This window comes from Clytia hemisphaerica, unplaced genomic scaffold (genome assembly GCF_902728285.1).
Source record: "Clytia hemisphaerica strain Z4C2 unplaced genomic scaffold, Clytia hemisphaerica genome assembly, whole genome shotgun sequence".
Lineage (NCBI taxonomy): Eukaryota > Metazoa > Cnidaria > Hydrozoa > Leptothecata > Clytiidae > Clytia > Clytia hemisphaerica.
Window position 1 is genome coordinate 325,057 of NW_027104573.1, and position 72,089 is coordinate 397,145.

At 34.6% G+C, this 72,089-nt stretch overlaps 4 protein-coding genes and 3 long non-coding RNA genes across 7 annotated transcripts in view; 5 read left to right on the top strand and 2 right to left on the bottom strand.

The window, feature by feature from the left end:
- Window positions 1-4,296: 4,296 nt before the first annotated feature.
- LOC136823479 (uncharacterized) lies at window positions 4,297-6,553 on the bottom strand. Its single transcript, XR_010849038.1, has 3 exons — window positions 6,307-6,553; window positions 5,318-5,450; window positions 4,297-4,510 (listed from the first exon to the last, which is right to left on the bottom strand). It is a non-coding gene; the product is annotated as an uncharacterized lncRNA (long non-coding RNA).
- A 1,306-nt stretch (window positions 6,554-7,859) lies between these two features.
- Window positions 7,860-10,848, top strand: LOC136823484 (uncharacterized). The gene is made up of 4 exons (XR_010849041.1): window positions 7,860-8,074; window positions 8,319-8,544; window positions 10,123-10,255; window positions 10,502-10,848. It is a non-coding gene; the product is annotated as an uncharacterized lncRNA (long non-coding RNA).
- Window positions 10,849-28,575: 17,727 nt separating this feature from the next.
- On the top strand, window positions 28,576-31,809 carry LOC136823505 (uncharacterized). Its single transcript, XM_067079693.1, has 6 exons — window positions 28,576-28,676; window positions 28,982-29,106; window positions 29,249-29,335; window positions 29,581-29,678; window positions 31,239-31,397; window positions 31,619-31,809. Exons 1-6 carry the CDS (start codon window positions 28,576-28,578, stop codon window positions 31,703-31,705), a joined length of 657 nt encoding a protein of 218 aa, XP_066935794.1. The 3' UTR covers window positions 31,706-31,809.
- On the top strand, window positions 30,167-30,918 carry LOC136823485 (uncharacterized). Its single transcript, XR_010849042.1, has 3 exons — window positions 30,167-30,231; window positions 30,379-30,453; window positions 30,734-30,918. It is a non-coding gene; the product is annotated as an uncharacterized lncRNA (long non-coding RNA).
- A 3,215-nt stretch (window positions 31,810-35,024) lies between the features above and the next one.
- On the bottom strand, window positions 35,025-36,564 carry LOC136823506 (CHRNA7-FAM7A fusion protein-like). Its single transcript, XM_067079694.1, has 2 exons — window positions 36,396-36,564; window positions 35,025-35,251 (listed from the first exon to the last, which is right to left on the bottom strand). The coding sequence occupies exons 1-2, from the start codon at window positions 36,562-36,564 to the stop codon at window positions 35,025-35,027; spliced, it is 396 nt and encodes a 131-aa protein (XP_066935795.1).
- Window positions 36,565-46,083: 9,519 nt separating this feature from the next.
- On the top strand, window positions 46,084-53,266 carry LOC136823507 (uncharacterized). Its single transcript, XM_067079695.1, has 4 exons — window positions 46,084-47,026; window positions 49,327-50,539; window positions 51,262-52,217; window positions 52,567-53,266. Exons 1-4 carry the CDS (start codon window positions 47,003-47,005, stop codon window positions 53,002-53,004), a joined length of 2,631 nt encoding a protein of 876 aa, XP_066935796.1. The 5' UTR covers window positions 46,084-47,002; the 3' UTR covers window positions 53,005-53,266.
- Window positions 53,267-67,634: 14,368 nt separating this feature from the next.
- Window positions 67,635-72,089, top strand: part of LOC136823508 (potassium voltage-gated channel subfamily KQT member 1-like) — a 12,590-nt gene continuing 8,135 nt past the window's right edge. The window contains exons 1-5 of the mRNA XM_067079698.1: window positions 67,635-68,112; window positions 69,553-69,646; window positions 70,043-70,169; window positions 70,508-70,580; window positions 71,447-71,543. Coding sequence (XP_066935799.1) covers window positions 67,835-68,112; window positions 69,553-69,646; window positions 70,043-70,169; window positions 70,508-70,580; window positions 71,447-71,543 — 669 coding nt within the window. The 5' untranslated portion in view covers window positions 67,635-67,834. The remainder of the gene's footprint in view (window positions 68,113-69,552; window positions 69,647-70,042; window positions 70,170-70,507; window positions 70,581-71,446; window positions 71,544-72,089) is intronic.

The following is a 72,089-nucleotide window of genomic DNA, read 5'->3' on the forward strand; positions in this document are numbered from 1 at the left end:
GCTTATAATAAAAATAAATATGATCCTTTTTTTCGCCATACTTTGTTTACTTTCTATTAACTAACTACCGAAAGATATATTGCCTTCAATCAAGAGTTATTGATTTGATTCTTATAAAGTAGATGCTTATAAGAAAAATAAATATGATCCTCTTTTTCGCCATCCTTTGTTTACTTTGTAAGAACTAATTATTGAAAGGCATATAGCCTTCAATCAAGAGTTATTGATTTGATTCTTATAAAGTAGATGCTTATAAGAAAAATAAATATGATCCTTTTTTTCGCCATACTTTGTTTACTTTCTATTAACTAACTACCGAAAGATATGTTGCCTTCAATCAAGAGTTATTGATTTGATTCTGATAAAGTAGATGCTTATAGTAAAAATAAATATGCTCATCTTTTTCGCCATCCTTTGTTTACTTTCTAATAACTAATTACCGAAAGGCATATTGCCTTCAATCAAGAGATATTGATTTGATTCTTATAAAGTAGATGCTTATAATAAAAATAAATATGCTCATATTTTTTGCCATCCTTTTTTTACTTTGTAAGAACTAATTACCGAAAGGCATATTACCTTCAATCAAGAGATATTGATTTGATTCTTATAAAGTACCAAGTAGCAACACAAGAGATATAATATTAGGTGCGCGCGAACATTTTTTAACCGCGGCGGCCCGCTCAGAATCGGAAGAAACTTATCTGATATTCCGATGGCGTATTGGCGGCCGCCCACGCTAAAGCTCTAAAGGAGCGGACCAATATACCATCGGAGAGATTTAGTAGTGGCCCTTTGATGTGCCGACAACAGTCGGGTTCAATGGCTTAATCTTCCCTTGGTCAAGAATATTGTTCGTCCCGACTGCAATAGCATGAAAATGTCTGCTGCGCCGAGCTTCAAAAACTAATTTTATTTATATAGTTTTGGCGCTTCAATGACAAAGCAAATTTCGGATTCAAGAAGGGCAAGTACAGTGAAGAACTTTTGTTGGATTTTGGTTGTTTTTTGGTTTGTTTTGGTGGACTTTTTTACATTATAAATGTCTTTATGCTTTCTTAGTATTACTTTTAGTATTCAGTGTAATTTCTGTAAATGCACCAACCTTTTAAAGATGTTTTTTTACACACAAATGTTGATTATTTTTTGTTTTTTTTGGTGGACTGATTTTTACTGATTTTTCTCAAATCCAAACTCAAAGATCATAAAGAAACAGTAACAGGTATGTTCCTTAATGCTTTTTCAGTAAGTTTCATGTTGGTATAATCTTGTGCGGTCCTATCAAAACGACTGTTGACCGCCAGACAACTGAACACAACCGACTGACAGTCAAAGTCAGTCAAAGTCTCTAGCAGCAGTACAAATATGTGTACAAAACAGATAATTTTGTCTTCAGAAAGATCTACAGACTTCTGTATAGGTAGTTTGTATCTTACTAATGATAAACCTCACTTTTTGTGTACCAACAGAACAGCCCAATTTTGTAATTTTACAGAGCACATTGAAAATTCACTTTTGAGGTCCTGTTGCCCTGAAAACTATGAAGGTTAGTGTAATATTTATCGAGTATGTCTAGGTAAGTAGGAAAAAGCAATAAATTCATGTTTTAAGTTGTATTTTCATGTAAATGAAGCTAAATTAGGGATTTATGTTTGTTTACTAGTACATGAATATGATTCCGAACCATTTTGAATATGGTGCTAGTCTAGAAAATATAACAAATCTGATGCGAATCCGATGTGTTATATTTTCTGACTAGCACCCGCATCCGATTTGGAATTAGATGCTGACTTGCTGTTGATCGTTTCCAAGCTCCTCACAAAGTGTTTAAACGCGGTCAAGTCAAATCCCGTAATGCAAAACTTCCAGATGTTAAAATATGCCCGACCTTCAGAGCAAAGCGTGTCGTAGCATATTTCCACATCTGGTACCAGATAAGGAAGAAACATGAATCTGAATTCTGAACATGAATATTTTTCTGGCGAGCAAGTCCGCTGCTACGTGAAGCAACAAAAGCCCCTGCGGGGCAATAAAATGTTAATTTTTTGTTATAAACTATTAACTCAAGGTAATAGGAATAGAATTCCAAGATTTTTTGCTTTTTCTCATATATTTAGAATTTTCGGTTTAGTCAATGCTGATTCTAGGGCTCCAAAATACTGGTTGACCTTCAAGATGCTATATCTTTTACCCAGCCTCTAAAGTCACAGATGTATTTGCATTTTCTGGACGGCATTAGGTGTAGAAAGTTTCCTATACCCCGTTTTCATAACTTATTTTCAATATCCAAGGAGCTAGAGTGAGTTATATGCAATTTTTATCTAATTTTGGTGTTAAAATATTTCTTTTAGACGCAAATATGTTATTTTGAATCCGTCTCAAACTAGCAAAAACATGCTCATTTTTAAGTATAACCATCATTCTTTCAAAATAAACAAAAATCGTTTAATTCTGATAAGTCTACAAGTCAGAATCTTCATTTTAATGAAAACCTCCGTTTTTGGGGCCGTCTCCGTTTTGGGGGCCATATACTTTATCGTTCATACTTTTCCTATCACATTGTTTGTTTAAAAAATCATTTTCCACCTGCTTCCAATCTTTTTCCCTTGTTTTATCAATTACGAAACAAATTCTACCCAAAAGATGATTCGTTTACAGTCTTGTTGTAATTGGAAATAATAAATTGGGCTAAGCGAAAAGAACACAACAAATAAAAATTATTTTCTTTACGTCTTTATAATCGTGTACCACTTTTAAATTTTATTAAAAGGAGCTACAATCGCAAGTGCTATCAGAATCATGAAGGTGAGCTAAGAGACTTGGTTCGAGTTTGTCCTCTTCGTTAAGTGTACGTTTCTCTTGAAAAGGATTGTAAAAGCTATCGAAGAATAACAACCCTAACTTCTTCAACATCATGGATCCAGCACAATTTCCATCAGAAGGATACCAAGGAGGAGGTGGTTTCGGTGTTGAAGAACCAACAATCGTGGGTGACAATTTCACTTCGATGAGTAGTGGGGAAAATGAAAACTTTATAGAAGATCCAGTATTGTTAACAACAAAATTACTGGATTTCATTTTCTATCATGTTTACAGTACAATAGAGCCAGCTCTCCTTGGTATCGGAGCGTTCGGAAATCTTTTTATAATCTTTTATTTTGTATCATTTAAAAACCGCAAAAAAATGAGCTCCTATCATTTTCTTATCGTTAATTTAGCGATCGCTGATTTGTTGACGTGTATATTTGCGCCAATTATCCTTTCGCATATTTTGAGACCAAACTGGGAACTCGGTCTCTTTGGATGTAAGTACCTGTACAGTTTTGCGCTGTATGTTTGTCCCATGTCATCGTGTTGGCACTTGGTGTTATTATCTTACACAAGATACAGAAGTATCGTTCAACCTTTAAAGCCAAGAATAAGTAAAAGGAAATATACATTCGCTTGTCTTTGTGTTTGGTTATTTTCTTTCTTGATTGTCACATACACTTTTCTGAACAACAAATATGTGGTCAAAAGTGGAGAGACGAAGACTGTATCTACATATTGTGTTACTTTTGATACAGACATCGATAATACAGCAATCTATGTTTTTCAAATTTCGCAATTCGTTATGGATTCAATATTACCGGTGATTTTAATGATGAGCTTTTATCTCAGGATTCGAAAACGTTTATCACATGATGAGACATCAACCATTGCTAATCCTCAAAGTAATCGCCGAAATCGGACCGCGTTACAGACAATCAGAAACTTGATTATGATCTATACAGTTTGCGTTTACCCAGCTCGTCTTTTTGCTATTGTGAGAAACATTACAGGGCCCTTCAAAGAAGCACCCTTCAATTCTCCTTTAAGCTTGTTTAAGTCACTCTTAAGAGTTGCTAGTGCTATCTTTAACTGTTTTTGGTTTTCAAATAACGTTTTAAACGTGTTGGTTTATGCTAAAATGATTACAGGTTTTCGAAAGTTTTTGTTGAGCATGTTGACTCTTGGTTTGGTAAGACGTAGAAAACAAAGAACTTCTGCTTCTTCATCATCGAAAAAGACTGAAGTGAATTGAAATTTTTTTTGGAGAAGTATTTATTTAAGTGAGATTTGCGCTAAAATTGCATATAATTATCTCATCATTCAAAAATATTACATTTTTTCTCTATTCTATTTACATTGGTTCTGTCAACGGGGAGGAGGTTTATTCGTCACCCAACAATTTTTCTTTCGGCTCTCTCGCTTCAAAGCTTTCCCTGGGGTTAATGATTTACCAAAACATTTATTTAATTCTTATCAAGTCTGTAATATAGGATAACGAAATATTTCAATGTAATTAATTCCAAATGATCGATGGTTATGATAACAGTTGTACATTCTTCTCCAAATTGAAATTTCATCGTGGTAATAGGTTTTTGTTTGGATCTTCTGTTACACAGTACCATAGAACTCGGCAACATTGACAACACAAAACGAAGACAGATGTTATAAAGAAAAAATTCGAGAGATCCTGACAAGCAGCCTGAAAAAGAAGAAGAATATAATGATTAGAATACTTTATCAGCGGACACTAATTTCCTCAGGCGAAAATATTCGTTGGTAAAAATCTCGTCACGAAGCTACTTCTTCGTAACCTTTGTCTGACGATTTTCTACCAATAATGAATGGCTAAGCAGCGCATATATCTTCGAAAAAGTTTGTGTTTCAAAGAATATGAATCGACCTCACATTTAGGCTACAGCTTTGCCATCGATCAAAACTATTCAGAGAAATTCTAGCGGTCTAAGAGATCCCCTTTTCAAAAAACAGAGGAACTAGTTATTTGTAATTGTGATTGAAAAAGTAAAGAGATATTTCGTGTTTAGTGCTAGCAATTACTAACAGCCAAACCAAATGCTACGCCGACCCAACTGGCCACTGCTTATAATTTCGAGGTAACGCAAATCAGGTACCGTAAATTTCACAGGGTGTGAATATTACAAGAGATTATTGCAATAATAAATTCATAATGTTTTGAATTTTATTAAAGAGTCCTGGGGTTACTGGGGTTGGCATATGAGGCGTATGTGCGAACTAGACCTCCAAAAGCCGACCCTTAGGGACACCGAAATTTTTGCTTTTTTGAAAAGTTTTCTTCGAATTTTGAAAAATGTCTTATCCTATGAGAGATTCGAAATCAATAAAATTGCTTGAAAATCGGGATTTTCCAATCTTTAGTGACTTTGGAAGCTGTAAAAAAACGACCCTTTTGGTCTGCACATACCCAGCGCCCATTTTTGCTTAAGTACACACCTGCCCCTAGTTAAAAGTCTAATAAAAGAAAAATTACCTTTTCACGTCCTTTGCAAATCGACTCTTCACCAAAGATAAACAGTGGAAGAAAGAATTCCAGGGAGTTTATTGCTAACAATGATATTGCAATTTGAAGCCTGCTCATATCAAGATTCTTGTTGTCGAACTCGCTGGTAAAGAAAAGGCAAATAAAAATTTTCAGTAGAGGGTATATATCTTTCTTTGGTCTCGGCACCGAAAAACTGCATCCAGAGCATACTTTAAGGGCAGAAAATTTCGCAAGCAGAAAGTTTCGCGAAGTCAAAAAGTCGCAAAATTTAGCGAATCTATATTTCACGAATTATGGTTTTAGCCGAAATTTAGCAGATAGAACTTTTGCGAATTCATATAAAGTTAACCTTTTTTGGTAACAAAAAACTCATGAACCGAAGGGCTAGATATCGTGCTATGGCTGAAAAGTGTGCCAAGGTTAGGTAGAAAATCCTACCTACGTCATGTGACATTACAATAGAATTTCAGCGCTTGACCAATAAGAAGCTTCTCAATTTTTTGAAAACAATAGCAGCAATATTTTTTGCGGCATTAACTTTTCTTTGCTTGGAAGAGCTTAATTGGGATTTACAGAAATCTGAGTTCCTTTTCTGTACTATAGAGTGTATCTCAAGTTTATCGTTTTGTAGAACACTCTGTCCCCTTTGTCTGTTTGATAACGATACAAGAAAATTCCCGTACGGAAACCTCTGCTCTGCGGTGAAGTATGATTTATAAATAGCAACACGTCTCTCCCCTCTCTCACCAACACTCCATCGATTTGAAAAATCTCAGAATTCATCGTTCCCATTGATGTCGTTCCCTAAAACTCAAAATTCTGCTTGCTCACGTGCTCTTATTTGGAGTTCTGATCGAATGATTTACTTTTTATTATCTTGAAGTCAATCCTAAAATTTTAAAAGTTTCCAGGTTTCTTTATAAAAAAAGGTTTCGGGAGACAACCGTTTGACAAAATTGACTGTTTTATCATCTTACCATGTGAACGACCATAAAATCGCATACAGAACAAACAATAACTTGAACCCTGCTTTCATTTTTCCACCACTATCAAACAAAAACACAATCTCCAATCCTTCAATAAGATTTATAATGAAGAAAAATCTGTTCCAATTTGTTGGCTTCATGATTTTAAAAGATTCGCCTTCAATTAAACGATAAGATATTATTTAACACTGTCTTCAATGCAACCTTTCACATATCATTTGATACTAAACAGCTAGAAATAAAACGATAAAATAACTCTGTCTCTCTTTTTCTCTCTACTTACATCTTTCGAAATTCATATCAAGTATTAGCAGCACACAGGGTAAATTCTCAGAAATAACCTACCATGTTTATTCAAATGTTTGGATATCGAATATCAAGTATATGAATGAATGATGACAAACTAGAATTCCCTTGCTAAGTTGTACTTTCCCTATTTGACACGAGGAGATTCTTAATTGCACCACCATGAATAAATAAATTGTCAATACGATAGCTCAATGCCAATAAATTTTCTATGCCCACAGTTTGATAAGAATTTCCGGTAACAAATCTTTCTCTATTCCATGTGATGATGTAATATTATACATGTTTTTTATAAGAACAAACCACCAAAAGAGCATTAGGCTAAAAATGGCCAAAATATTAAGAGCAAGTTACGAACATTTTAAGGCTTTATTCTTTTCAAAACGTAATGGATCTTCTTCTCGTTACATTCTTTGTCTTAAGAGTTACCCCAACCTACCTCTTGTAACAATGGCAAAAACGAGAGGAAGATCGTAAGTTTATAAAAGAATTCGTAAGAGTGATTTTGAGCTTTTGTTTCGTTTATGTTCTGAATTGTTATCGACAAAGGGAGTGTTAATCGATTCTCCCCTTCAGATGTAAACCCAACCGTATGCTCTAGACTCCCAGTTTTTGTCAGTAGTACAATTTTTCTCTAGCTTAGATTTCTTAAATTTGTCACTACTGGCTAAAACATACGAAAGGCCACCACACGTTTTTTTTTATAAGAACGTCAAAAATTTTCGAAGCCTTCGAATGTTCTTAGTTTTTTGGATTTGAAGCCTAAAAATGTTCTTAAAATGTTCTTATTTGCAGCATTTTTTGAGCATTTTGATGTAATTTCTTAAGAAAATGCATGTTCTTTAAGTCTCCAAAGCCTTAGAATGTTCTTAGAATGTTCTTAAATTTTTGGGCCTCGAAGCCTTATGTTCTTATATAGTTTGTTCTTATAAAAAAAACGTGCAGCGGTCCGCACCTCACACGTCATAATTATTTCAACTAGAAATTTGTTCGAGTTCCAATCCCACAATTCAGTTAATTTCAAAATGATTGGAAAACAGTGAAAGTTAGTACCTAATTCTGTATGTGACAAGTTGACTTTTGACCCATAGGAAAATTTAATTCATAGCTACAGTACTGCTACGTTTTAAATGGATAAATTTTTTTTAAACAAAAATGAAAAATGGGAATTTTCAATTCGACAAGAAAAAGGGGTAAAAAGCTCATTTTTACCGGTGCCAGTAGGGAATATTGAAATCATTGAAATGCACTGTAGAAATATACAATAATAAAGAGAAATCGCTTTATTCGACGATTATACGTTTCCATGAATATCACACAGCGAGGTGTCAATTAATCTTTTATTCGTGGATAAACAGGATTGGCAAGCGAGTCTTTCAAAAAAAAATGCTGGAGAAACATATAAAAAACTGTAAAGTCTGAAAAAGATTTATTGAAGAGATCAACTTACAGGGTAAGAAAAGTTCAATGTTTAACGTAGACGATGCTATCGTCCGTATAATATGTTATTAACGTCGTCTTATATATATACCAGCCGGCACACAACGTTGATTTAACGCTCATCTAACGTTCTATGGACGTTGTGAACATTAGGTAAACGTTGAAACAACGTTGTGTGTCAGCTTATATTATACAGTATCAGTGCTTAAAATAAAGGACTATAATATATCAAAAGTTAAAACTTAATTTCATTTTAGAGTGCGTATTGAAGATATTGAAGATCGATTTGAGGGAGAATTTGAAGATGAGAAAAAAGACTGGCAAACCATCCTCAGTAGGGAATGAATATAAATCATTCTTTTTCATTGCCACGAGTGCCATCGAAGTGATCGACTTGTTCATGGTGCTGAAAGAAAATAATAAAGATCACGTGATTGGCTGGTTCATGTTTTTCTTCATCTTCATGACCATCGATGTGTTAATGTAGGTTTACATTCTATCGAACGTTTAACTTAACTGAACACGTGACTTCTAAGGTTACTGGTGATAAATTTACTAAATTCACTTCATTAAGAATGTTAAGGAAACAACTTGAGACATTTTGACGTCATTCCTTCCTTGTAAGCTCAAACCCAGTCGATTCTTACGTTTTAAAGGTTGATGGATGTATCATTATAATGCTTTTGTCTGTAAGCAGACCCCATATCTACGAAAATTTATTGCCGTTAGAGTACTATGCTAAGTTGTACGTGAGATACTCTCTTGTACAGAGTAATACAATAGTGCTCAGAGACTACTTAAGTAAAAAGTTGATAGGAATATATTTTTATCTTTGATAACAAAGAAACACTGACCCGCAGAAGTCCATTTCACATTCGAAAGGAATTATGATGGGTACCACCGCACTCTGATCACGACTTTCTTTTGGTCTAAATTTTTGTTTGTTTTTGCGTCTAACCAATAGGAAGCTGCAATGCTGGACAAAAGGTTTGTAGACTTCTGCAATATTTGCAAAATACTTCAATATCGACCAAAAACAAGTTCCCAAGAGGCTCTGGGTGCTTTCCAAACCCATTCAAAGTCTTTGAAAGTCACCCACTGCAGTCAAACCGCAAGGGCAAACCACAAGGGCTTGATTAACTGGCTTACACCAGTATCAAAACGCTGATTTTTTGCTTGTGGTTCCCTCAAAAGCAATTCAAAAGCAATGCAACGACTTCAAAAGTGTTTTTCTTAACTTCCATCCCCTTTCAGACACATTGAAGAGTCATTTTGCTCTATTTCTCATCATTTTTCACTGAAATTTCATTTGTCTACAACCTTTTGTCCGGCATTGTCTGAATTTTTAAGAAAAAATTGAACAGGGGTCTTCTCTGAAGTGGCAATTTTCCATCAAAGTATCTCAAATCGAACAACCAGAAGAAATTTCTAATTATTTCCACCATCACAGCAGGAATTATACCAAAAAAATCAAAAAAATCAGCCATTTTCAGAAGTATTGACACCCCCCCCCAAATAGACTCAAATGTGGAGCAATAGAAAATGCTGAATCAGCAAAAATAAATTTTGAGACTCAGGAATGATCCTCAACTACAATAGAGACAATTTCAATCTGAAACTGCCATTGATATTCCCAAAAATTTGAGCTGGAAAATACACTGAGTCTCAGAATTCTCAGACAATGCTGGACAAAAGGTTTGTAGACTTCTGCAATATTTGCAAAATACTTCAATATCGACCAAAAACAAGTTCCCAAGAGGCTCTGGGTGCTTTCCAAACCCATTCAAAGTCTTTGAAAGTCACCCACTGCAGTCAAACCGCAAGGGCAAACCACAAGGGCTTGATTAACTGGCTTACACCAGTATCTTCACTGAAATTTCATTTGTCTACAACCTTTTGTCCGGCATTGTGTTATGGGAGCGCAATCAGTCCTGGTTACCCATGATTCATTTCGACTGTGAAATGGTCTATTTGAAACACTTTCAGGCTCTCCAATAACATAATCCCAGTTATGGTGCCTAACACGACATGTATCTTTCATTTCATTTTCTTTTCTTTTAGTGAATTAAAAGTTCCACATCCTTTGTGGAGATCTTGCTTTGAATTTTTTTCAAATCTTATCTGTGGAGTTCTATCATTGTTAATCATTGGATTATCGAAGGTCGAATCTTGCTGGGCTGATGATTCAACTGAGGTAAAAAACATAGCCTTTTGAAAACTTTCGTACACGGAAATCTTTTCCCCTAAACACGATGTTAAAGACTGCAGTTATCATTAAATTACAAAAGATGATTCTATCAGGTGCACTTTTGTTTCATGATTCAATGACCAAATCATAAAGTCTTAAGAATCTGAAAAGCAGACTTAGAACAGTAACACACTTCCTTTTTTCGTCTGAGTAAGAAAAAGTAGAAAATATTTTCCATCTTGATTATTGTAGGAATGTAGTGATATGCACAAAGTATCACTGGTGCTTCCGGTTGCCATGGTAGTAATCCATTTCCTGCGATTTCTATGGAACATTCAGCAATTTTACATCTCAAAACATCGTGAAAACCAGAAAAGAGTGAACTCAAATCATCATACATATTTTTCATGATTTATTTTAACCAACTATATTTGTATAAATTCAGTACACATTAATGTATACAGTATAACATAGACCTCTTTAGAGTCCAGATAAGAGGAAAAAATGTCAAAAAAGACCAAGTGGAACTCCCCTTATTGAAAAGACGAGCTTAAAAATCTCCAAGATAAGAAAATGCTATCCCATTGTTTGTTTGTTCGTGGAATTTCAAAAAAGAATTCCCAACTCTTCCCTGTAACATCCAGTCTTAAATTCTTCACTTCAACGACCTAACGGAAACTCGAAACAGAAAAGCAAGGATACTTTAGAAGAGTATACGTTTTTTTTTTATAAGGAACCTTAACTTTGCTCTGAGCCTGGAGTTCCTTATTTTCACAGAGAATTTCAGTCTCAAAGTTCCTTATCGAGTTCCTTACTACATAAGAAATTTTGAACTTTTTGCCCCGTGAAAGATCAAAATTTGGTCAATAAGGTACATTATTTTCAAATCCACTTATTCTCAGCCTGAGCAGTTCCTTAACAATTCCTTATTTTTTGAACCATTTTCAGCCTCGAGTTCCTTATAAACGTGTTCCTTATAAAAAAACAAACGTGTATAACACAAGCAAGTTTTCTAAAATGTGAGCTGAAACCCTCGTATCGATCAATCAATAACATCAATCTATCCCATTAAACTATAGTATCAAGATCATAATAAACTTATTTTGCAAATCTTGACTTTTCAACTAACAATACATCATCTCAAACTTACAAAAACCTATGCATGTTGCTAATGCTTTAATCTGCTCCTGTCTAAGCAAGCTAATAAAGCTGGCTAAATCAGTGTTCTACTGTATCGTTCTATCCAGTTATAACCTTCATCTTTAACTCCTAACAACCAGCCATCATTATTACTCCAGCTTCCCTTTGCATAAATACCCTGTTTGAAAAAAACTTCGTTTGCATTTGATTAAAGATAACAAGATCGATTTTTTTGAAGTGATAACGGTCTTAACAAAATAATTTCTCTATAGTATGTATGCCATATCAAGGAATTCACTTCAATGGGCTACATAATCATAATATCTCCTTTTTACATGCCTTTATAAGAGTAATGCGGATCAAAGATTGTTAAAGAAAGAAGAACATAATAGAGCTGTCCGAAATCGGGTGATATACAGATAAAAACGAAATAGCTGATCATTGCTGGGAGAATGACCATGAAATGAATCGGGACGAAAGGAAAGTGATAGATACTGAGGCTTATATCAAGGACAGGAAAATAAAAGAGACGATTCATTCCTTAAAGGATATAAGAATCACATTAACAGCATTTCATACATTCTACCCAATATTTGGGTGCCTAACATCCAGACAGAGAGGCGAAATGGAAATCAAAGTAATGAGTATTGTATCTGACACCGAAAGATCTCTTAGACTCACCGATATATGTAGCATTACAGTCTTTACAAGGGATTTTGTATACGACATTGTTCCTTTTGTCCATAGGAACTGTGTCTTTGGGTTTCGATAATTGTCTTCTCAATGTATCATTGGAATAGAAAGTACACTCTGTATGTTATGAAGTCCAAGTGTTCTTTTGATCATTTCACTTATTCCTGCAATATAAGGTAACTTGAATCTATTCAGCTCGTTTTCTTCTGCAGGATTTTCTCTATTTTGTAGAGAAAATAGATGATTTCTCGAACATAGTAAATTTCCTTCTGACAAAAACTTGGTTCATGTATAACGGAAAGTTCTAGAAACAAAATGACGGAGTTGCAATGGAAGGACCAGCAAGCTCAGTTGTCGCAGAAATATTCATGCAAAGTCACGAAAAAAGAGCTCTATAAGTACCTTCCTGTCACCTCCCAAAGTATATGAACGTTTTGTAGACGATACTTTCTGTGTCATAAAACGAGCAGATATACAGAAATGTCATGATCATATCAACTCGTTAGAAACCAAGATTAAGTTTACAATAGAAGAGGAACAAGATTGTCAACTTCCATTTCTAGACACTCTGTTGAAAAGAAACGAAGATGGTTCGATATCTGTGTACAGAAAACCCACACATACAGATCATTCAAATCATCCCTCTCAAACTAAAGATGCGGTTATATCATCTCTATTCCGAAGAGCAAAAGATATAGTGAGTGACGAGAAAGATCTTATAGAGGTAAATGAGCGAATTGTCAATGCATTGATGAAAAATGACCACGATAAAAGAACAATATTGATGGTTAAAAAGAAAGTAGAAAGAGGCAATTTGAAAGCATCCTCCACATTGCCCGATGATGGGAGAAGAATCTCTCGAAACGTAGCCAAATGTAAATCTCGTGATCCAAGCCACGATAAACTTCCAATACATAACTGAAGCATATAAAATGGCATTTTTGGAATGTTTTACACGTTTTTTTATAAGAATGGTAATTGTTCATTTCAACATGGATAGTCTTAGCTTTTCAAAATTCCTGAAATATTCCTGTGGTATTCTAAGAATAGGATCCAAACCCAGCCTAAATCCCCCCTAAATCCAGCATGTAATCCCCCCCTAAATCCAGCATGTAATACATACCTCAAGCAAGAATTTGGCATTTTTGTGAAACTTCTTAGCATTGCTGGGTAACAATTGATCGTTTGACAGGTAAAAGGCTCTGAAAGTAGCATTCTTAGCTTCAGTTGCCGAATTTCCATGATGGTGATATTCATTAACATATTCCTAATTTTTCGGCCAATTTCATCATAAATATTCTAATAAAGAAAAAGCGTGTACTGAGGGATAATTTGCGATAATTTACGGTTAAAAATAATCTAAAATTGGTATTCCTATAGGTTCAGGATGTCATTTTTCCTAATGATCATATTCTTTGCATAATTAATGATATGATTAAAGTCTATCCAGATATAATTGGCAGTGGAAACAAGAATTCCTGTAACTTTTGATAGTCAAATATAATTGCAAAATTTTTTCAAAAGCGCTATATTTAAATGTATTTTTGGGTGAAAATCTCATGATTCTTAGCGGTTAAATTTGCGATTGCAAAAATTAAGCTTTTTTTCTACTTATGCTACAACGTTCATTTTCACACCAGTGGTAGTTCAACCTTAGATTTTTTGATCGAATTTAATAATACAATCTGTTTCAGTTGCTTTGCAGTCATTGTCTTTTTCGAAAATTAAATTATTTCGCGAGGGAAGCTGTCTAGCGAAAATTAGTTGCCGCGAAATTAATTCCTTTAAGGTAGGTACTATTTTTGGTGCTCTATCCTTTCATCTTTGAATTTTTTTTATAAGAACCATTAAATTCTTTTTGAGACTCAGCTTTTCTTATTTTTTTTGCCACAATTAGCCTCAGATTTTCTTTTATCCTGTTTTATTTTTAGAGTAAAAATGTACTAATTTACCCTTTAAATTGCTTATAATATTCAGTCGTTCCTGGCTAAGATTTGTTTTTAAGTTATTCTTATTTTTCGGCCTTTTTGAGCTAGATTGTTCTTATAAAAATTTTTGAATAAAAGAAGTAGTGTATCACTATAAGGGAGTGGTCAGAAAGTATGTACTAGGGGGAGTTAGGATTCTACAGGGGGTGTCAACATCTTTTTCCACCCTTATAGGGGGGTCTCAAAAATATTAATGTCTTTAGGGGGGGGTTCTATCCGGGGGGGGTACTAGGGTTGCGAGCCGACGGGACGGTGCCGCCCAACTTTCGAACTTTGGACCCTTACCGGGACTAAAAAGGAGAAAACAAAGGAAAATTTTGGGAATTCTACGATACTTAGCGGGACAAATTTGACCAATTTTGACCAAATTTTGATCTTTTAGGGGGTAAAAAGTGGACATTTTCCTATTTTTCTGACCCTTAGTTGGACTGAAATTAGATTTTCTGTTTTTTCCGACTCTTAACCTTTTGGACCCGAATGCCGTACATATACGTCCTTGAGACGTTCCGAATGCCGTACATATACGCAATTTGATAGCAGTGCCGTAGCAACTGGGGGGAAAGGGGGGGCTATGCCCCCCCCAATAATTTTTTCAAAAATGGTTATTTTGCAAAATGCAAATATTTCTTTTTTAATTTGTCATAATTGTCTTTTAAGTGCATGTTTTGAGTGTATTTTCAAGCAATGTAGAGCTCAAATTTTCAAAATTCCCCCCCCTCGGGCCAAACCATGGCTGGCCCTCGCGGTGTCACTAAACTTCAGCCCCCCCAATATGAAAATGCTTCCTACGGCACTGGATAGGCATGTCTTTCTCGCGCAATATCTTTAATTGGCTTGCTTTCTGATCGTTGAAAAATAAAGAAAAAGAAAGTAGAGAGTCTAAGCTTTCCGTTGATATATAATGATGTAATGTTATGATCACGGTGTGAGTCAGCACTTTTCAAATAAAAACAACTGATTCAAGATGGCAGACGGAAAAACACTGATTTTGGAGAAAAGTGAACAATGTTTGAAAAGCCCTTGTGACCAGTAGAATTGTTTTTGGATGCTAATTTTTGGTATATGGCTTCATGAGTAAGTATATATTGATAAAATAGTAAAGAAAGATTTTATAATTAACTTTCCCCCACTTTTTTTTGCATAGAAAGTGAAAAATGCCAAAAAAGTGACACTGTCGAAAAATGAGGAAAAAAGCATTGGTGTATGTAAAGCTACCATTTAAGTTAGAATACTTTAATTGAACTTGTACCCAACCTAAAAGCTGCAAAACTTAATTAGCTTTTCAGGGATAGTTTACTTTTTGCCAAAAGATTTCTAGTTCTTGAGTTATGGCAAATTTCCCAAACCCCGCGTTTTCTCAAAAAAAGTTGCGCGCAGACAGCGTGAAAATATAAAAAACAGCGCGCTGGAAAGGTTAACGGGACGTACCCTCCATTTGCCTAAGTCCCCCCCCCCCGGGGGCTCTATACTCAGAGAGGGTGCCGAAAATATCTTGACTGGTTAGGGGGATATATTTTCTGAGGATATTAAGAGAGTGCAAATTTTGGTTAGAACTCTTGGAAATATCCTCCACCCCACCCTATTAGATACTTTCTGACCACTCCCTAAGAAAGATTAACCAAATACAAGTCCTTCAAACCTCATAGAGCGTTTTAGAGCACCCCAAATTTTTGACAAGGAGAAAATTATATATGAAAATATATATGCTCCCGGTTAACAATAATAAATATTACCTTAGACTATTTCTTATCATGATAATGTTGAAGTAAAATATTATTCCTTGTCTTGAATGTTGTACACTACATAAGTTATTGTTATATATTATTCATCACAAATATAACATAGATTACCAAGGGATATTTTTTTTCGTGTTCCCTGTTTGTCGGGGTCGCTCATCAATATTTGACGACAGTTAACTTTTCCTTCACTTCAAAAAAAATAATTTCTTTTTCTATTTCTTCTTTTTTTGATATATCACTTGATAAATTTTTAATGAATAGAACAAAATAATGACTGTATGTATATTAACTTATTTTCCCTCGCTGCTTAGTTTGTTACCAAGGCAACAACTTCAATGACACTATGTATTCTCTGCCCAATGAAACAAGTTAGAATACCATTTTGTGTTGAAAACATTCAAGCCAAAACTAGCTGTATCCATGCGGTTGATAACGTCTGTTCACTACACTCTTATATTATTTATTTCATTCTTTTAAAAGAATTGTACAAGAAAGTTATTTGCGATATTGCTTTCGATATTGCTTTTTCTAATGCTCTTATTCATACATTTCTCTCATGGGAAATTTTGTCGAACATGCTATATCTTTTCTTGAGACGAGATTTTTTATTGTGCTTTTCACTAACTACACGCTTTTTTTATAAGAATGGTGAAAATCCATTTCATCATGGATATTCTTAACTTTTTGGGGAAAATCATCCTAAAATATTCTTACAGTATTCTTGGGTTAGGATCCTAATCAGAGTAGATTTAACATTTAGTACATACGTCACAAGCATAAAATGACATTTTGTGAAAGAGGGAGCCTTACTTGGGTGTAATTGACAATTTACAATTTATAATTGAAAATGTGCAAATTTTGGTTAGAACTCTTGGAAATATCCTCCACCCCACCCTATTAGATACTTTCTGACCACTCCCTAAGAAAGATTAACCAAATACAAGTCCTTCAAACCTCATAGAGCGTTTTAGAGCACCCCAAATTTTTGACAAGGAGAAAATTATATATGAAAATATATATGCTCCCGGTTAACAATAATAAATATTACCTTAGACTATTTCTTATCATGATAATGTTGAAGTAAAATATTATTCCTTGTCTTGAATGTTGTACACTACATAAGTTATTGTTATATATTATTCATCACAAATATAACATAGATTACCAAGGGATATTTTTTTTCGTGTTCCCTGTTTGTCGGGGTCGCTCATCAATATTTGACGACAGTTAACTTTTCCTTCACTTCAAAAAAAATAATTTCTTTTTCTATTTCTTCTTTTTTTGATATATCACTTGATAAATTTTTAATGAATAGAACAAAATAATGACTGTATGTATATTAACTTATTTTCCCTCGCTGCTTAGTTTGTTACCAAGGCAACACTTCAATGACACTATGTATTCTCTGCCCAATGAAACAAGTTAGAATACCATTTTGTGTGAAAACATTCAAGCCAAAACTAGTTGTATCCATGCGGTTGATAACGTCTGTTCACTACACTCTTATATTATTTATTTCATTCTTTTAAAAGAATTGTACAAGAAAGTTATTTGCGATATTGCTTTCGATATTGCTTTTTCTAATGCTCTTATTCATACATTTCTCTCATGGGAAATTTTGTCGAACATGCTATATCTTTTCTTGAGACGAGATTTTTTATTGTGCTTTTCACTAACTACACGCTTTTTTTATAAGAATGGTGAAAATCCATTTCATCATGGATATTCTTAACTTTTTGGGGAAAATCATCCTAAAATATTCTTACAGTATTCTTGGGTTAGGATCCTAATCAGAGTAGATTTAACATTTAGTACATACGTCACAAGCATAAAATGACATTTTGTGAAAGAGGGAGCCTTACTTGGGTGTAATTGACAATTTATAATTGAAAATGCTCAAAAAATGGCATTCTTAGCTTGAGTAGCAAAATTCCATGATGGTGATATTCTTATTCTTACTTTGAATTTTTTAGCCATTTCCATCATGGAAATTCTTATAAAGTGTATTCTTATGAAATAAAAAGCGTGTAGATTGCAGGTTGAATTTTGATTCAGTGAGTTTGGGCTTTATTTGAAATGCAACCTGTGAAATCAAATAGTAGAGTTTTATTCGTGCTGACTGTCAGCAATACCTTTTTTAAATGCGTGATAGACCCCCTTGATTGCCATTCTTGTGATACTCGTCATATCGATGTCTTAAGCAATATCCCAAAGCTTATCAGCTGAATTTATTGTTAATAATAATTTGACTTCATCTTCATGTGCTACATGTTTTAAAATGTATATGAGCATGAGTCTGGTAATGTCACCCAAATAGGTGAAAAAATTTGGAAAAAATAAAGTTTTGAATTTCACTTTTGTTCCTGGATAATTTTTTTATTAATGACTTCAATTTTCAGAAAACATAAGTATCAGGGCTTAATCAAACTGGCTTGGTCCATAAATTTAACCTAGAGTAGTTATAATCAGACAAATTTGGCAAAAAACTCTTTGTTAGTTTACACTTAATTTGAGATAAAATATGCATTATCTAATACTTGTCTTAGATTTCAGTTCATGGCTAATATATTAAGCTGCATTGAAAAGCAATTTTTCCCCTCCAGTATGGCATATTTTTCAAATTCTGACCTTTTTTTCAAAATAAAATCTAAAATACTAAAAAATATTCCCATAAAGTTTGACTTCATGAAAAGAAAACTGGCTATGGTCAGGTAATTTCATTCTAGATTTGAAGGACTCATCACAAGGCTTCCAAAAAACCAAAAGTTTGCTATATTTCAGTTAGCCAATAAAAATTAGAAAATGAAACCTTGTTGGTTGCGGACATAACTTTTTGTTAAATTTGATTTAAAATCAGCAATAAACATTAAATTGAGTTATTATTTGGCTTTTAATACTTTGCTGTACTTGAACCAAAACTTAATCATTGAAATTTGTTGTCTTGAAAGGTCTTTGTAACTATGATTTCCTGAAAATTGAAGATTTATTTGTAAAAGAGAATCCAATCATATATAATTTCTTGTTAAAATCTAATCTTAAAAGTTAAGATTTGAGCTTGACATCAACTGTTGTACATTTTCATAATCATTAAATATGATTTTTCCTTGAGAGTCACTAAACTTTTTCAATAGAAAGGGTTAAATGTATAATAATGCTGTGTTGCGGACATAACTTTTTCTTCTTAGGGTAGAACCCTAGAACATTATACATCATTAATTAAAGATTTTGGAGTGTCTTTTTCTATTGCCAAAATTTAAGGAATATTATAGAGACTAAATCAATATAAAACCAAAAGATTTGGTTTGGTTTGATTTCAGTTATTACATGTTTTTCTTTGAAAAGAACAAAAGAAGACTTATCAATGATATTAGAACTTTCTCATGTTTCTAATAGAAGAACGACCCTCTAGAGGACACAAAAAAATTTAAAAAAACAAGGAAATGCATGGTTTTTACAAATGTAACTCTTTAGTGTTGTCAAAGTGTTAGCATAACTGCTTAAGGGGGTCAAAAATCTGATAAAATACTTTAAATAGTTATGTCCGCAACATACAATTTGCTACAGAATATGACTCTGTTTTGAACAATTGGAGCAATTCTAACCAGTCTGTAAGTGAATGTGTAGTAGATTATGTTGTGTGAACACTACACAATGAATTTAATATGCAAATTAATGCATGATTTATCCTTTATTCAAGCTCGCAAGCTCAGAACTATCATTTTCAAAGAAACAAAAAGGTTATTTTTCTGTTAAAATTTTAATTTTGGACCTCAACTTGGCATCAGAGTATTTGTTTTCTATTTCTAATAGCCTAAGCATTACTTCCACATAATAAAACATCATGCCAGCTTGCAAATACACTTTATCAGCAACATTTTAGATGAAATAGTTATGTCCGCAACATGAAATACATATGATATGAGGTGAAAAAACTGAAATCTTGCCAATGGAAAATTATCAGACTTTTTTCTGGTTTTAACCAACTTATAATGACCTCAAATGCAATAATTTGTCAAAGAAACCTAAAAATGGTGTTTGGGGGCTGAGAAAACTTCATGATTTGTTGCGGACATAACTTTTTGTTGCGGACATAACTAATTTTTGGAGAAACTATTTTGTTTCACCGTCTCCCAACAAATAGCCTTTGGGACTTCAAATTTGTATAAAATGACCCCAAATATGACCCTTGATATAGAAAAATGATTCAGCTGAGTAAGAATAACTCCTTTGAAAATTTAAAGATAAAATAATGTGCGGACATAACTCAAAATTGTGAACGGAAATCATACCCTGTTCACTTCAAAATGGAATATTTTTCAATGAAGGACAACTGGTATTTTAGTGTTACTTGGTTTGGTTCTCTAATGGATGGGAAGGGTTAAAAATCAAATAACTATAGATATTAACACTTTCACTTCTCTAGCAATCAATTGTGTGCGGACATAACTTTGTGAACGGAAAAAGTTATGTCCGCAACTTTTTGCATTTATTCTGGGAAAAACTTCATTTTGAAAAATCTTTTTGTAGATTTTGTTTTTCATATCCCTTGGCTGTAATAAAAAGAAAAATTAAGTATGGTCAGACATGATTGGCCTAGATTATTAAATAATGAACTTAGACAATTTGCTAAAAACCTCATTTTCCGTTCACATTTTGATGTAAAAAGCTGTCCTGAAAAAAATTGTGTACTTTGTAAAGTGAAAAAATGACTGTTTAAGCTTGCCAGTATCAAGACTGATAAAAAACATCAGCTGGTATCATTATTGCATGCACCTAGATTTTTCACTGGAGCCTTAAAGTTGAAAAGTTGACAAAACCGAAAATGGGTGACATTAGCAGACTCATGCTCATATATATACACTACAAAAACGGTTTTTCATTATTTTCTATTTAAAAATAATTAGTACATTTTTCAGTTTAGTATGTTGAATTTAATGTAAAGGTAATTATATTCAGACACTTAACCTGCTCGAAGTTGCCCAAAAAAATACAAAATAATTACCATTTAACTACAAATTAATGTTAAAATAATCAATTTTCGAAACACACTCCAAAATAATTTGACAATAATTACAATTGAAATAAAAATAATTTTAGAAAGCAATTAATTTGAGAAGGAATTGTACATCAAAAATAATTAAAAGATCAATTATTTTGAACCACTTGTAGACAAAAAATAATGCATAGATTGAATATTTTGACCCTCCCCATATAATTAATTGATAATTATTTTCAAATTATTTTATCTTAAAAAGTGATTAATTTGAGAAGGATTTGTACATCAAAAATAATTAAAATATCAATTATTTTGAACCACTTGTAGAAAAAAAATAATGCATAGATTGAATATTTTGACCATCCCGATATAATTAATTGATAATTATTTTCAAATTATTTTATCTTAAAAAGTGATTAATTTGAAAGGGATTTATACGTCCAAGATAATGAAAAATTTAATGCGCTTATAAAAAATGGTTACTTTAACTGTCCAAATATAATTAGTCTTTCATTAATTATCTTTTCATTATTTTCATTCTAGATCATCATTTGTAATGTGGAGGGGAAATAATCACAAAATAATTTGGAAATCATGTTGATGTAATTATTAAATAATTATATATTTATTATTTTCAATTGACTGAATAATTAATAAAATTTGAAAATAATCACAAAATAATTTGGAAATCATGCTAATTTAATTAAGAAATAATTCTAAGTTTATTATTCTCAATGGACTGAATAATTAAATAAAATTTGAAAATAATTTTGAATTAATTAAAATTTGAGGAAAATAATTACAAAATAATTTGAAAATAAGCAAAAGGTTACCGTCAATCGGGGTTACTTTCATAACTTACTTTTTTTTATACTTTTTCATAAGCAGGGTGTAACTTTCATCCCTTCCAAACAACTGACTGCTCTGGTCAGTGATTTGTTTGGCAATAGTTTGTTTTAATTTATATTGAGACAAAGGTGAAGCGAGATGCTACAGATCAACTCTGTGTTTTGACTGGACGCACCAGCCTTTATAATTTTAAAGGTACAGTCTGTCTATTGCAACAACCCTCTTTCAATTCAAAACACACTTTTTTAATTGAGGACCAGAAAATGTTGTGGACAGCAGGTGATGAAAGTTACCCCTCACTTATGAAAGTAACCCCAATTGACAGTAATATATACAGAATATTGAATTATTTAGAAATTAATTATTCATATGATCATTTAATAATCACAAATCAATTCAAAAATAAATTACTAGCTAGCTTGAAAATAATAAAGAAACAATGACAATTGAAAATAATAATATATCATTAGTATGTCATAATGCTAAGATTTTCGAACAACGGTGGAATAAAAGAGGACCCCCCTCTGGTGAAGACTGGGAGAAAATGGAAGGTGGAGGAAGCAACTTGTCAAGAAATATCGTATCTTAACCATACGGATATTGTAGGCGCCGTCCAAGAAGCTAAAGATGAAAGAGGGAGTAGGCCTGCTAAATTTCCAACCATTTCGAGAGGTAGGTCCCAGAAGCAACATGAAGCGACAAGCAGTGGTTGCCGAAATAAAGAGACAAGAACAGGAAAAGTGATATCTTGCTTACAAATAGGGAGGACTTCTAAAAAGTAAAAAACAGCAGACATACAACCACTAATATATATATATCAAAGCTAACATTTTAGGGCCTGTAGCTACAATATACAAAAAAGTTCATTCTTGATCTCTTTTAAATCTCCATTGAGTCGTCAAGCATCTAGGCTATATTTCCAACAGCTGATATTTCAACAAAAAAAACTGAAAGTTCCACCACTATTTTACAGACCTAAATCAAAGGTATATTTTTAGTTACTAAGTACGACCTTTAACCTTTAACGTTTGGAATAATTCTTGTTTAAAATTGTCATCTTTACTATGAATAAGAAAAATATTTTATCAAATTAAAAAATCTTATATACTATTTGAATTTGAGTCAGCGTTATTTACATGTCGTTCGAAAATCTCCAGAATTCCATCTCAGAACCGAGACCGAGTCGTTCAAAACACCATCGCCATACAGCCCTGTGGACGCTATGGTATCGTCATTCTAAGGAACAATAAATTAAAGCAATCAATTGAAAGGTCTTGCTACATACAAATTTGAAACTCAAAGAAAAATGATTGTTAATCAAGAGAAGATGAGCAAACAACTGACAACAATGAATAATCAGCAAACAGTGAAGAAAACAAAAAAGAAAAAAAACTTACGTCTGATCAATCTTCCAGCTGTTTTGTCCTTCTCACCCGTGGACCCTCTACAATTGGGTTTTCTTGGAATATGTTTTTCTCTGGCGCTGGCCCATAATACCATTTTGACTTCGCAGCTGACAAGAAAAGTAAGCAGTTTTCAAAGTTTTTTTCAAAAAAATTTGTTTCACGAAATGGAAATTTTAATTGAAATTGTTAAAAACCCCTAGGCTGCAATCACAAATAACTTGTGTTTGCGTCATTTTCAGCTCTATAAATAGGGTGTGGCATCAACAGCCATTTTTTAGGTGAAGTCAAAAAATTCAAGATGTAGTATTTTTTTGTGAAAATTTAACCTATTCCAAGACATTTTGCACAATTTTTAAGGTCAGAAGTCCAAAATTGGTTGTTTCCCCCTGGGGGTACCGATTCGCACTATTGTCAAAAATAGTGAAAAATGGCATTTTTTGCCCATTTTAAGACTATGAAAGCCCAGTAAAGGGTCAAAATGGTTTGTAAATGGTGTCTTGCACTAATATTCAACATAAAAAGACAAAATAACCCCAGCGAGATCGCTCAATGTTTCAATTTCAAGCTAAAAAGGCTGATTTTCTCGGATTCTGGGTAGCAAATGCATGAAAGCAGCATTTTTGAGGACCCACAACTTTTAAACTTTTTAAGGTAAACACTTGAAATTTTCAGCAATGAAACACTTCAGAGAAAGCTCCAGAAAAAATCAAACTTGAGTTTTCAAATATTTCCTATAAATCCATAATGGCGCCCTAGAAATTGAGTTTTCATGCTAAATACCAATATTTCAAGCTAAAACTTGGTTTTCTTGGGCTAAAATCTCAAAAATGGTTTCAAATGGTGTTCTGAAATCTTTGGGTGTTGAAAGTATTCTGGAAAAACTCTGGGAGAATCAAAATGGTTTGGGTTAGAAATTTGCCAAAGTCCGCCATTATGGAATTGCATTTCCACTTAAAACGCGATATTTAGAGTTAAGTCTAGTTTTCTCAGGCTAAAATCTCAAAAATGGTTTCAAATGGTGTCCTGAAATTTTTTGGTGTTGAAAGTATTCTGAAAATACTCGGGGAGAATCAAAATGGTTCGGGTTAGAAATTTGCCAAAGTCCGCCATTATGGTATTGCATTTCCCACTAAAACGCGATATTTAGAGTTAAAGTCTGATCTTCTCAGGCTAAAATCTCAAAAATGGTTTCAAATAGGGTCCTGAAACTTTTTGGTGTTGAAAGTATTCTGGATATACTCTGGGAGAACCAAAATGGTTTGGGTTTGAAACTTGGCTAAGTCTGCCAATAATGGTATTGCATTTCATACTAAAACGTGATATTTAGAGTTAAAGTCTAATTTTCTCAGGCTAAAATCTCAAAAAAGGTTTCAAATAGGGTCCTGAAATCTTTTGGTGTTGAAAGTATTCTGGGAACACTCAAGGAAAATCACATTGGTTCACAATGGTCATATATATGCCAAAGTCTGCCATTATGAATTTTATTTCTTTAGGAAGAACACTCAAGCTTACTCAAAACATTGTGTTTTAGAATGAAATACAATTCCATAATGGCAGACTTTGGCAAATTTCTGACCAAAACCATTTTGGTTCTCCCAGAGTATATCCAGAATACTTTCAGCACCAAAATATTTCAGGACCCTATTTGAAACCATTTTTGAGATTTTAGCCTGAGAAAATTAGACTTTAACTCTAAATATCGCGTTTTAGTTGGAAATGCAATACCATAATGGCGGACTTTGGCAAATTTCTGACCCAAACCATTTTGATTCTCCCCGAGTATTTTCAGAATACTTTCAACACCAAAAAACTTCAGGACACCATTTGAAACCATTTTTGAGATTTTAGCCTGTGAAAATTGGACTTTAACTCTAAATATCGCGTTTTAGTGGGAAATGCAATACAATAATGGCAGACTTAGGAAAATTTCTGACCCAAACCATTTTGATTCTCCCAGAGTATTTTCAGAATACTTCCAAGATCCAAAGATTTCAGAACACCATTTGAAATCATTTTTGAGATTTTAGCCTGAAAAAACCAAGTTTTAGCTTGAAATATTGGCATTTAGCATGAAAACTCAATTTCTAGGGCGCCATTATGGATTTATAGGAAATTTTTGAAAACTCAAAATTAATTTTTCCTGGAGCTTTCTCTGAAGTGTTTCATTGCTGAAAATTTCAAGTGTATACCTTAAAAAGTTTAAAAGTTGTGGGTCCTCAAAAATGCTGCTTTCATGCATTTTGCTACCCAGAACCGAGAAAATCAGCCTTTTTAGCTTGAAATTGAAACATTGAGCGATCTCGCTGGGGTTATTTTGTCTTTTTATGTTGAATATTAGTGCAAGACACCATTTACAAACCATTTTGACCCTTTACTGGGCTTTCATAGTCTTAAAATGGGCAAAAAATGCCATTTTTACTCATTTTTCAATTTTCGCTTTAGTGCAAATCGAAGACCCCCCGGGGAATGCTGGATTTTTGACCTAGGAGGTTAGAAATTGCGCAAAATGTCTTACAATAGATTAAATTTTCACAAAAAAATACTACACTTTGAATTTTTTGACATCATGCTAAAAATGGGAGTTGACGATCTACCCTATTTCTACGCTGAAATCTGGAATTTTGCTTTTTTTCAATTTTTATGCCGCCATTATGGATTTTCAGAATATTTCTAGATTTTCAAATTAACATTTTCTCAGAGTATTTTTGGTATACTTTCACTCCTGAAATTTTCAGATCTGTAGCAAAATTATTTAAAAAGTTATTTAAATTGGAAATAGCATTTTTTTGCGTTTTTCCCCCCAAAATCGGCCAAAAATAGCCTATTTTTACATTTTTCGAGCTAATTATCACTTCCATTCAACTTTTTTTGTTTTGTCTCAAAGGAATTTAACCTAAGAAATGCTTTCGAGGTGATTAGAGATGTTTTCAACCTAATTTAAGGCTTAAAGAGGCCAAAAATAGCCATTTTTCACTATTTTTGACGATAGTGCGAATCGGTACCCCCAGGGGGAAACAACCAATTTTGGACTTCTGACCTTAAAAATTGTGCAAAATGTCTTGGAATAGGTTAAATTTTCACAAAAAAATACTACATCTTGAATTTTTTGACTTTGGGTTTTGACGCCACACCCTACTATAAAGTGAGTCGGTCGGTCGTTAACAAAAATTATCGGAAATTTGAGATTTTTAATTTCGAGTCAGGGAATAATAAAATTTGTCGGAAATTTGAGAATTTTGAGTCTGGGAAAGTTCTTTTCAATCAGAAATCCGAATTTTTTTACTCAAATCTACCCTACCCTAACCCTAACCCTAACCGAGTAAAATAATCATATGAGTTTTTCGCCTTTTATACAAGCCAGGTCATAAAGTGAAAAGTGAAAAACGTGGTTGGCTAAAAGTCATGTTTTTTGAGCTCCCCACTAGTTTTTGGATCTTCATCGTTTTAATGTTTAGTTCTTTTTAGCGCAAACTTTAAAAGATAAAGTTAAAAAGTGCTGGAGGAACAAATGGTTCGGTTGATTTTCGGATGCCGGTTTCAAGAAAATCCATAAATAAAAAGCAGTAAAAAGTCCGACATAATCAGTCCGACTGAAAATGTCAGATTTTTTTGACAAAAAGTGGGTCGGTGGGTGGACTCACCTCCATCCAAATTTTCAACCTTCTGTTGAGCTTTTCTTTTCGGTGGCTTTGGTTTTGGTTTATCTGCACCTAAAAATAATAATATGATTGTGTATTTCACATCAAACAGAGGCAAAACTGAAAATGGCTGAAAATTTGCTTTTTGTTTTCGAGGCATGCTACACGTCAATACAATTGGTTCTTTTTGCATGACGAAAAATTTACAATTCCTGATGATGAGCAAGGTTTGTTTGGACTTCAGACTTAGAAAAATTTCACAGTCTAGCAGGGCAAAAGGTCATTTACCACTTAAAGGGAACAGTTTTTTTCTGCGGGGACTAAATTTTTACGGATTTCCAAATTTCAAAAGGAATTTCTGCTGTTTGTGTGAATTATATACCCTCAATTTTTCTCATTTTTAAAAAATCTGTTCTTCTCAGAAAATATGGATATTGACGAAACTCTACTCAATTCACCTGATTTGAGGGATGATGATGAACTTTCTTCAGATGATTCGTTGCCATCTGAGATAAGTGACCAAAGCTTGTCAGACGAAGATGTTCCAGTATCTGACGATCTCCATCATATATTCGAGATGCTTAACCTCGACTGTGAATATGAGGATTGGTTAGAAGAAACTTACAAAGATGGATTTCTCACGTATGACGGTTCGTATTCTTTTTTCCTCGGGTACTTAATAAACGGAGGTCTGGAATAAGCGGGGCGGATAAAAAAATCTTAAGCTTTCGGCAAAAGGCAATCTCGAAAAATTCCACGGCGGCGAATCTTTTTCTTGGGGTTAAAGGTTTTGTAGCATGTCCCAGACGGACACAGACACGTCCCTGCACAGAGTGATGAAAGAATGTCGAGAGAAATTTTCTGGGGTGTAATTCTCAATACTAAATAATTCTTTTTATAGAGCCGTCATGTATCTTTTTACCTGTAGAAGATTCCGTGCTCAAACAACCAGTTTATCCGGGCGCTGATTTCACGCTGATGGACGTATTAGCAAATGAACTTATGTGGTTTGCATCTACCCCGTCGCTGAGTAAAAACGCACTTCAAAAACAGTTAAAGCTTAAAGCAAAAACCTATCCGAAGGGAAATACCTATCCTGATACACTCCACAAGGCCTTTGCCCTTGTCGGTCCTTACATGATACCACTAAGGCGGATTGAACTTTGCGTAAATGACTGCGTTGCGTTCGAACGCCAATACATATCTTTAAAGTCGTGTCCTGCCTGTGGTCAAAGTCGGTATTCGTCCAATAATTCAGCAAGACGAGTTTTTTTCTACATGTCAATGAAGGATCGCATTAGAAGACTTTTTGCAAATTATGAAACTTCCAAACTTCTACAAAGTCACGCAGAAGTAAAGTACGTTTTTTTATTAATTTTTAAATATTTCCTTTTATGGGAAATATTTGTTAAAACAGGCTTTTTTTCTTCTTCTCCTTCTTCAGATTTCACTGCTTTTTGAAATTTGGTGAGTTTTGTACGCTCCCGCATTCGATGAAATTTGAATCCCACTTGAAAATTGAATTAGAGAGCGTAAAATATCAACAGACTTTTTGCATAGTCTAGGGATTCGTAATTTTTCAGCTGAGAAGAGGGTTGACGAAATGTCAATGAATATAAAAAATCTAAGAACATAAGAACATAGATTTGTCTTACTAGATTGCAAAATGTTATTCACGATGTTCACGAAACAAAAAGATGGGTACCGAACACAGAAAACCCGAGAAAAGTCAACCTGATTTTGAATACGGATGGTGTAAACCCGTACAGCATCAGATGCAATTATTCAATGTGGCCAGTTATTTTGGCTATCGAAAACCTTCCGAGGGCTGTCCGGTTTGATCGTAGTAATCTCTTACTCGGTGGCATAATTCCTGCATGGATGACGGGAAAGAAACGCCGAATATCAATATATATTCACAGATATTGATCAATGATATTGAGGACTGTCAAGATGCCTTAACCTACGATGCATACAGGTAAGGTATTTTTTTTTCATGAAATCAGATTATGTCAATTAGCTGCGTTCTTTGCGGCTCTGGAGGACCCCCGTCTTTTACGGAATGTAATCTAAAATGTCTTTTAAACGCTTATTTCGGCCGAATTTAGTGCTTTGGCCTCTTAGTTCAGCTAAAAAAGGTCGAATCCTTTGCATCGGAATGAGGTCTAGGACCGCCATCGGGAGTCAGCCCAGTGGGGAGGGGGTCAAAATATGCTGAATTCCCGCTGAGCTAAGGTTCCAGTTACAGCCAGAGACCAAGATTTGCATTTCACTGCTTTTCAGAGGTGATTGGTTCCATTTAGAAGTATCGATAGTAAAATATGTACTCGATTACCCTGGCATCAACAAATTATTTCACTTATCTGGATCGGGCGCTTATTCTGGTTGCGCATGGTGCGACATCAGAGGTTAATATATTATGATCATTTTGTTGTTTTCATCGTTTCAATAGTTTCGTAGAAACTATTAAAAAGGCATTTTTTATTAAATGAAAGTCTGAAGTCGCTCTTTTTGCACTTGCTAGTTGTTAGTTGTTTTATTCTTTTCAAGGTTTATACCTGAAAAACTCGAGAAAGATGGTATACATTGGGTATCGGAATTACTTGCCAGCTGACCATCCATTAAGAAATGACGCAGGTTAATAATCCATTCATTTTTTTCACTTTTTATACTGTAGGTAAATTTTCCTTGGGTAGCTAGTTTCGTGAATTGAGATTTTGGCTGAAAATATAATAAAACTTTCGCGAATTCAAAAAATTTAACTTTTTTAAAACAAAAACTCGCTAAACACGAAAAGAATTAACAATCAGAGCAAAAACGGGCGTGTATGTAAATACTTAATCCCTCGCGTTGTCGACCGTATAACCCCCTTTTAATTTTAGTATTCCGTTATAAATGCGAAGAATGTCCGAAATGCTACTCTACAATGGACTACAAGAAATTCGAAGACGAGTACAATGAAGGAAATGATAAAGAGAGGGTAAAGCTTACCAAAAGGACCGGATATCATGGGCCAACTCCATTTAATCAAATGCCAGTAAGAGAAAATAACATCGATTTGATTATAATTATTTTACCTTACTTCTACTGTTCAAAGTGGGAGTAGTAATTTTTCTACTTTTCAACTGTTATAATAAATATTCTTATACAAATTGTTTCCACACTATTAGGGGTTCGATTTTGTCAAACAGATCACGCCGGATCCGATGCACACTCTTACCAACATCGTTAAGAAAATTGTAAGCTTTCTAGGGCAGAGAAAAGGAGACATCGAAAAGTTCTTGAAGGATGACAATCTGCATAAAAGTAAGTTATGTTTTTGCATTTTTATCTACCCGCGATCTCTTAGATCTTCTGTCGTAGACCGTTTCTTTAATCAAAGATACCAAAAGACCTGTGAAATACGCACTTCTGTATACAGTACATAGTAAAACATAATTCAAACTCATCTTGTAGATTTAACCGGAGAAGAACGCTTTCAACTTACCTCTGAAGAAATCAAAATTGCCGATGAAAAAGTTTCCCTTCTGGCAGTAAGTTCATTTCTTTTCCGCGAGGCCATGACAATGACAATGTAGGGACGAAGTAAAGGGGCCAGATTACCCAATTAGAATCGAAATTCTCTCTTTTATCTGTATGTAAACCTTTTCCCTAAGAAACGTTTTACCTCCTTTTTTCAGAGAGCAAAGAAATTACGGGTGAATTCTATATTCAAGAAAGAAAGCCCACTTTTGAAATCGCATGACTGGTACACGGTAAGAAATTTTTTTGAGGGTCCTTACTTTAGCAGAATTTCTTTTCAATGTAATAGCTGTAGTCTGTATCTCCGTCTTTCTGTGAATCGTCTCTTTCGGTTCGCTCTCAACTAACCCGATAAAAGTATAGTCCCGAGTATCCCGGCTAGTTTTTTTTTAATATTTTGAAAAAGAGTACTACCCTTGCCGACCGACGGGGATGCTCCGCTGAAGTTCGAAAAATGGACCCTACGTGGGACTCGACTTTTCAAAAATGAGGAATGTTTTTTTATATTTTCAGCTTGTGAAGGAAGGAATTATCCAAGACGCTTTGTTTGGTCTACTACCAGAAACGCAATCGTTAACGCTGCAAAGATTTTTCGGAAGTCTTGTGGAAATTATGAGTGAAAAGATTGACCTCAATGAATTGCCTAAGCTGAAACTAAGATTTTACGAAGCCATGGCCTATCTTGAAAGAGATTTTCCACTGGCTTTAATGGTATTTTAGTACATTTGTATTGCTTTTAAAATTGTTTGAGATAAGGGTTTTAGACGGTTCAGTCTCTCGTCGTCGATTTTTAAGGATTCAAGAACTGACAGCGGCACGTACCCTCTCCCATCTTGTTTACTTATTCGTTGGTGGTATCCCACGGTTTGAATGTATCCAAATCAAATGTATCTATCCATACTCCAATGTGATCAAATTGAATTTCACAAGAATAAATCTAGGATTTAGATTAGAGCTATGTTAAGAAGTACTGTGGATTAATTTTTTTTATTTTCATTTTCATTCTTTTTATTAAAAGGTGATATCTTTTCATCTGCTGGTGCACATCGTCGAAGATTTACACAATGGACCCATTCACACAAAGTGGATGTATGCCTTTGAAAGGTATAACTCGTATATTACAAGACGTGTAATGAGCAGATCGAATCCTGAGGCGTGTGTTATGAGAACCCACAGAGTAAGTTATGCAGCCTATTTAACTCACAGACAATTATTCCCCTTAACAGTTATTCGATTTTTTTCTATTCCCAACTGGTTAATTTGGGAGGAAGTAAAAGAAATACCCAACCAAAGTAGCTAACAAAGCATCTGTGATGATTTATTTCATTCGAATTATGAAAAATGCTTAATCTCAAATGTTGATAAAACGCTTTTATATTCATACCACTTTACCAATAGGTATACGATTGGATTTTTTATTTCAAAAATATCGGACAGTTACAGACAATATACGAAGAAGACGAAGATATGACTGGCAAAGATTGATATTTATCATATTTTTTATTTCTCGCCAATTCAAAAATTATAACATTGTTCAATATTATTTTCTTACGCCCTCAGAATATATTACAACCATATGTCAAAGATAATTGAACCTATTTAATCTATATACATAAAACATAAAAGAAAAAAATTTGCTCGATTTTTAACTATTTCTTGAGACCCATCATCCGCCAAAATTTCTTCCTTTAATGTATTAATAGCCGTAGTCTGTCTTGGGATTTGAGACCTCTCCTTTTAGCGTCCCCTTTGAAGGGGCTTTTTTTTGGGGTCCAGCAGGCAGTCCAGAAGATTGAAGGTTGGTTTTTTCATAATTGGATAATTTTACCCAGAGTCGGTTTTTTCTTAGGGGCCGGGTCAAAGTTGAAGTTAAGCTTTTGTAGAAAGGAAACAGTTTCTAGATTGGGAATTTCGAAATTTCATCACTTTTCTCGAAAAGTTATCGTACACCTTTGCACAGAAAGTCAAAAAAAGTCTGGAAAAGGTTTTTTGAATGGGCGGATGGGTGGATCAAGTTTATGGGCGGAAAATTTGTTTTTCTCTCGTTTTTGCCAGTAGTGAGTGGCAAATTTTTAACGAGAAAAAAGTTGTTCAAATTTGCCACTACTGGCAAAAACCGGGGTGTTTCCGTTCAAAACATTACGTCATAAATATCATGAATTGGGAATGGGGAAAATAGAATCAAGAAACGATGACCCGGTGGATTTCTTAACTACCTCGTGAATATTATTTATTTTCCCTCTACAAGAGTGACAAGCTTTTTTACTTTTCACCCACAGGCATTTCCAGAGTGGTCTGAGGTCATTTCCCGATCGGGAACTGGTGAACTTACTTATTCGGAAACTCTAGCCATTTCGAAAAATCCTTAGTAACTCCAGACCTGACCCGAAAATTGAAGTTGCTTTAAAAAAATGTGACTGAGAAGTTGAGAATCATCAAATAATTACCAAATAATAAATTCACAGAGAATTCCACGAGAAAAACTATACACAAACTACATAATTAAAATAATGATGCATTTTGAAAATAATTACACTAACAGGTCCATATATAATTTTTCAAAAAAATAGCCCAAATCATACATAATTACAAAATAATTACCAAATTATATAATTACCAAAATATTGCATTTCGAAAATAATTACACAGAAAAAATTCCACAAAATTTTTCAAAAGTAGTTATCGTCAAAGTATATAATTACCAAATAATTACCAAATAATGATGCAATTCGAAAATAATTAGACAGAGATTTCCACAGAATTTTTCAAAAGAATTTTCACAAACTATATAATTACCAAATAATGATGCATTTCGAAAATAATTACACAGAGATTTCCACAGAATTTTTCAAAAAATTTTTCACAAACTATATAATTACCAAATAATTACCAAATAATGATGCATTTCGAAAATAATTACACATAGATTTCCACAGAATTTTTCAAAAAAATTTTCACAAACTATATAATTACCAAATAATTACCAAATAATGATGCATTTCGAAAATAATTACACAGAGATTTCCACAGAATTTTTCAAAAATTTTTTCACAAACTATATAATTACCAAATAATTACCAAATAATGATTCATTTTGAAAATAATCACATAAACATATAATAATAATAAAATAATGATAAAATAATAATGCATTTTAAAATAATTACTATAAAGAGTTCCAAACATCAAAAAAATACTTAAGTATATAATTACCAAATAATTGCATAGTATATTCCCAAAATAATTAACATTCCCCTCGTCATTTTGATTGCGTTAACTAAAGTACGGAAAGATAATCACATTTTAATTATTTTAATTATTTTCCAATTAAATTTCAAACTTTTGTGTTCCGCTAATTATTTTCAAAGCCAAATTTTTAAGTTGGTCAAAAAACTTTTCATTTAATTACCTTTTTTTCAAAATAATTAGCATTTAATAAGTGGTGTGCCCAATTAATTACCATTTTTAATTACAATTTAAGTGAATTTAATTAAATTAATTATTTTTAAATAGAAAATAATGAAAAACCGTTTTTGTAGTGATAGTGCTATTGAAAATCCCAGTCAGTGGAAAATTGCATAAAAAGTCCAAACTCAAATTCTTGCAAAAATGAACCTCTTTGGTCAGTCACATAGGCCCGGTGGAACAACAGTTTAAGTAGGTAGGCTGAAGGCTCAATATGAGATCAAATTTGTTAGGAATTAGAGGAAAAAAACTCATTTTCTCGAAAGTGGGGAGGTTGAAGTCTCCCCAGTCTCCTATGGCCAAATACACCTTTTCGACCGTAATCGCGCGGGCATTTCTTTGTCCGCTTTATCCCACTAAAACCGTCCCAATCCTTTTTTGATGCATTTTTCTATTGTCTATATGTGCGAAAAAAGGACTGGGACGGTTTTAGTGGAATAAAGCGGACAAGGTGTATCCCGTACTTACTTTGCGGGTTATTTATCAACAAGTTAAAATTTAGAGAAGCCTATGATAAGATCTATATGCTACATTTAAATTTAGAAATATTTCCCGATTAAAAGCTTTTTCAAATAATTTGATGATGCAGGGCTTATTTCCAAAGAGGTCTATTAAAATAATATGAAAACATTTTTCTATAAAAACTGAAATTTAAAATTACAATCATGACTTAAATCGATATATTCTTAAAGTTTGCAAACTATATAAAAAAAATTCGTTCTTGAAAAGGCTAGATTTCGGAAAAATGGCCCGACAAGGCTCTTTTTAATTTTTGGCTTTTATCTGCAGTTTTCGATTTGATTATAGCCGAATTTCAATATTTGGGCGAAATACACGCCCACATCCGGCAGACCTAGCTTCCACCATGATCCAATTTTGATAAAATGTATATTTAAAAATTCTTAACAAAAATTCTTCTCATAAATATACCTACGTGATAGGAAAAATTACAAGATTCTATTTGTGTATATATAAAGATTGGTTCCAGTGAGAAGTATGCTTTAAAATTAAAAAAGAACTTTGAAAACTACAATTTATTATTTTCCCGATGTAAGTAAATACACCTAGTAAAACAGGCTTTTCCGTCCAGATTATTGGCCTTTGCGCTTCGTATTTAACAGGCTTTATTACTTTCACCCAAATTGAGACAGAGGTGTATTTTCCAAAAGAAAATATATTCTGTGGGAAAAAAGAATGATTACGTTACCGGTAAAACGCCGTCGGCAGCAAAATTCACTTTTAACTACGTAACATTCCAATGCTATTTATTTACAATGTTCGATGTTTAATGTTTTTCTGGTATTTTTCCCTGTTTGGGAAAAACTTAATTTTGATTGACTTACTTTTTCATCCAAAGAGGCATTGGAGGATCATTGGGACCTTTATGATACAATCGCATAATATAACACAACACAACGATCATGATCACCATCTCAATCATCGAAGCACTGAAGAAAATCCCAACCAAAGGAATGACGTCACTGGTGGCCGGAATGATATCTGCGACGACCAACATGAAAACTGTCATTGCCAATAGCAACGTGATAGCTAATGAAATTCGTTCACCTACGGAAAAAACACACTTTTATAAAACATGAGGCTCAGAATGCCTAAAAACTAAGAAACATGCTGATGCTGAGAATGAGAAAATAACATTTTTAATTCGGTTTTTTTAAGAACCTTCCAATCAAAACAAATGTTTTCTCTGAATGAAAAATAGGCTGATTGTTTCAAAATTTTTAGAAACATGCAAGAAACATTTAAGGCTCAAAACTTGGGTGCCAATTTTTTTCTGACACTTTGGTGTGTTTTTCGGACAGTCTCATGCAAAAATTATAGGGTCAAAAATTAGAATTTTAGCTTGAGAAAATAGAGACCTGCTGCATATTTTTTAAAAACTCTCAAAAAATTAAGAATCATTGCAAGTATAGGTGATTTCAGTACCTAACTCGAGATATCGAGCTTCCAAAAGCGCAAAAACTGGACAAAACAGATGTTTCTGGCTGAAAAACACTGTTTTTAAGGGTTAATATCTCGAGTTAAAACACGAGTTAAAACTATTTAAGACACAAGGCTTCAATGCCCAAGACATTAAAAGCAAGATAAGAACATTTTAAGGCTTTGCGGACACAAAAACAACCGATTTCTTAAGAAAATGGATAAAAATGCTCAAAAATGGTGAAAGTAAGGACATGTTAAGAACGTTTTTAGGCTTAAAACTCAAAAAGTTTAGAAATCGAAAGGCTTCAAAAACTTTTGATGTTCTTATGAAGAATAAACGTGTACATCCTAACAAATTAGTGATAAGTCCTGGCAGGGACGTCAAATTCATTAAGACGCTAGCTTTGAAACTTATACATGGTGTAAAATGTTTTTAATAGGGCAATAGCCTCGTTTTCAATAAAAACTACATTTACTAAAAAGGTAGAACATTTGGTTGATTTGGATAAGGATGGGGTTCCATCCTTCAGCTCGGTCATGAATGAGTCGATGCGTTTTCGTTCAATGTTCAGTATTTAAAAGAAAGTGATAAAAGTAAAGTTAAAAAATCCCATGCAGAAGTTGTGCCCTCCACTACCTAGGTATATTTTAATCGCAGAACTTATTTACATAAGGAGACAAAATCTGTAATAACAAAGAACAATGCAATGAGTGAAGTTAAAAAGTTAAAAAGTTAAAAATTAAAAAAAAATCAATTTATTACACTTACCCGATTCTGCAGGTAACAGAAAGGAGAGCATGGTCAACATTCCAATGACGGTCATGGGGAAAATCAAATTGCACAAATAAAACAAAGATCTTCTTGCAATGACGATATGGAAGGTGATGTCAGGGTAAAATTCATCCTTACAGCATGGATATTCGATGTCATGGCGCATGTTGTAAGTGGAAATCAATTTCCATTCAGAATTTGCCTCGTACTCCTTAGCTGTAATGGAGAAAAAGAGATTGCTCGTTCATATATATGAACACATATTTCTAAAAAGGTGCTGATCACCGGCTGCAATAGATTACTGGCCCAAATCCTTTTTACTAAAGATCTAGGAGCTTGCCCTAACTCACTCAAGAAGAGCAGGGAAAAAGTCAAGTCGTCCACTACAGAGTCCATGTTGTTTAGAATTCTTTACCTGTTGTATGAAGACACTCATGATTAAGGTTTGACTTTTCGTTTGCTGAAAAAAAGGGGATAAACACAACTGTTCATCGACTTCCAGGTTAAGCTCGTGAATTCTTCCATACGATGATTCTTCTAAAATTCGATTGTTTCATAGAGCATAAGCATAATGTTAAAAACTTTTGAATTTTCATCCAGAATTATTTATGGAAACGACTTTTTGAACATAGAATGAACATTGTTTTACAATCATGGACAAAAGGTTGTAGACAAATGAAATTTCAGTAAAAAAAATATGAGAAATAGTGCAAAATGACTCTTCAATGTGTTTGAAAGGGGAGGGAAGTTAAGAAAAACACTTTTGAAGTCGTTGCAATGGTTTTGAATTGCTTTTGAGGGAACCACAAGCAAAAAATCAGCGTTTTGATACTGGTGTAAGTCAGTTAATCAAGCCCTTGTGGTTAGACTGCAGTGGGTAGACTGCAGTGGGTGACTTTGATAGACTTTGAACAGCTTTGGATGGGTTTGGAAAGCACCCAGAACCTCTTAGGAACTTGTTTTTGATCGATATTGAAGTATTTTGCAAATAATTGCAGAAGTCTACAAACCTTTTGTACATGATTGTATATCAAAAGATGTGAAAGTAGGCGAGATATAGGGACTTATTGAACGAATACTGTTAGTGGTTCAAGTGTAGGCAATTCCTCGTCATTGAGCTTACCACATCCACAATAGCATGGAGGTTCATTGTGAGATCCACATTGATGGTATCATTATCATCCATGACTGGACGCACACCAGGATCATAATCACCAAAGATGTTGTCAAACAACCTCTTTTCGTTATCTGATGCCACAGACAAATCTATGGAAGATTTGATAAAATAGCTTTAATCCCATGAAGCTTACCACTTACGTTTGGAATCATTCTTTTGGTTTATTTACATAATGATCCTCTTGAAGCTAATATAGGTCAAAGATAATCTAGCCTGCAGGTCCATTCTTTGATTTTTTGTAATAAACTGACGGCGAAATGAAAAGCATGGTTTGGGCTATACGAGTTTGAATTTCCCAGATCCTACTGACAGTTCAAAGCACAGGCAATCAAGTTTCGTTATTTTTTCACTGGTCCCACTTCCTTAGAAATTCCTCAGCTCCGAAAGTTGTTTTATTAAGTGAGGACAGCACTAAATTCAAATTTCCTACTGTAATATTTTCAAGGCAGAAATCTGCCTCACATATCGAACCCATTCTGTATATATTAGTTTCTCATCAGATTATAAAAATACAGGACGGGTCTTCTGTCTAAATAAGATCAGGCTATAGGCCTGTGTTATTTGGGCACAAAATTGTCCCTCTATAAAAAGAACCTAATACAATCTCGGGAGGATTATTAATTTAGAAAACCTCAACCCAACCAATACGGAGTATTTTATTCAATTAAGATAATCAAAAAATGATTTTGTGACAGGCAGGTATACTCTTGGGGGGGGGGGTACTTAGGCAAAATGGATGATGGGTATATAACTGTGTCATAGGTTTACAAAACATTTAGCCTAGGTGTGATATCAGCTTCACAGCGCCTCACTGCTTCTCTGTCACTGTATGCGATGGCTTTTGACAGAGGTTTTGATAAGATATAGCTTTCCTTCTTTCCATTCTCTCTTTGCATCTAATTAAATAGAGAAGTTATGAAATTTGCCAAGACTTATCTTACCCTTGTCGTAGTTAGTTATTTTGTAAGAACTTTATCTGTGCACTATTCTTATAAATGATAGCAAACGGAACTATAATCACAGTATGCATGTCCAAATTATAGGTTTGTAAAGCACCCTAGACGCCCAATTAATAGTATGGCAAGGTGACACACCTTCACATCTCCGCCAATCTATTATTCGACAGTTCATCATAACCTTTTATAAAAGTTCTATAATTTTGCTTCAAGATACTCGTAATATAAAAAGTCAGTTGGACTGAATATGAGAATAGTTAGATTTTCACTGATCTAGTTTTGGACTCAACAAGTTGCCGCGTTAATTAGTTTTAATCGCATTAGTATATGTAATCACATGATAACGAGTGCAATTCGAATATAATTGCACGAGTGATTTTTTTGTTATTAATTTTCCGAGTCCGAAAGGACGAGGAAAATTCGAAACAAAAAAATCACGAGTGCAATTTTCGAATTGTACGAGTTTTTATGTGATTATGAGCTAATCGCACAATGGCTTTCACTACTTTTTCCCAGTTAGGAAAGTAAATTACAGAAATTACACTGAGAGTTTTATATTTTTCTCTTCTCTTTATGTCGTTCTTTTATTGTTGTTTATTGATTTTCTTTCTCACAAAATAAATTTCGAATGCAATTAAAACGTTCGATGCAAAAAAAAGTAAGAAAAACATTAAAATCAATTTTGTAAACATTGGCGCGGCATTGGAGAGTGTGATTAACGATTAATTGCTCTCTACAGGATGCAATTAACGATTAATTGCTCTCTTTGAGGGCGTGCCAAATAAGAAAAAATAACCCATCGTGCGATTAGATAAGATAAGCCTTGTTAACAAGATGGAATGCTGAACTAGTAATCAACGGCAACGTGAGTGTTTTTTTCCTTCTCCATTTTCAGTTTCCCATGGCATCGATCTATGACCGCATTTCTATTTTGACGTACATTTTGTACTTTGAGAATTAAAGGCTAATTTCAAAACAACACAACTCGAATTATCGTTTGTTTGTCTTTCTTCAAACAAGAACGCCGCCCTTGGAGACTCCAGTGTAATTCTTAAAAACAGTCACCAAGCAAAGTAACCGTTAAAAAGAAATAATTTGTTGGTTTAGAATAAAAGTCTTTTTGTTTTCTTTTTTTTTCGATTAATACATACTTTACTTTACAATATATTTTAAGTATTCTTCACGACGGCCTGATGTCAGAAACGGGGAAGCAAAACACTTGCTAAAAACTAATTGTGTCGTTTATAGTACACGAAATTTTAAAGTGAGCTAAAGCATGGTATTTATTTTCCATCGGAAAGAATACACATTTGCTTCAAATGTATAACACATGACTATCCGTGGCAAAAATCTGCTAAGATATGGACAGCATAGGGGTAGATGATATCTCTTGTCTACATCACCAAACATAGCCTGGCGACTTCAGTGAGCACGTGATAAATGTGGTTAGGTATGTGATGAAGAAAAAGATGAACAAACAATAATCCAATGTTTTTGCCACCGTTCTCCATTGATTGCGTATGTTGTTCTGATATTCCACTTGTCGAATGTGTTTCAGCAACGCTTCCATTTTGCTAAGCATGATTTGTGATTCTGTTGGGCGTGTCACCAGATTAGTGACCCCAAATGGCGGTGGTTGATGGTTGTGGTTGTGGCGGCCAGTTCTTCTCACTGAAACGAGTACCTTTAAGTTATTACTTTTACAGAGCGAATTTGGCTTTTATTATATCATAATGATTTTGGACTTATACTCAGGGAATGGGATCCCCCTGGATAAAGATTTTCTTTTGTATTTAAACATCAACTTTTTTCCGTGGTTCACTTGACTTTTTCTTTCTCTTTCTCTCTTTAGCCAAAGAAAAAAATCCTTAATAGTGTTACTAGTTAGGTAAAGGATGTAAACTTTACCTTCCATTGGATTGAGTGCAGTTTGTCTTCTATCGAGAGTCGAAGGTCGGAAGTTTGAAAAGTGATTGTAAAAAAGGAGTGGTGACAATCGCTATTCTTGATGCTGGTTGTTCTGGTTATTATGTTGGTAATTGTTCAATTTGTTAAAGATGATGTTATTCAACGATCTTTTGTTCCATTTAACATGTTCTATGTCCTCCTCATCATTTTGAGCGTTGAGCTTATGGTAATTGTATGAGTCTTTGCGGGACGATCCTCGTTGAAGACTTTGTTTCCTACTTTGTTTATGTACTCTCATCTTGTATGAAAGCCAATCATAGATATACCTTTGTAAAGAAATCTAGTGATTATAAACATTAGGTAGAATTGTAACTGAGGAATGAAGCATCTTCGAGCATCTTCCTATTTTTTTACTAGGGGAAGCATCTCAAAATCTCAAGATTGACAAATACTGTGACCTTGAAATTTTGACCAGTGGTAGATAATTAAAGATGATTTGCAAAATTTTGGTTCGGCCACCTGTCTAGTTACAGACCAGAGCGTAAACTTGACCAAATCATGTATTGACTGATTGATTCGTTCGATTTGACTGGAATGCGTTCTTGAAGGCTGATTTGTCAATTAAAAGACACTAATAACAGAAAAAGTTCTTTCTCATGAGTATTTGGTACTTTGCAGACCGGTCTGTAAAATACACGTTGACCACCTGCCAGAACTCAGGAACTACTGGAGTTTATTGACTTGACATTATCACCAGTGATAGATATTGACCATCTAAGACAATGTACAAAATTTCATTTTTTTCTTCTCGTTAGCGGTTGGTATTTTACAGAACGGTCCATTTTTTACCTAAAATGCTCACTTTCAGCATATAACCACACTTCTGATTTTGCTGAAGCTTTGGCTGTAAACTGGTATCATCGATACCTAACACTTGTCAAAATTTCAAGTGAATAGCATTTTCCAATCACTAGATACAATATCCTAGGGCTGTTTAGGCAAAAAAATGGCAATTTTTGGCCGGTTTGTAAAATAGCAAAGAATTTAAAGAATTTTTGGTATTAGCAAAGAATGATGGCGATGACGTCATCATTCAATGATGCCGAAATTTTAATCAAAGATGCCAATTCATACTTGATGCACACTTACAAAATTTCAAGTCAATTGGATAAATATTTCAAAAGTTATCAAAAATATTCCCAAGATGCTCAAAGGGTTAAGAATAAACTCTCTACACCTTGTCAATACTTGAAGTCAAAAGTTTTGATTGGGTTGTTCTGAAAGCTATGTCACCTTTTTGGTTTTGCTCACGATTTCTCTCATCTCGTCATCAAGTTTTAAGCTATTTTAAATTATATTTAAAACTTATATGAATACCTCAGCTGAATAAAAAACGTGAAAAACTTATCCAGAAAGACTTGTAACTTTCTACTACTTACTTTTTCAGCAGTTGTGATGTTGTTTTTTTTGGGGGGGGCGTTGTGATCTGTTAGACCACCTTTGCCCATTACGGATTTTTTTACTTAACAACTTGGTTTCTGCATTCAGCTTACTGAGAATTAAAAAAAAAATGGTTGTTACTAAAACGAGGAACGAGAAGTAACCAGAAGTAACCAGAAGTAACCAGAAGTAACCAGTAAGTAACGAGAAGTAACCAGAAGTAACCAGTAAGTAACCAGTAGGTAACCAGAAGTAACCAGAAGTAACCAGTACTTAAATGGAAGTAACCAGTACTAGACTTAGGTAACGAGTTCTGTACGAGATGTGAAATTGACACTCCATTGTCTTGATATTGTCATCAGTCAATTGTTTTAAGGCTTATGACGTCATGGCTAGGTCTACTCTTCGGACACCTATATCTCGTGATTGGCTTGTCTGTTTCCCTTCAAATTTGGCAGGTAAAACCTTGACAATGATGCCTTGAAGTTAACATAATTAGTTTTTGTCAATTCTGGTGATGACGTCATCATTTGGGCCCTTTTTGGTACTGGAATCCGGACACCTATATCTCGTGATTGGCTTATCTGTTTCCCTTCAAATTTGGCATGTGAAACCTTGACAATTATGCCTTGAAGTTGACATAATTAGTTTTTGTCAATTTTGGTGATGACGTCATCATTTGGGCCCTTTTTGGTACTGTATTTTGGATACGGGTATTTGGTTTCTTTATTCTTTATCAAATTCGTCTTAAAATATCAAGGTAAGAGATAATTGGAAAAAGGTATGACGGATGTATACGAGGCCATAAGGGTACAGTTATTACAAATCTAAAGTCTTTTAAAGTGGTACATAATCATAGGTTTTTCACCTATTTCACCAAAATCACGAAAATCACTTCAAAAAATGTTTCCTATTTTGTTCTCGTTTTAAGCGTTTTTTATAAGCATGTGTTGAATTCTTTTTTGTCTTATCGCATAATCGAGGAAGCCTTTATCACTATTATCCTTGATGGACTGAATAATCTTTTATTGTATTTAGTTAAAAGCTGTTAACTATTGTTTTATTTTGACTCACTTTTCATGTTTAAATAATATGAATATTATTTTAATCTTTTAAACAATAGAACACCGGTTTTTAAATTTGTACGCTACGGTCCGCAATTGGCGAAATCTTCGATAAAAAGAAAACAATATTTTTTGCTTTCTTTCGTTGCTGTTTATTTGGTTTGTGTGAAGAGTGAGAAGCAATGATGAGTACATCAAATGTTGTGGTAAGCTTTTTTCACTTTTTTAATCAACTACTTTTTAAATACTGCCAATCTTTTTAGCTTCCTAGCTTTTAATTTTAAGCTTTCTTTGGATGTGTATGTTTATATCTCGGAGAAGGCACTTAAGCAAAATTGTTTTTTAAGCTCTGGTCCCAAAATTACTAATTTTCGTGGGCCGTCAAAGTTAGTGCCAGTGCCCCCGGGGTTTTCACTTCCCTAGTTCCTGATACACTAAAGCTCTAACGGGTCTCTGAGTAACGCCCGATAAAATTTCAATTCTTGATATGCGTAAGTCTGATTACATAATGATTTAACCCCTGTGACGTAATCTTTTAACCATATTCGGTAAAGAAAATTCTGGTTTTGACCCCCGTGACGTAATCTTTTTACCGTGTATGGTTAATATTATTACATAAACCAATGTCAATTGAATAAAAGCCTGGTCAGGAAACGCAAGCAAAGGGTTGAATTTCGGTCACGTGATCAAAATGCATGAGCGGTCAACAGTCTTTTTGTTGGGTGACGTCACAACAGTCACTCCACTGCAGTGGCTTCCAAAAATTATTGACCAATCTCTGACGTCAATATTGATCGTGTGATCAAAACGCATGGATGAAAAAATCTCGAAAAATAAGAGAACCCGACTTCCAGACTAGGTTTGTTATTCAATTGACATTGATTAAATTTACCCATATCAAGAAAATCTGGAAGACAAAATCCGAAATTTGACCTGACCAAGCAATTAAGACACACCTCCTCTCAGATTACTGAAGACTGTATCCGAATGGGGAGATACTGAGGTAAAAATGAGTGCTATGTGTGTGTGAATTTAAGACTCGGTTTTAATCTTCTTAACATTCACCGAGGGTACAAAAGCCACGAACAGTTGATTTTTGAAATTTATTAAAAAAAGTCCTACTACTAATGGCACGCTCAAAGCCTAAAGGCGGTTCTTAATGTCCTATTGGACTGAGACGTCTGCCACAACTTAGTCCCCACCCGTTCCACCCCAAATATCATAGTGGCAGGGCCACCTGGATTGCGAAAACCGCCCGTGAAAACCCTTTTTTGGCTAATCTTGACGTCCCTCAACCAGGCGGAACCAAGGCAAGAGTGAACTTCCGATTTTTAACGGATTTCGACGAACCCAGAAGGCCTTCCAAGCCCCCGCTAGCCTTTGGACACCTGCCAGAGGTTTGTCCTCGGTCTTCAGACCCTATCTTGAAATTTAGGAGTAATTTAGGCAAAAAAGGCAAATTTGGGCCGGTCTGTAAAATACACGCCTATAACAGGTGGGCGAAATTGACCCTGTGCCCCACATATTTTTGTCAGGAGTATATACAAAATTTGACAAAAAAATAAGGAAGTGAAAAAAAGTTAGAGGGGGGTCCTATTTTTGGAGGTGTCAAAAAATGATGACGTCATCTGGTGGCGATGACGTCATCACACTAATGACAGAATTTGGTCAGAAGGTGTCTCAATCAATGATTTAGTCACACTGCCCAAATTTCATGAAAAAATATGAAGTCTATCAAAAAGTCTTCGGCCCAGGATGCACGAAGGGTAAATTCTGGGTAGAAAATGGAACTTTAATTTTAACTTTTAACTTTGAATTTTGAATTTTGAAATCTTTTTTTCGAAGAGTTTTGGTACGTCATGATAACCAGATTTTCGAATACCTTCAGTCCTAGCTCTTAAAAACTTTGCATTATCACAGCTTAAAGCTTAGTAGTAAAGAAACCACTACGACTATTTCCTGGCCGTTCTTAGGATTGCAAAGGCAAAAAAATCTCTAAAAGACGCACCTCGATCGAATAATCGTGCCCAGATGATCACATATAACTCGACACTAGAAGTAAATTCGATAGGTGGTCACATAAAAATAACCTCGATCATGCAATCAAGCAAACCTGCTAATAGGCTTCAGAATTATTAAGCCAGATTTACACACACGCCAACTTTGTCGGCCAATTTTTGAAATTCTCTAAGCAAATTCAAGCAAAAGATCGCCTCTATGCTATGATTTTGAAAAATTGGTGAATTGTTTACAAATTTTTGCCCGACTTGCTTGAAAAATTTAAAGATTTTGTTTCGGCAGACAAATTTGGCGTGTGTAACTCCGGTTTTAGACTGATACGGTTTTTCCCCTGCATCGTTCCGTCTGTGACGCCTTACCTTTTTCCATCACGGACTTGTAAGATCAAAAAATCATGTTGAATTGGTAATGTCAGTAATAGGCTACAAAATTATGCGCTAACCCGAAATGAAGAATATGAATCTTAGAGCGTTAATTTTATTTCCAGGTCATCCCTTCCTCATCTGACGAAGAAGAAGCAACCGGCAAAAAAGCATCTCGTGTTTTGCCAAAAAAGGAACAACATGAATCTATCGTTACAAAAGAGGAGGCAGGTTCATGTTCAAAAGAATCTGACGATAACCAAGATTTTGATGCTCAAGTCATTTTTAATATGCTCTTTAACAATCCTGAAGATTACCTTATGCTCAAAAAACCATCAGGAATTCAACATAGCACTGCGTTTACAATAGACACACGACAAATTCCATTAAAATCAGTGAAAGCTGATGTACTTTCTACTACTTACTTTTTTAGCAGTTGTGATGTTGTTTTTTTTTTGGGGGGGGGGGCGTTGTGATCTGTTAGACCACCTTTGCCCATTACGGATTTTTTTACTTAACAACTTGGTTTCTGCATTCAGCTTACTGAGAATTAAAAAAAAAATGGTTGTTACTAAAACGAGGAACGAGAAGTAACCAGAAGTAACCAGAAGTAACCAGAAGTAACCAGTAAGTAACGAGAAGTAACCAGAAGTAACCAGTAAGTAACCAGTAGGTAACCAGAAGTAACCAGAAGTAACCAGTACTTAAATGGAAGTAACCAGTACTAGACTTAGGTAACGAGTTCTGTACGAGATGTGAAATTGACACTCCATTGTCTTGATATTGTCATCAGTCAATTGTTTTAAGGCTTATGACGTCATGGCTAGGTCTACTCTTCGGACACCTATATCTCGTGATTGGCTTGTCTGTTTCCCTTCAAATTTGGCAGGTAAAACCTTGACAATGATGCCTTGAAGTTAACATAATTAGTTTTTGTCAATTCTGGTGATGACGTCATCATTTGGGCCCTTTTTGGTACTGGAATCCGGACACCTATATCTCGTGATTGGCTTGTCTGTTTCCCTTCAAATTTGGCATGTGAAACCTTGACAATGATGCCTTGAAGTTGACATAATTAGTTTTTGTCAATTTTGGTGATGACGTCATCATTTGGGCCCTTTTTGGTACTGTATTTTGGATACGGGTATTTGGTTTCTTTATTCTTTATCAAATTCGTCTTAAAATATCAAGGTAAGAGATAATTGGAAAAAGGTATGACGGATGTATACGAGGCCATAAGGGTACAGTTATTACAAATCTAAAGTCTTTTAAAGTGGTACATAATCATAGGTTTTTCACCTATTTCACCAAAATCACGAAAATCACTTCAAAAAATGTTTCCTATTTTGTTCTCGTTTTAAGCGTTTTTTATAAGCATGTGTTGAATTCTTTTTTGTCTTATCGCATAATCGAGGAAGCCTTTATCACTATTATCCTTGATGGACTGAATAATCTTTTATTGTATTTAGTTAAAAGCTGTTAACTATTGTTTTATTTTGACTCACTTTTTCATGTTTAAATAATATGAATATTATTTTAATCTTTTAAACAATAGAACACCGGTTTTTAAATTTGTACGCTACGGTCCGCAATTGGCGAAATCTTCGATAAAAAGAAAACAATATTTTTTGCTTTCTTTCGTTGCTGTTTATTTGGTTTGTGTGAAGAGTGAGAAGCAATGATGAGTACATCAAATGTTGTGGTAAGCTTTTTTCACTTTTTTAATCAACTACTTTTTAAATACTGCCAATCTTTTTAGCTTCCTAGCTTTTAATTTTAAGCTTTCTTTGGATGTGTATGTTTATATCTCGGAGAAGGCACTTAAGCAAAATTGTTTTTTAAGCTCTGGTCCCAAAATTACTAATTTTCGTGGGCCGTCAAAGTTAGTGCCAGTGCCCCCGGGGTTTTCACTTCCCTAGTTCCTGATACACTAAAGCTCTAACGGGTCTCTGAGTAACGCCCGATAAAATTTCAATTCTTGATATGCGTAAGTCTGATTACATAATGATTTAACCCCTGTGACGTAATCTTTTAACCATATTTGGTAAAGAAAATTCTGGTTTTGACCCCCGTGACGTAATCTTTTTACCGTGTATGGTTAATATTATTACATAAACCAATGTCAATTGAATAAAAGCCTGGTCAGGAAACGCAAGCAAAAGGGTTGAATTTCGGTCACGTGATCAAAATGCATGAGCGGTCAACAGTCTTTTTGTTGGGTGACGTCACAACAGTCACTCCACTGCAGTGGCTTCCAAAAATTATTGACCAATCTCTGACGTCAATATTGATCGTGTGATCAAAACGCATGGATGAAAAAATCTCGAAAAATAAGAGAACCCGACTTCCAGACTAGGTTTGTTATTCAATTGACATTGATTAAATTTACCCATATCAAGAAAATCTGGAAGACAAAATCCGAAATTTGACCTGACCAAGCAATTAAGACACACCTCCTCTCAGATTACTGAAGACTGTATCCGAATGGGGAGATACTGAGGTAAAAATGAGTGCTATGTGTGTGTGAATTTAAGACTCGGTTTTAATCTTCTTAACATTCACCGAGGGTACAAAAGCCACGAACAGTTGATTTTTGAAATTTATTAAAAAAAGTCCTACTACTAATGGCACGCTCAAAGCCTAAAGGCGGTTCTTAATGTCCTATTGGACTGAGACGTCTGCCACAACTTAGTCCCCACCCGTTCCACCCCAAATATCATAGTGGCAGGGCCACCTGGATTGCGAAAACCGCCCGTGAAAACCCTTTTTTGGCTAATCTTGACGTCCCTCAACCAGGCGGAACCAAGGCAAGAGTGAACTTCCGATTTTTAACGGATTTCGACGAACCCAGAAGGCCTTCCAAGCCCCCGCTAGCCTTTGGACACCTGCCAGAGGTTTGTCCTCGGTCTTCAGACCCTATCTTGAAATTTAGGAGTAATTTAGGCAAAAAAGGCAAATTTGGGCCGGTCTGTAAAATACACGCCTATAACAGGTGGGCGAAATTGACCCTGTGCCCCACATATTTTTGTCAGGAGTATATACAAAATTTGACAAAAAAATAAGGAAGTGAAAAAAAGTTAGAGGGGGGTCCTATTTTTGGAGGTGTCAAAAAATGATGACGTCATCTGGTGGCGATGACGTCATCACACTAATGACAGAATTTGGTCAGAAGGTGTCTCAATCAATGATTTAGTCACACTGCCCAAATTTCATGAAAAAATATGAAGTCTATCAAAAAGTCTTCGGCCCAGGATGCACGAAGGGTAAATTCTGGGTAGAAAATGGAACTTTAATTTTAACTTTTAACTTTGAATTTTGAATTTTGAAATCTTTTTTTCGAAGAGTTTTGGTACGTCATGATAACCAGATTTTCGAATACCTTCAGTCCTAGCTCTTAAAAACTTTGCATTATCACAGCTTAAAGCTTAGTAGTAAAGAAACCACTACGACTATTTCCTGGCCGTTCTTAGGATTGCAAAGGCAAAAAATCTCTAAAAGACGCACCTCGATCGAATAATCGTGCCCAGATGATCACATATAACTCGACACTAGAAGTAAATTCGATAGGTGGTCACATAAAAATAACCTCGATCATGCAATCAAGCAAACCTGCTAATAGGCTTCAGAATTATTAAGCCAGATTTACACACACGCCAACTTTGTCGGCCAATTTTTGAAATTCTCTAAGCAAATTCAAGCAAAAGATCGCCTCTATGCTATGATTTTGAAAAATTGGTGAATTGTTTACAAATTTTTGCCCGACTTGCTTGAAAAATTTAAAGATTTTGTGTCGGCAGACAAATTTGGCGTGTGTAACTCCGGTTTTAGACTGATACGGTTTTTCCCCTGCATCGTTCCGTCTGTGACGCCTTACCTTTTTCCATCACGGACTTGTAAGATCAAAAAATCATGTTGAATTGGTAATGTCAGTAATAGGCTACAAAATTATGCGCTAACCCGAAATGAAGAATATGAATCTTAGAGCGTTAATTTTATTTCCAGGTCATCCCTTCCTCATCTGACGAAGAAGAAGCAACCGGCAAAAAAGCATCTCGTGTTTTGCCAAAAAAGGAACAACATGAATCTATCGTTACAAAAGAGGAGGCAGGTTCATGTTCAAAAGAATCTGACGATAACCAAGATTTTGATGCTCAAGTCATTTTTAATATGCTCTTTAACAATCCTGAAGATTACCTTATGCTCAAAAAACCATCAGGAATTCAACATAGCACTGCGTTTACAATAGACACACGACAAATTCCATTAAAATCAGTGAAAGCTGATGATAACGGTAGCTACCTAAGCAAAGGAACACCGCGCAAGTTTTTCCATTGGATCAAGGATGAACAACCTCGTGTTGCCCACCCCGATGAAAAGGAAGGTCAGTTCACAATCAATGAGAGGGATAGGTCATTGTTCTTACCCGCAGTGGTCAACGAAGATGAAGTGTATGAAATCAAGCGTACCTACAGACAGAACAAATACAACCCGTGGTTGACACAAACTATTTGTCAAGTGAAACGTGCATCAGAAAAAGCTTATCATCCTTTCATTCTTGTCATTTATAAGGCGAAAGTTCAAGATGAAGAGATGCCACGCCATGGTAATGCAACTAATCCGAATGCTCCACCGTACTACAGACAAGATCCTACCGTTATAGCAAAGATTGATGAGAAGATTGCAGCAAAAAGGTCGACTGAGCAAATCTACGTTTCTTTGATTGACGATGAAGAGGACACTCTCTCGGAAACGATTAGAAATCCCAAAGTTATCGAGAACCGAAAACAGAAATTGAAAGACAAAGGCGCTGAAAAGCCAAAAACTAGCGCTGAAAATCTCCTAAACTACATCAAACGTGATGATGCTTTTACTAAGTCTTTCACTTTGACCCAAAGTGAATTTGGTGCCTTCAATTATCACGAATACCAACTATCGGATATTGTTAGGTTTTGTGCCAACAACAAAGCTGTGTTATCAGTTGATACAACCTTTGAGATATGTGATGGTTTATATCTCACAGATACCTCTTACGAGAATTTGGCCTTGAAAGATGCTAAAACAAACGAGCATCCCCATTTTCCAGGACCATCTTTCTGGCATTTTCGAAAGAATGAACAGACCTACCGACGGTTCGCAGTCGAGTTGTTGTTTGCAGAACCAGACCTAGCTGAACTCAAAACAATTGGACATGACTTGGACAAGGCTGTTGCAAAAGGTAAAACAATTTCTTGATTTTAAAAACCCTTCCCGAGGTGGAGGACAAACAGAAATAGGAATTAGGTGTGTGCTGACTTTAGGGACGGTTTTCCACCTTAAAGGCTCAAGGTATTTAAAACAAAACAAAAACTGAAATAGTCTCTTTAAGGGTCTTCCAAATTACCTTTAAGCTTATGAAAACCACGAAAACTTTCAAAGTTCTCTTTGGGGTCAGAAAAATTTTTGAAAACCGGAAAAAAGCTTTTGAATCCTGGGCATCTGAAGTATTGTCCTGGGGGGGTTACTTAGGCAAAATGGGTGCCGGGTATGTGCGAACCATTAGGGTACCTTTTCTCATTCTTCAAAAGTCTCTCAAAGGGGTACAAAGTCATAGGTTGGTCTCTGAATTGGTCCCAGAATTACGTAAATCATAATTTTTTCTTTCAAAGGGTCATAAATTTTGACCAAAATTTTGTGAAAATCAAATCAAAATTATGAAAAATCGACCAAAATTTAGTCTCTCAAAAGGTCCCAAAATTATCAAAATTTTGTCTCTCAAAGGATCGATTTTCGGCTCGGACATACCCGTCACGTCGTAAACCTAGTACCCCTAAAGTATTATTAACCTTTTTTATCGATGGTATATTGAAAAAGATTTTTCACTTTATAATGAAACTTTTTCTAATAGTTAAAGCTCCTGCGAATTTTATGCTAGTCTGTGATGTTCAATTTATATTATAGCATTTAAAGATATGTTTCGGAAATCAAAGACACAGTGGTGTACCCGGCATATGGAAACAAACGATGTCGAAGCTTTGAAAAAGTCAACTGAGAATGCCGATGCAACGGAAAGGATCATGTCTGATATCTACGGATTCCATAAAGACAAAATACTTCAGGATTGTCTTGCAGATTCGTATGATGAAAATGAGTTCGAGTCACGATTAAACTCATTGAAGGAGATTTGGGACGAAATTGCTCCAGGCTTTCATGACTGGTTCAAGAAGAACCGCTCCAAAACCTTTAAAGAATGTCTAGTCCTCAGTTCCCGTGAAAAACTTGGTATTTCGAAACGTTTCACGACAAACGGTCTCGAGTCAAAACACCGACTTCAGAAGAAACATCTCAGAGAAGAAGAAATCGAAAAGGAAGTTGTTGCTGTATCAGAGGCTTTGCAAGAATGGGTCAAGGGGTACTTCAAAGAAGCACGCAGAGCACTCAGAGGAATCGGGAAGTATCGTTTAACTACCGCCTTTGAACATCACTACGTACCTCCCGCTCGCTGGGTTTCCTACTCAAAAGAAACCAGAGATAAGAAATTCAACGATTTCATGAAGGAAGTTGGAACGCCTTTTAACTTCGATGTACCAACAGAGGCGGGAAGAAAGGTCGCCCGAAAACCTTCTCGTAGAACAAATCAACCGGAACCTGAAATCTTTATCAATCCTTTTGACCAACTAGCTGCAGAAAACTCAATCCAATCTATCCAGCAAGCGGCAGTAAACTCAATCCAATCTATCCAGCAAGCGGCAGTAAACTCAACCCAACCTCAACCTGTCCAGCAAGCTGCAGTAAATTCAATCCAACCTGTCCAGCAAGCTGCAGTAAACTCAATCCAACCTGTCCAGCAAGCTGCAGTAAATTCAATCCAACCTGTCCAGCAAGCTACCAGAAACTCCATTGCACCTGACCAAAGGGTATGTATGAAAAAGTTTTAGAAGACGTATTTATGTATTTAATCATTAGACTGTTTTAAATGCTTAATTACGCAAGAGTATCTGTTTTTTGAAGAAGATTTTTTCACCAAGCTCTCAAAACTGTTTACAAGCGTCGTTTTTTTTTTGTTTTTCGATATTTTAAACATAAACAGGGGAATGTCACTTTGAACACTGAATACGTGAGATAACCTGCTAAACATTAAACGATGATTTCTTCATGATTCCTTCTCCCTCATTCTCATATTACCCCTTTCGTGAATTCAGAATTTCATAATTGCTTTTGCTTCATCAAATTCGTCATTATAATATTTCATTTCATTTTTTCCAGGTGACAGATGGAAATGTAACCCAGTCAACCTCTCAAGCCAATAATGATTCGAATACCAATCACGACGACGTACCGGCAGAACTTGCTTTTCTTGATCCTGACAGGGAACAAAACGGGCAGTACATGCTGGTATTGAGGAACGATCACAAGCTATGTCCAAAGAGAGTCACTCGCTGCCAGCAGTGTCAAATTGCTTTCACAGACGAAACTGATAGATTTGTTCTAAAAACAAGAGGGATGAGAGAGAGACCACCCGATAAAGATAAAGGTGGAAGAAAACTGTACGAAGGGAATGTTTACCTACATTTTCTAACTGATTGTTTAAAGAAATGGGACAAAAAGTTTAAGTATGAAACTGTTATTGTGCCAAATTCAACTAAAGAAAAAACACAAGACAAATGGAAACCCTATTTACGGAAAAAAGGCATCAAAATCTAAGTTCAGAACTTGTTACGGACTTATAAGCATACAGTAGACAAAACATTCTTTTGTTAATTTTAGCACCTTGCTATTCTCAGCACTGTACTGAAGGTTTTATTTTACTTATCTCTTTTTGTTAAAAAACAAATTATATGATATTTTTGTCAAAATATCTGATGTAATACTTTTGTCAAAATATTTGTTTTGATTTTGTGTCAGATAATGCACAACTAAATTTGAGAAGAAAGCCGATTACAATCTCTTGTGTCAATTTTAATAAGCTTTCATGTTCAACTACTCTCGGGTACCTAATAGCCGGGGGGGGCCGCTAATTAATTTTTCGAAAATTTTCCACCCAGGACATTCTTATTCCAACCCCCCCGCTTATTGATTTTTGGGAAAAAATTTTTAGAAGTTCCCTCTTTTGCCCTAATTCTGCTGTATCAGCCTCCTTTTCGAACATTTTCCACCCAGGACATTTTTATTCCAACCCCCCCGCTTATTAAATTTTGAGATTTTTTCCAACCCCCCTGCTTATTCCAAACCCCCCGGCTATTAGGTACCCGAGAGTAACTTTTGTTCATTCTATTTTTCTTACCAAGACCAAGTGCTTTTTCTAGTCAAAACACAGAACTCAAATAATCAAAAGCTATTTGATGGTGATGATCAAGATTTAGTGACTAGGATTAAAATAGTAAATTAGTATTGATTTTACAGTTACATTTATTTTATCAAGCTATTATAACCGGAATACTGTAAGCAAACATCTTTAACCAATAGATTTACTGATTTCAAAGAATAATCTTCTTTTTTACTGTGATAATCAACCAAATTTGAAGGGAAACGGACAAGCCAATCACGAGATATAGGTGTCCGGATTCCAGTACCAAAAAGGGCCCAAATGATGACGTCATCACCAGAATTGACAAAAACTAATTATGTTAACTTCAAGGCATCATTGTCAAGGTTTTACCTGCCAAATTTGAAGGGAAACAGACAAGCCAATCACGAGATATAGGTGTCCGAAGAGTAGACCTAGCCATGACGTCATAAGCCTTAAAACAATTGACTGATGACAATATCAAGACAATGGAGTGTCAATTTCACATCTACAGAACTCGTTACCTAAGTCTAGTACTGGTTACTTCCATTTAAGTACTGGTTACTTCTGGTTACTTCTGGTTACTTACTGGTTACTTCTGGTTACTTCTCGTTACTTCTGGTTACTTCTCGTTACTTCTGGTTACTTCTCGTTACTTCTCGTTCCTCGTTTTAGTAACAACCGTATAATAGTCTTTTTAAACCAACTTCTGGCTTTACTTTTTTTCTACTGAATTTTTTAAAGTTCTTCTTTTTTCTTTCTCGTTTCTTGTATATTGTAAGGTGAGCTTCCTAAGATTTTGATAGCTTCAGTGGTGTGGATCTGAGTTAAGAATTTTAAAACTTGTGCAGGAGAGTGCTGATTTACCATCTAAGGAATAAAAGCACAAGAATCACCCTCCACCGTTGAACTTTACGAAAGGAAATGCATTTCATAAAATAATGGAGAGCAGAGAATTTTCTAAAGTAAAATTATAGAAAAGTTTAAAAAAAATAAAAAATTATAGATTGATGGTCTGAAATGTCGAGTGTTTTAGAAAATATTTCACTGCATTGCAATCTCAAATCGATACCGAAGATTCATGTTTAATTTTTGCTTTGGCCCCAGGGGGGGGGTACTCTAAGGCAAAATGGGTTACGGGGATGCGCTGCTGGTCAGGGTACCTTTTTTAACCTCCACGAGTCCCAGGTAGGGTCGCTTTTTTTCGTCAAGGGTAGTACACCCTCCCTCCCCCCCCCCCCGGGATTTGATGTCTTTATGATTACACCCCTCTCTCACTAATATTCTGAACAGTTTAAAATTTTAAGGGATAGTTTTCACAAAGAACACGACTTTTGGAGATTGGAGAACGTTTTTGCTTTGGTTTTGCTCATTCCTTGTAATTTTTGTAGCTTCAAGTTCTAAAGTGTTTAAAATTTTTTTTCCGTGATCGGTTAGAAGAATCTTTCATAGTTGGAAGAATCTTTTAAGGTTAGAAGAATCTTCACTATTAAGGTTGGAAGAATCTTTGAAGGTTGGAAGAATCTTCGAATGTTAGAACAATCTTTGAAGGTTGGAAGAATCTTACTATTAAGGTTGGAAGAATCTTCGAAGGTTGGAAGAATCTTCGAATGTTAGAACAATCTTTGAAGGTTGGAAGAATCTTACTATTAAGGTTGGAAGAGTCTTTGACTTTGGTTCAGCTGATACTGACTGTATTTAAGCCTGGTAATGATATATTTTTGGGAACATTTCTGATTGCCAAAACAAATATGGCTTCCAATGTTGCGATCTTGAAGCGGGTTTCAGATTTGAAAAATCGTTTCTCTTCTTCATTAACTGTCAGTAAGCTTGAGCTTGAGAAAAACTTAGCTGACCTTTTTCCCATCGTGGACTACAACATTTTGGAAATCATTGGATCAACGAACAGCTTCAAAGCTCTCATAGAGTGTAATTTCTGCTCGACAAAGGACTTTGTTGATGAATACTGCTGCAAATCAAAAGAGACATTGCGAATCCAGCATCGCAAAGAACTGTCCGATAAAAACGAATTTTCCTCATATGAATACTACAGATGTCAACATAAAACGTTTTATGAAAGCACTTTTGATACACATAGAATTTTGAAATCAAATCCTTCCAAAAGAATGAAGAACAATAACTGCCCTTATAGTATGATTATCAGACATAGAAGAGCACCAACGAATGGCTATATAAAAGTTGTTGAAATACAATGGACTCACAACCACTCCACCACATCTCTTCAAACACTGACATTCAGTGACATACATTTCATTACCAAAGCAAAAGTTTTACAATTATTTGAGAAAGGTTATACACCAAGTCTGGCTTACAAAGAGCTTATCATTGAAACAAAGTCAAATTCCAATAGTGATATTGAATTTCATATTGCAATGTCAGATAGATCACGTATGCCCAGAAGAAGTGATTTCAATCTTTTGTTCAAAACATATAATGAAAGCAAGTATGGTACACGAGATATGAAATCAATATTCCAACACTTTAAAGGTGGGTTATGTTATGTTAAATAATCTTCTATTTGATTCATTGATACCGATAGATTTGTTTGCAAAGGTTTGCATTTTACCATAAGGGGCCTAGGCAAGGGTTTTAATGAATGCAATGCAGTTTTGAATTTGTTAGATCTTATAGAATTGATAAAAAATTTCAATTTCAGAACGCATAACGAAGTTGACAGAATTGGATAATAAATACAAATTTGCCTTACAAGAATTTAATCAGGAAGAGAATGATGCTTTGATATTTGCCATGTTAACTCCACTTATGCTAAGGATTCATGAAAAGGTAAAAAATAATGATTAATTTTTTTCAAAAAAGATTAGTTGTATACATAGTTCTCAGAAATAATGTTGGATGTGTTGTTGAAGTTGTTGAAGATCCTTTTTAGATTTTCAAGTTAGAAATTTTTGAGAGTATCAGGTAATACTGTAAAATAATGAACACTGAATCTTTTATGGTTTCGTTTCGTTTTGCTTGATTTTCTTTATTTTATTTTTCAGGTACGATCGTCTTCAGAGCTTTCCTTCTTTGATTCAACTGGTGGTTTGGAAGAGTATAACCTTCGATTTTTCTTCATGGTGACTCATAGTCCAGTGGGAGCTCTACCATTGGCTGTAATTATCACGAGCGATGAGACAACTGACACCCTGATTAAATCTCTGGAAATGTTAAAGTCAATCCTACCTGACACTGCTTTTTTTGGGCATCCTGTAAGGGGCCCAGAAGTCTTCATGACCGACAACTGCTCAGAGCTAAGGGATGCCCTCAAGTATGTATGGCCTAATGCTTGTCTTCTTCTATGCGTTTTCCACCTTCTCCAACAAGTGTGGCGTTGGCTCTTTGATAAAAACCATTGCATTGCTTCAACTGATAGAACAGGTATATAGAGAGGGTTTTATAAATATTTTTACTATTTTTTTATAAGAACTTTTTTGCCAAAACTCAATCAATCACATTGTCTTTATTTTCGCCAAAAATCAAAATTTCTAAGAATTAAGATACAAGATACCATCTCTAGATGTTTTGAGCTGCTATAGATGAATTACAACCTTATACCTTATCTAACTTAAGAAAGTGAGAAGTAAATGATTTTTTTCTTCATTATGATTCAGAAATTATGATGAGATTTAAACAACTTGTGTTTATAACTGAGGATGAGGATGATTTACAAAGTGCATTTGATGACTTAAAAAGCTCGGAAATAGTCAGCAAGTACATCAATTTGATTTCGTACCTTGATGATGTCTATGACCTGAAAGAGGCATGGTGTTTTTTATACAGGTATTTATCTTTTAAAGAGCCTACTGTTTTTAGCTCCCATAAGTAATTAGTTGTATTTTAGAACCAGGGGGTACGGTTAAGTTTGATGTGCCGCTCTTAATGGTCCCTTCAAAAGCTTCATAATTCTTCTAAGGGTTGTAAATAAATCACAAAATTTAATTCCAGTAATCCTAAGGATACTAAAAACAGGTAAAATTCCATTGTTTGCAAACAGTTTTTGAATATCTTCTTATTTTGAATGCACTTTCTTGTTTTAGAAAGGAATATAACGTTCGTGGGCACAATACGAATAATATGGTCGAAGCTCAATTTCTTGTATTAAAAGATTCCGTGCTAAACAGAACCAAGGAGATCAATATCAATGGCCTGCTAGATAAAATTGTGAATGAACTAGAAGATCATTATAAAACAAAGCTGATCAGCATAGCAAATGGTAATTTTGATGGTAAGGAAATTCATTAATTAGTTTATATTTCAATCAGGTTACATGTATTTCATAACACTTTCATACACTTTTTATCAGAATGGAACCAAAAGTTTATTGTAAAGGATATTTCCAATCTTAACCTTTAATTAGAGCTATCCTAAGATTCTCAGTTCATTAAAGCAACTACAGTATTAGAATCAAATTGATTAGCAGGATGTAAATCTTTATTTTGATTATAATTATAGGTATCTACAGCAGACGTTTTATGGGACGTTCTAAGAGGAAAGGAGATGGAGCTGGTTTCAAAATTCCAGATAAACGAAAGCAGACAGAAATGATCAATAGTCTTGAAATTGTCAACAATTCTTCCTATTTGATAAGCAGTGAAGAAGATCCTGAGAAGAGATATTACGTGGATACTGACCTAGGAGTGTGTGAGTGTCATGTAGGGCAATCTGGCGCTGTCTGTAAACATCAATATGTTATCTGGCTCCACATAAACAAAAATGGATCAGCATTCCTTCCATATCTGTCATCAAGTCAGAGAAGAGAGTACTCTTACCTAGCTATCGGGGAATACTTGCCTGAACATTATTATGATGGTTTGCATGACTGGACGGAACAAACGGCTCAGAATGAGATTGATCAAATAGAACCAAATATAACACAAGAGGTCGAGTCATCACCTGAACCATCTTCACTGAAGTGCAAGGAGAAACAGGGTACATGTTTTTCTTATAAGCAAGTGTATGCCCCTTGGTCAGGCTCATGTATGCTTAAGTGTTCAAAGCATCCAGGCATAGTTTATGCTTATTGTATGCTTAAGAATCATGCTTATGATTCACCCCGAGCCAAGTTTTTAATGAAATTTCAAAAATTTTGTAAAAATTTGCGCAGATTTTGGGAGCGTGGAATGTATCTAGCCGTGGAATGTATTATTTTTTACTTGACCTCTACCAAACCTTTTTAAACAGATAAAAATGACCACTTGAAAAATATTTTAGGCTGACATATATGCTCATGTTATGCTTAGGAATTCTTCAAATCTGAGCCTTAATATGCTTATAAGCGTTATACTTATAAAAAAAAAAACATGTATGTTTCGAATTTGAATTATTTATAAGAGAGCGACCATTAAGTATATATTGCGCTGGGGTAGAAAGGTAGAAGGGATTCTTACCAAAAACTCTTGAAAAAGATTTCATACCTTAAATAATTGGATAAAAAAAGCTTTAGTCTTTACTTCTTCTGGAATTGAGTGATAGCAGAGTTCTTAAAATTAATTACATTTATTTATTTTAGCCCAACCCGTCGACTTGAGAAGATCTATTGATGTCATAAACAAGCAGGAGGTTATGGATGAGCTGCAAAAAGTGAATACCACTTTACTTAAAGTTATCGAAGCAACACAGGATAGCAATCTATTACGGGGTGTGATGAAATTTTGTGAGAGAGTTGAAAAATACAAAGGTCAATCTTCAAGACTGTCCAGTGCTTTTCATACCTTTGCAACCACTCAAAACACAAGTTTGAAGATCACTTCTACATCTTTGTTAAAGAGAGCAAGACAAGGAAAAATATACGTTCAGCCAGAAGCTGTAAAACGCAGAAAAACGGGCAATGGTAGCAGAAAGCCAGAAGCAAAAGGCTCATCAGTTAAGAAGAACCCCTTCATTAACAAAGCTCCTCAAAAAAAGAGACAACACAACTTCTCTAAAAATGTGGCTGATAACGTAGCAGTTTCAAAGAAAGCTGGCAGAACCATGGCTTCTAAGACTAAGTTCTTGTCTGCACAGAAAATAAAGAAACAAAAGTAGTTTTATATCGATTGACATGCATTTATTTCTAATAAATGAGATTTTGCGCAGCAAATACACAAATTTACAGTGGCATAATAAATTATATTTAGCTGTACTTATATCTACTTTTTTAAACACTTATCTATTTTCTACTGCATGAGTTTTTAGGTGTCTGTTCAAATTTGAAACAGTCCGGAACATTCCAGTGCACTTTGAGCATTTGAGACTTGGTGGCTCGTGTGTTAAATTGTGCTTTTTCAATGAAGCCATAAAGCCAAACTCTTTCGGACACAATTCACACTTGAATTTTTTTTCGTGATTTTTTTTGTGCTTTTCCAGCAAAACCAAGTTCTTGAACGTTTTGTCACATACATCGCATTCCACCTCCCTACATCTTTTAACGTGATACCTCAAAAACTTCGGTTGAGTAAACACTCTTTCACATTTAGAGCATATCAGCTCGACATTGTTTGCTGGTTGCTTGGCTTCTTTTTTCCAGTTCTAAAATTTCAGTAGATAAAAAAGTTTATTATTATTAGTAACATTAAAAGCAAGTTTATTATGACACTTTCTTCCATTTTTATGACTTTTATGGCCCTTTGTTTATAAAGTTTTCTCTAGCTTTTTTCTGACTTTTATTATTTCTTTTTTATCTCAAATCACAGTGATTATACAATATGAAAACAAAATTTGGAAAATCGAAATGTGAACACAATTAGTACTTTATTCTTATAAAAAAATCTTCATATTTTTCGTAAATTTTAGCCTACGGCAAAAAGGCTAGCCTTACATTTCTCTCTTCATCTTCCAATTCACTCCTCCATAATCCACCAGCAATTTTTGACATTTCCCCAATGGATAACTGAACACCTTCATCATCGGGAATGGCAAGGTCTTTCTAAAATGATAGATGTTTACACAATTATTTTATTAAAAGATCATTAGTAAAAAATCTTTGAAGCAAACCTTTTTAACTCTTTAGGATTTTAACACTAAAAATAATGTTCTTATTAAAATTTCCAATACTTCTTGAGGATTTTGTAAGAATTTCCTATCCTAGGAGATTGGATGTATCAGAGTCTACTTTTAATCTTTTGAATTTCTTATAAAAAAAACATATTTTCACAACTTTTTGATACCAAAAGCCTCATTGCCTATTATAGCCATTACAGTTTTTTCTCATAAAAATGGTGTATATTCCTCTTTTATTCTTGTCGTTAACATGTGTAAATGGGCTTCGTAGCTACACATAATTTGCAGAAAAATTAATATTTAACTCTGAAAATGAATATTTAAAAAAGTTACCGCTATTTCTCTGTAAAACAGTTGAAAGCCTGTCGTATTCCTCTTCTTCTTGTTTTCTTTCACAGTAGAGGGGATCTCAATTACATCATCAGTTGAATCCATATTTTCATCTAAAAAGAGAAAATAAGTATTTAACAAAGTCATAGTATATAAGTTATAACATTGATTGGCGTTAAATGAAATTAATTTTTAGAGTTTTTATTTTATTTTGCTTCTCATTTTCACCAAACTTAGATAAAGAAAAACAGTTAGATAAAAGAATGCTTTACATAAGTTTCAGTAATTGATCTCTTTTAAATTGAGCTAACACTTACCATCATTGTAACTGGACATCAGTTGTTCCATATTTTTCTCAAAACTTCAACCAATGCACAAACACAAAACCAGACAGCACAATTTTTAAATCGAATGTTTATAATTTTTTGTTTTACGCGCGCACAATTGACGTCATTTCTGGAAGGACTGATTATACGGCACACGAACAGCGAGGCGAGATTCTTCCAACCTTCGAAGATTCTTCCAACCTTAATAGTAAGATTCTTCCAACCTTCAAAGATTGTTCTAACATTCGAAGATTCTTCCAACCTTCAAAGATTCTTCCAACCTTAATAGTGAAGATTCTTCTAACCTTAAAAGATTCTTCCAACTATGAAAGATTCTTCTAACCGACCACAATTTATGTCAATGTTAGGGTAGTTTGAAAACTTTTTTTTCATATCCTTATATCCTCACATCTTCTAAGCTTTGGCCAAACCAAACGTCGTTATATAGATGTTCGGGGAACGTTTCATGCCAGTTTGGACGTCTTGGTTGAACCATATCATGACATTTTCTTCCGCATTTTTTTTCTTTCCCAAGATTGAAATTTAAAAGGTTCCTGTTGAAAGACTTTTCATTGTAAAAAGTCTGAAAGTTTTCTGAAGTCTGAGGCCATTTCGTGATCCATTTTGATTAATCGAAGCTTTATGAAATCCTCAGTTGAGATAGAAGAAATTTGGGAGGCAAATATATATTTTTAGATTGATTATAACAGAGAGGAATTCTTTAACTATTAAGATTGTCCTAATGAAATCGTCTGATGACTGTGATTTTTTCTTTATGACGTGGATATTTCAAAAATTAGAGAATACTAAGTTAGCAGATCTTAAAGAGGGACGGGATGGAGTTTTTTACAAGTTCTCATTTGATTTGGTTGGTTGTTTACCAGTAATAAAACAATTTTGTAGCTTTTTCTAGAGAACGCGTCATTTTTATTAATTCAAATGACCAATTATTAAAGTATCTTATAAAAACTCCATCTCATCTGCTTGAAGAAATGAGAATAGAGGGAGAGCTTGCCTTTATAGTCCTTATATGAGGAAATGGAACTCTCCCCCTCCCCCATTAGGCAATCTACAGTTAGTCTTACTTTCCACAAACGTAGATATAACAAAAAGGTTAGTTTGACTCCTCAAAAATGGCTCTCACAATTCGGGTACTTTTTCCCCTTTTAGCAAGTTATTCTATTTTTGTTTTCAAAATATTTCATTTATGCGATATTATATATCACCATGTTGCTTAAGCACAGATATCATGTATTAAATAATAGATGGAGCGTTTTTTCAATTATTCCAATGCTCTTTGAATGGGCCTTGAAGTTGACTAAACAAAATCATGCAACGGTGGAGACAGCAGTTAAATCAGTAGCTTCACTATTTAGCATCGCTATAATGAGCTCCATTCTTTCAAGGTACATTCAAAATTTGAAAGACTACACGTTTTTTTTTAAGAAACACACTTTTAAGAAACATGAGACTCAGAATGCCTAAAAATTAAGAAACATGCTGAGGCTGAGAATGAGAAAATAACATTTTTAATTCCTTTTTTTAAGAGCCTTCCAATCAAGGCAAAGTTCCAGAAAGTACTTGAGAAAGTCAGAAAATCAATATAGAAGATAGGATTCGTAGATTAGTCTATTAGACTATTGTACTATCGACATGCGTCCTTTAAGCTTGGCAAAGTTTAGAAACATATAAGAAACATTTAAGGCTCAAAAAGGCCGATTTCTTAAGAAACATTGAGGCTGCTTGGTAAAACTTAGTTCTTAAAAAAAGCGTTTATTTTATTAGAAATAGAGAAGCCCTATCCAGTGTTGTATATATGATATCCAAGTCACTTAAAAGATATTCAAGAAAAAAATAGTAAAATATGGAAATTGATATTAAAATAGGATTCTTTTTTATGTTCAATGGGTTCCAAACATTATATGATGAAAATAACTTTTGAAAAAATATTATATGAAATAAATTGGTGGAATGGGAAAGGAAAAATTCTCTCATGACAGGATTAGTGAGGAATAAGAGAGATAAAAATTGAGGATTGAGGATTATTCTCAGAAATTATATTTGCTTGATTTTCTATCTTTTTTCCATTTAAACGATTAGTACAGCGAGGTTCACAGAGATTGATTGGACAGGAACATGCTATTTGACAAACAGGCCTAAAATTTCCTGACAGTCTTGTAAATTCGACACTTTTTTATATCAGCTTTTACTATTTTTACTCATGGTGTTCGAGATAAATCCCCCGAATAAATACGTCTTTGGTTTTAATATTCTTTCTGTCAATTTTTTTGGAGCTCCAGTCATTACTGCAGATTAAAGAGTTTGAATATTTTAAAGTAAGAGAAGCTGAGATGTTCCTGATAAGTGCTTAGTTCTGCAGCCCTGATCCCTGCGTATTGTCGACTTTTTGTTGTCTAGAGAGAGTCTTCCTCTCAGAGGATCGTTCTAGCCGATACCAGGGTATACTCATCCGTCAAACAGTACCGTAAATAAAGCCTGGAATACATGGGTTCGTGGTTAAGCAGTACTGTAGACATGAGGGGCGCAAAATTTGAGTAGGAGAGCAGATATTATACAGTATTTATATTTCTATATTATGAATAGATAATTACAGTGTCATATAAATCTGCTCTTTTACACAAATTTTGCGCCCCTCCTGTCTGCGCTACTGATAGGTTAATTTTTCAGGACCCCCTTGGATTTTCTTTCTCGTTTTTCTGACAACCCTGAGTTTTCAATCTTTTCTTCTGACTCTCCTAGGATTTTTATTTACCAGATCACCCTAGACGTTATAACTTTAACTGCGTGTAATATATTGATCAAATTGTCTTCACCCGGTCGACAATTGACCAGATTGAAGTTTCACTTCTGAACAGTTGTAAAAGCAGAATAATTTACAAAGCATTTGATCCAAATCCAAACATCAGCATATCTAAACTCGCTTTGCATATATCTGACATAGTTTGATTCCAAATGAAAAATAAAAATCATGGCTTTGTATCACCTGGCGCAAAGAAATGATGAAACTAGGCGCTACGTTTGGCCGAATGCTAATGGATATCAGGCTAAAGATGCCACTTCAGATATGGAATCAAAACGTTGCGCAAGTACTGGGAGTGTTGAATTGAAATTGAGGAGAAAAACGAAAGCAAGAGTTTTTCGGTTTTTGGACACCAAAGGCAGATGGAGTTTACATTATCACACAGTGCTGTAAGTATTTTATTGGTGTGAAAAATGTAAGACGTTTTGTGTCTACAGTCGAGGAGGCTCCCCCAAGTTGACCCAAATTTCACGCCTTTGCGCATTTTCATGGCGTCTGGCGTGCAAATCAGATTAAGGGGGTCAAAAAATAATGTCACCTAACTGATGGGCGATGTTGAAAATTTTCGATTTTTCACACTTATTTTACCCACATAAGGCGTAGCGTTGTAGTGGTAATCTCTCTTGACTCCCGTTTGGGAGGTCCGAGTTCGATTCTCACTGTAGTTACTACGTTCTCTTGGCAAATGAACACACATTCGCCCGTGTCAACCCACACCATGTGAGGGGAATTGGGTACGACTACTCTGATACAAGAGTGTGGATGATGTACCAGACATTGTGGTGTGTGGTGTCACTCGTCCCGTTCTACGCCTGCGACTAGCTATATTCTCTCCTGCGCAGTTCGAGTGTCATCGCTATGCATCATGGTATCTGTCTCGCGTGCAAAGATCAGCGGTGTCTGGACAGCGCGCTACACACCTACTTGAAAAAGAAGGAACTCCTACTTTGTAAGGAGTACGCCCCAATCTTCAATGAGGAGGGCTCGTATCATCATTCCCCCGCCATTAAACGGTATATTAAGAATATATTATTAGTACAATTATTATATTGATTTTCTTTTTTGTTTCTAATAAGTTACTTTGCAAATTATTTCGGGGCCATTGTTTTTTCGATTTTCACGCACTCACGCAACCAAAAAACCAATTCACGTATTCATGCAAACCATAGGGGGTGGACGTAAACCAAAAGCACCAAAGGGAGGGTAGGACCCCGCGATGGTTGGAAGTATCTCATCTCGACGGTGGTAAGTATCAAATTCAAATTAGTATGTGTGACAAAAAGCAAGACCAGACGAATAAATCAAGGAATCGGAAAACAATGTTATGGAACTTTTCTCAATTCATAGTCTCCTTTTCGAGAAACATTTGAAAACGATTTCGCAGATCGACCACGCCCTCTAAAGTGTACTTTTTAACCGAATTCTAACAAAAGCAAATTAATTTATATCGGGATGAGCGGTGTGAGAAATTATTTTTTCTTCCAAGGCCAACGCCGTGTTACAAATGAAATGTAAAATTTTGCAACAGCTATTTTTTTTGATGTTTTGATAAATATACACGTTTTCTTTTTATAAGAACATCCAAAATTTTTAAAGCCTGGATGTTCTTTACATGTTCTTATTTTCGACATTTTTCGAGCATTTTTGCTCATTTTACTAAAAGGTTTTTCTGTAAGGTTTTTTCTATAAGGTGCTTTAGAGTCTGCAAAGCCTTAAAATATTCTTAACTTGTTCTTAAGATTTTGGCCATCGAAGTCTTATGTTCTTATATACTTTGTTCTTATAAAAAAACGTGTAAGAGAAAAAAGAGAGGAGACTTTGGAAGAAAAACGTAGAAAGAAAATTTTCCGGAGATATATGCAGTAAAATATAACAGATTATCAAGATCACAGGGGAAAAATAATGGAGAAAAAATGAAAAATTAAAGAGGACAAGAGAAAAAAACAAAATAATGTATAAAAAATTGAAACATTGATAGAAGAAATTGTTTCAAAATAAAAAAACAAAAGAAAAGTCAACAGAGCAAATTTTCATATTTCGATTTTATATTTTCAACAAAATTATCTGGTTCCGATTTACATAATTTGGTTGGTTTGATTTTTCACTTATTTGGAAATTTTCTGCAAATGTTTTGTCAACAATTCTTCTTCACGTGCAATGAATTTCAGAAAATGTTTTCTTTTTTTTTTGGATAATCGGTGGGAATAAGATGATTTGAGCAAACTTTTGAACAAAATTTTGAAAAACCTGTTTTTCGCTTTATTTCAGCTTCAACGGACTGTAACTTTAGATGCAATTTAATGTGAAAAATAATTATATTGCGGAAATCAAGAAAGCTTCCAAGTAATACTCCTATACCCAAAAATTAAGTCTGTAAATATACTTTGTGCAGTTTTTCGTCTTCGTTTTTCATTTTCATTTTTCATTTTCATTTTCAAGATTTTGAGGCCTGGAAAATTTTAGCCTTTAATGCTTGAAATAGCATGAATTTGGAGAATTCAGCGGCAATTTAACCAGAAGTTTTGCAGGAAAAATTTTGAAATAAGTTTTATTAATTATTTTGAAAAATTTTGATGCAAAACTTTTGCTTCCTGTCAAAAAATTCTTCCTTTAACTGTATAGGAGCAAAGATGAAATGGGTTCGATCGGCTGTTGCAATAATTATCTAATATCATCCCAAAACAATTTATCTAATTTAATCTCACAAGAAATATAAATAAAAGCAAATAGATTTCGGCGTAAATTAATTTTCTACTAGTTGGTGAAAGTGTTTGTTTAGATTTGCTCAAAACTGTTGGCCATATTAGAATAGCCTGGATTTCCAACCTAGCTATATTACTGACCTTTATATCTTCCAGGACCAAGTTACTCAATCCCGGCCAACCAAAAATCTTTGATCGGAGTTTTTAGAAATTGGTAATGGCGGCACTACTCATTCATTAGCGGTAAAAATGCATCGAGAGCGCTAGATCTACTTTACCTCGAATACTTTTGATGATGTAGCGCCGTTAGACGTTAATTCTTAACATAGCAATGGCTCCTTCTTGGGCACCAATCCCAAAAAAAAACTCCGGATATAGCTTGGTCCAGGGATATATAAAGGTCAGTGCTACAATAGTTTGTTTAATTCCGCTGTTTACCACGTCACATTGTTTGCATGTAATAAACCCAGGGTCGGAATTTCTTTTGGCGCACAATAATCAAATTGACTTAAGAACACAATTTCTTGACCAAGATTTTGGGTCTCCCCCAAAAAACTTTTTACATCTTTAAGATACACGTTTTTTAATAAGAACGTCCGAAATTTTTTAAAATCTTAGTGTGTTTTTAACTTTTTGGGTTCTAAGCCAAAAAATGCTCCTATTTTCAGTTTTTAAAGTCTTAAGTTTTGTTTTTACCAAAATATCTTTCTAATGAAGAAACTTCAAAAGATATTTATTCATTTTAAACTGCCTTGTCTCCCAGATGGCTGACATCTCATTATTTGATTTATTTGATTATCTTTTGGTACAGCCTACACAGAAATCTTTGGGGAAAATAATTAGAATGTGTGAAAAATAATGATAAAGTTGATACTGAAGACCTTGTCTTTGAAGAGGGGTGATTTTTTCCAGAAGGCTGTTAAATTTGACAAGGCGAGAAAAAAATGAATAAAGTTGTATAGCGTTAGTTGTCTTTCCATTATGAAGATTTGGAAAAAGTTTCCTCACATACATAGTAATAGATTGTCTTAGATCTTGAGTTTTTGTTTTGATTTTCTGTCACCAAAATATGAAGGCACGAAATATCAACACTGTAACAGTTTATAAAAACAAAATGGCGGCACAGACGCTATTATATAATAAACAACCGACATTTACGACGATAAACCCTGGTTACGGGGACGGTCATGACGAGAAAAAGAAAATCAAAAGAGAAGTGGCGTATTTTGATTTTCAAACGCAACTGATCCAGAAAGCTGAATTAGCCAAGAAATTACGCATGAAAGTTTTCCGCTTTCTGGAAGCGGACAAATGTCATTCTAAAGGTGGAATTTATGATAAATTATTGTAAGTACTATCCCAGACGGCACACAACGTTAAAACAACGTCCATGTGACATTCATAACGTCCAAATAACGTTGCTTGAACGATAAAGCAACGTTGTGTGCCAGCTGGGATCGTAGACAACATTATTGTCTTTGACCCTTTGCGCGCGCTGTTTTTTTTGAATTTCAAAACTTTAAAGTGCTATAAAAGCTTGTAGCTTTTGATTTAAGCTTGTAGCTTTTGATTTAGAAGATGGTTTTGGTACCATTGGAAAGGTATTTTTATACTCTTTCTAAAAGTATTAGATTTATGCCCCTTAAATCAAATGGTCAGGAGCTATGGCCTCAAGTCTGAGACTGTTTTGGACGCATATACGCACTCCTCGTGGTTTAAGGGTTAAAGTATGAAACATATAGACTGGAGTCATCCATGAACAGTTCGTGTATTATGATAATATGGGTGTTATATGATATTACGATAATTATAACATGGTTATATCAGTTTGTACAAACTATGACCTAAAGTTTGTCAGTTTCATTACTCTTTTCTCATTTTTCACACGCCTGTGTTACAGAGCATGCCAGACCCCCTATTTACTGGAAAATTTGGCTAAAATTCTGGATATTTTGACTTTGAACAATAGAATTTCTATCCCCATTGCGATTTAGATAAAATTTTTCATCCCGACTGTTGGAAGAAGTTCCATCAGGGCTGTAAAACAGGGCTAGTTGAAACAGGAAAAATATGGCACAGGAGGTTGAAGCCATTTATGGTTGTATGACAGTAATGAAAATAACTCGTCTTCCCAATTGCCACTCTTAAATAAAACCCGTTTTAGACTATACAGTAGACTCTCGCTTATTCGAACTTCTATTGCTCGAATTTTTCTATAATTCGAACTTATTTTCAGTCCTGGTCAAGTAGAAAGAGTAGAAACCCTCTTAACATACTTTCTTTGAATCGAATCTCTCTGTATTTTGGACAAACATTCGAGTTCGAATTAGCGAAAGTCAACTGTGAAACAGCCTGACAAAATATCTTCCTGCAGGTAATTTGGCGTAATTCGCAAATACATTTTGCGCTATTTCCATGATGACATAAATATGCAAATGCCAAATACTTCCAAAATCAATATTGGAAATAATTTAAAATTTTGACCAAAAATGCAAACCTATATGCAAATTTGTGAAATATTCCATAAAATTTCAACATTTTGATCATATAGCATTATGACCATTTTTAAAGGATATCACTAGCAAGCCTTTGTCTACGCATTTTGTACTTCGTCAGGAAACCATTTTTTTAATTTTATCAAAACACTGACTTATAACTTTAGCAACAAAACCTGAAAAACCTCTATGAACAACGTTGAGTCACAGCTAAAGTAATGAAACTAAACAAGAGAGTTGTCATTTTTGTCAGTTTGGCGTTTGGAAATAATCAAAATCATTTCTTCATTAGAATTGTTGTCATTTTGGTCAGTTTGGCGCTCGGTATCGGAAGTACGATCCCAGGATATGATAATGGATGGTTATTTAAAGTCCGACTTTCTGTTGTAAGTTAATTTAACTCACTAATCGTTTCTCCAGCCAGATCATTATATTATTGAATGCAGCCCTGCGCCACAGACCGCTGCCTATACTGGAAGATTTGACTAAAATTTCGTCCCCGGTGGGAATAACACTCTACAATTTCAGCACTGGGAATCCAACTTTTATTTTATCCCATTTAAAATTCAAACTTTTTAGCTTGGAATAATTAAATTTCTATCCCCATCGTGATTTCGATAGAGGTTTTTATCCCCGCTGCAGGAAAAGGGAGTGTTTAGAAGACCTAAACAACATTGCGTTGCGTTTCAAAGCACCTAGAGAGGAATCTTTACTCTTTTTCAAATATAAGAAAAAGTGAAGCTTTAGGATTTGCACCACAAGTTATTTTCATCTGTTTTCAGGAAACGCTTCTCCTTGTCATCTTTCTTACCGAGTATCTTCTTCGTGTTTGGTCCTCCGGCGCCCATGGAACGTACGGGGCGGCTGGAGGGTGGAAAAAATATATCATCACGCCACACATGATCATAGGTGAGAACATGTTTGAATTTGTTTTTATGTTATAAAAGTCTTTGGGAATTTCAAGAGAAATTTTTATTTCTCATGAAGGAAGATTTCGATATGGTTTTTCTCATTTTTTATACTTTCATCCTATTTTTCTATTTTTCTATTTTTCTTTCATTTTACAATGATAATATTTCACTCTTGATAATCTTTTCAACGAGAACAATATTGCTAGTGAATTTGTATCCTATCAGAAGTTACAGCCTTTTGTTTCCATTGCAAATTCTATTGGGACGCAGAATCCTAATATAGAATGTCATAAATTCAAATTTGCAACTTTTTCTTTTCTTTTGAACCTATATCAGATTTATTGGTGATCCTGTCATCTCTTGGATTGGTTATTTCAACATCCTTGAATCTGGACCCAGAAGAGCGCAGGTAAGACTGGCACACAACGTTGTTTCAACATCTAGCTGGCGTTTATATAACATTAGATAAACGTTAAAGCCACGTTGTGTGCCATCTGGATTACTACAGGGAGGATTTTCGAAAACCCGCTAACTCTAGTGGGGTCAACTCGAACCGCTATAACTAGAATGTCTCCTTAGCTCGAACAAGTTTCTTGTCCTTTCAGTTAACAATATTTTATAAAACCTACTCCTTAACTCGGAATTTTCTTAACTTGAGCAAATCTGTATTCCCTGGTTTCAATGAATGAGTAGCTTCATAAGACACCCCTGTGCTGAAAATCCACCTGGACCCTTTTCTTTCTGGAAAAATGGCCAGTGAAATGTCATCTTTTTTGAAAAATATGTAAACTAAACTTTACCCTCACTGGGAAAGTGAGGGTAAAGTCTCGGCTCTCTGAACAGTAAATGGTGTAGATTTTAAAATTATCTGCTTTTTCAAGCAAGAGCACCTCTATTTAGCATTAAGCTCCCTCACTTTAAAGAGACATAAAAGTACTGAGGAAATTTGTAAACGAACCGTATACAGCGGGATACAAAATCAAAATAACTGTCACATGTCTAAATAACAAACCAAAATAAATATGGCTAATTTCGATTTTTTCAATTGTTATGCAATTTTGTTTTGGAGACGTGATTTTAATTGTTCTTTTTAATGACACGTGGTTCGCACAGTTTACATTTTACTACTTTTATGTCCCTTTAAATTCCCAAAAGACATTCTGACCGGATCACTTAATTACCATAATCTTACTTTGCCGACAGCCACCAGATTAATCATAGTTCTTATAAAAAACCCTGGTCTGGAAGCTTATTGTTTTAACATACTTATTTTAGGCTTTTATACTTACTTCAATTACTACGAATATTACGTATTGATCGACAACGTGGTGCATTTGGTGCGTTCTGGAGAGTTTTCAAAAAACATCGAAAGGTTAATTTATTCACATGCGTACCAGTAGCGTAGACAGGAGGGACGCAAAATTTGTGTAGGAGGCCAGATTTTTATGACACTGTAATTACTTTAATCGTAGAAATTTTAGCGAGACTAATTTTAGCGTATATTAGCGAGTCAGGAAAATCTTGATTTATTTTGGATTTATTTTAGCGAATCACGATTTCAAAAAATTTCGCGTGGATAAATTTTAGCGAATACTCGTATTACATTATTGACTGAGGTCGTTTTCTAGCATTTCTCTGCACTGAAACCCTTCGTATTGATAAGAATGTATTAAGGCAATATAACCAGAAATTTCGCGCGGATAAATTTTAGCGATCTGTCGATTCGGCGTGTTTTAGCGAGATTTATTTTAGCGAAAATAGGGAAAACTCGCTAAAACGCTAAAATTAGTCTCGCTAAAATTTCTACGATTAAAGTATCTATTCATAATATAAAAATATATTTACAGTTTCATGATAAAAATCTGCTCTCCTACACAAATGTTGCGCCCCTCCTGTCTGCGCTACTGCCGTACAGTAG

Coding starts and splice junctions, on each gene's coding strand:
- LOC136823505 (XM_067079693.1), top strand. CDS start 28,576: ATGGATGACGGGAAAGAAACGCCGAATATCAATATATATTCACAGATA. Junction 28,677..28,981: donor TTAACCTACGATGCATACAG/GTAAGGTATTTT, acceptor ACTGCTTTTCAG/AGGTGATTGGTTCCATTTAG. Junction 31,398..31,618: donor GTGTTATGAGAACCCACAGA/GTAAGTTATGCA, acceptor CTTTACCAATAG/GTATACGATTGGATTTTTTA.
- LOC136823506 (XM_067079694.1), bottom strand. CDS start 36,564: ATGCGCCATGACATCGAATATCCATGCTGTAAGGATGAATTTTACCCT. Junction 35,252..36,395: donor TCTGTTACCTGCAGAATCGG/GTAAGTGTAATA, acceptor TTTTTTCCGTAG/GTGAACGAATTTCATTAGCT.
- LOC136823507 (XM_067079695.1), top strand. CDS start 47,003: ATGATGAGTACATCAAATGTTGTG. Junction 50,540..51,261: donor GGACAAGGCTGTTGCAAAAG/GTAAAACAATTT, acceptor TTTATATTATAG/CATTTAAAGATATGTTTCGG. Junction 52,218..52,566: donor CCATTGCACCTGACCAAAGG/GTATGTATGAAA, acceptor CATTTTTTCCAG/GTGACAGATGGAAATGTAAC.